General features: G+C 39.9%; 1 protein-coding gene across 2 annotated transcripts; it reads right to left on the reverse strand.

The window, feature by feature from the left end:
• Window positions 1-2014: 2014 nt before the first annotated feature.
• On the reverse strand, window positions 2015-37600 carry Ythdf3 (YTH N6-methyladenosine RNA binding protein 3). 2 transcript variants are annotated; one of them, XM_038347337.2, is made up of 6 exons: window positions 37292-37600; window positions 36853-36877; window positions 33717-33862; window positions 31318-31403; window positions 20367-21965; window positions 2015-5092 (listed from the first exon to the last, which is right to left on the reverse strand). In XM_038347337.2, exons 3-6 carry the CDS (start codon window positions 33772-33774, stop codon window positions 5069-5071), a joined length of 1767 nt encoding a protein of 588 aa, XP_038203265.1. In that variant the 5' UTR covers window positions 33775-33862; window positions 36853-36877; window positions 37292-37600; the 3' UTR covers window positions 2015-5068. The 2 variants fall into 2 exon arrangements, with proteins under 2 accessions (XP_038203265.1, XP_038203266.1); XM_038347338.2 differs by lacking the exon at window positions 33717-33862 and having other exon boundaries at window positions 37292-37599.
• Between the last annotated feature and the right edge of the window lie 34489 nt (window positions 37601-72089).

The raw sequence follows: 72089 nt of genomic DNA on the forward strand, positions 1-72089 counted from the left end.
TCTCACAGAGGCACCCCAGGGGTGTGCTTCACAATCTCACAAGCTACTTCTCAATTCAAACACGCTGGCATTCAGGGTTAGCCATCATACCTTTGTCTCACAAGACAAAGAGAAGCTAATTATGTCAGTACTAGAATGTGCTAGACTCTAGGTTTAACTTCAGGCACTGTACACAAGAAACAAGTACATTGTACGTAAGAAAGCTGACAAACCCATCTCAGCCAGTCAACATCAACAGCACGTTACTGTATTCAGTCTTGATATATGATCAGCCAGTCAACATCAACAGCATGTTACTGTATTCAGTCTTGATATGTGACAGAAAAAAAGCCCTTCACATGTGTAGTTCTCCTCCCTCAAGCTTATAAGCCATATAATCAGCCAGATTCCAGAGGAGAAACATTCTACACACTATCTCATCATCATTAAACAGAAGCCCAAGAAACCATAACAACCAAGGAGATGTGAAAACTAGAAAAGCCATGGTATTCTTGGGGCGATCCTGACAAGAGCAGCATTAGGTAAAAACTAAGAAAAATTTTAAAGTGTCATTTAGGAAGTGAAGGGTCTGTACTCGTGAATTTCCAAGATATCAGAAACTAGGAGAGCTGGGTACAAAGTAGGTAAGAACTCCAAAATCTTTTCATATTTTCTGTAAAACTGCTCTAACTTGATTTATGAAGAATAAAAAGATACTGTCAAATAGCAGAAGAAAAAAGTGGATGTTTTGGGGACATCTGTTCAATATTCTGAATACAGAAAAACCATATGGGTGGCCAAACTTACTTTCAAAGGAGAAACATTTGACATTGTTAGACACTACCATAGCCTACAAATTATCAAAATTCTCCAATTATCTAAATAAATCATGTTACAAAATCTGAGAAATGCATTCCTAGCTGCATTCTATTTGCACAGTAGTAAAAGACTGGCTCAGTGTCGGCCAACAGCTAGATCAAACTCAAGTGATGTATTTCTACATCCCCTAGATACAAATCTATCCTGTGTCTCAAAATGAACAGTATGTAAAAAAAAAAAATCAAACTTTAATATATCCTAGCTTCATTTTACATTTTCATGGGGATAGCTTTTGACTTAAATTTAGCTCCAATGTTACACAGATAACCAAAATAAAATGAATTTTGGGTTTGGAGCAGTACTTATGAATAAACTGTACTTAGCCTACTACACTCCACTACAGTACCACCACTACATATCAGTACTACACAAGAATTCTCTGCATCATTTTAGCAGGAAGAAAACTCTACATTTTGGGATTATATGCTCGTAAGTACTAGATAAGTAGAAAGTAAAGATAGCCACCTCGATCAGTTAACCCCAAGAATATCTTAGTTCCTAGAACAGAATTTTCAAATCCAAACTGAGACGATCAGTGAAAAATAATTAGGTTCTAACTGTAGGTGATGAATGACTGACCTCAGTTCTATGCACAATGATGAAATACACACTTTCTCTCGGGGAGATTACCAAATGCAGGCTCCTGCTGCTACTGAAGTGGGTGCACCAGACACAGTCATTTTTGTATACACACAACCAGTTTTGAGAATAAAAAACTAAAGTTTTACTTTTCTTACCCAAATAAATGTTTTAAAGAGAGCTAAGCTAAGAAAAAAACATACCATTCAGAATTACGATGACCACCCACATAAATTCCTTAATTCTGAAAGATAATGTAAAAATTGTTACAAAAGCATTCCTTGGGGCCAAGGAGGAGATAGGTTTTTAGACAGCTGCCATTATTTTCCTATTTAAAAGGGGAGGGGCCCTTTGTTCCTCTTTTCTATTGTTAAGTATTAGGAACATGTAAGTCAACAGTTTGTTTACCTGAGGTAAAGGGACATTTCCTGTCTTTAACTCACTTAATTTAATTGATCAACAAAAATGAGTAACTTACATGCACTTGCCAATCAGGAAAACCATAATAGGCAAAAAAAAATTTCTAGCAAGCAAGACATATTTATAGAGATAGATTAAAAAGGAAAGAACACAGATATCAGTGAACAATTTTTATTGAAACCCTCAAAGATTAAAGAGGACCAAATGGTGAGTTCGGTACCATAACAAAAAAAAAAAAAAAAAATCTCACCTACTGTACCATCATTCACAGGAATGAACAAACCCAAACACGACAAAATTCAAATTCTCATTGATAACTGCTACAAGTGAATGTAAATGAGCTAATCATTTCATCATACCCTTCCTTTAATCATATGAAAAAGGGAATTTACATGGCATAACAAAAGATATGCAAACTTAATGAAAACACAATTCTCTTAAAATCTCACAAACTTACTTTTAAAGGATGCAGAATGCACTTGAAATGATTGAATGACTTAAGCTGATTGGGTTTTTTTTTTTATTGCAAACTGAACATCAGCTTAACCCTCATGCATGGTACTCAAAAATAACACAGCTTTTCAATTAAAAGATCACATGTTAAAATGAGGAATTAAGCACTAAAAGGCTGACTTTTTTGTTTGTTTTTTAAAGGAATTTTCAAGTACCAATATGTATAGTGAGAGAATACTAATTTTGGTTACACTTTCCCCCTTACTGTTAAATATACAAACTATAATACCTTTAAAAATAAAATACCCACATAAGATAACTTTAATAGAATCATTCAAATGACAAATTGGAAAAATATTAAGCAAGAAATCACGGGACCAATAATGTCTTAATTTAAGATTATTCAAACATTTTATTATAAATCTACCCTTGTAGAGCCCAGGCTCTCTCCCTTTTGGTCCCCGCAGTTAAGAAACATTCCTCTGGTTGTACTCTAGAGACAACCTGTAATGATTTCATTTTATGGAAAAATAATCTTGCAATATACTGACTGACCAAGAAGGAAGAGAAGGTTGGTGCTTTGGGGAATACTTAGGTGAGAAAAACACAAAATTACCAAGTGGAAGCTTTTTTCCCAAAGGAATGCTGCACCCATTTCACTTAAGATTAGAAATTCAGGTTAAAGGCACTGGGATGTTCTTCTCACCACGAACAGACTCAGCTACACTGGCCCTGTCTGCGTCTACTGCAATCAGCCTGCTCGTTGGGTATTTCGATGACATTCCTTACATAAAACCTAATGTAAATTAAACAAGACTGAATTAGTTTATAATGTAACTAGTTTTATAAAAATATCCAGAGTTGCTAATAAAGCACCAAGAAAAAGAGAACCTCAGGGGGAGGACTCAGCTCCTTCCGACAAGGTCACCCTTTTACAGTTTTCTCTAGTAGGAGCTCCAGAATGACAGATGTCATCTTTGAAATGTCCTACCTATACAATCTTAGGGATATAGAACATTGCTGTGCTGGCTATACCCAAATGCCAATTTTCATTATAAATAGTTAAGAGACATGTTACAAGATTTCATGGCTTAGTCTCAAAAAGGTAAAATAGGTGCAATTTTCCTTTATGAAAGTTCTCATTCTTTAATATACCATTAACATTTATGTTCCCTTCAGTAAACACTGACATAACTACACTGGGACTACCAAGTAACTGTGAAGTAGCTATGGTTATCTACAAATACTGTATTCTAATAAAAATACAATATTTGCACATTCTAAAACATTGTACAAAAATTATATAAATCAAAGTTTCAAAGAAATATCCATCACGAGGCTTTCGAGTTGAAGTGAGCAAAGACGAGAGCAAATGAAAATCTCTAAACACGATGTAAACATAAATGGAGTAATGCAAAACATCAAGGTATTCAAATCTACTGTATTGCTATTTTCACCTTTAAGATATCATTCTACATAGCTTTCTCCTTTCAAAACAGTAAGATAAGGGGCAGGACATTATTTTCATAACCTTATGCCATCAAATCACTCAATACAGATGCACAACACATTGAATTATACAAAATCAATTTGTTTCAAGATACAAAATTAACGTTGATATGTAATTAATGAAAAAAATAGGATGTTAAAAAGGTAATTATAAGAATACCCAGTTATATGCTGTATTCCCACTTATATAGATCTGATCAATAAAACATCAACACATTCACTTACATACTGATTTAATTCATGGATCAAGGCCATATTTTCAAAGTATTTTAAGGATGCCAGGACACTGCAAAAGCTGAAGAATAATTGAGGAACAATATATGCTTGCTAAACAAGAACTATGTTTATTTAGCTAGTTGAGTACCTAGAGTAATAAATTTTTAATTCATGATAGCAATCCGCTCGCAAACACCCAGAAACAGGATTGAAGGGTTTTAAATGTAGTTATAAAGGTCATAAAAAGTCTGATTAGACTGAGGTACATTTACTCAAAATGTTGAGATTCATTAAGTGGTAGAAACAAAATAATTAATCCCTCAAACCAATACACATTCTCAGTGTACATATAATTGGGGAGGGGGTGTGCATTATTTGGTGAAATCCACCAAGCTGCATATCAATATTCTGTTACACCAAATAGTTTGAAGACAAGGGAAATATTCTAATATAATTTTAGATTATGTTTCTTTTGGCTAAAATAGAGCATAAGGTTGCTTTGCCATATTAAAAGTTTACTACAATAATTTTTCACATAAACATTCAGACTTCAACTCCAGGACTAAATATGGCATGATTATTTTGCTTTTAATCTGTCAAATAGCTAAAAATTGACAATTTAAAAACTACAACAAAAAAGGTTGAAGCAGTGAGACTCTTACATCATTGAACCACTTCTAATGGTTAACTGTTAGTACTTAACAAATTCAAAGAGTTAATGAATCCTTGCATTCATTCAGTCTTCTGTGCCTTAGCTAGGATGCATAATTACAAAAGACAGCAGGTACTGGTCAAAGCTTCAGGACAGAAAGTGCTTGATGAAGTGACAGTTCTCACGTGTGTTTGGTGAGAGCACAAGGGCAGATGCGTTGATGAAAACCATTACAAGAAGAGCCAATCTCGTGTTAGTGTTCACAGATGTCACCGTAAGCAGAAAGAAAGCTGTGCTAACTTAGTCTTCTCGGACTTCTTAGGCATTTCCAGAGTCTGCATCATTAGTGTTGTCGTTGAGCAGGGCATCTCCACACGGTGGTTATTGCTTGTTTCTAGTTCTCTCCTGAAAAATAAATAAATAGATATTACAGCTAAGACAGTCATTATGCAGTGATTTTTAACTACAAGAACATATACTGCAAATCATCTCTAAACACAGTTCTTTATTACTAATCACAGTGAGATGATTGTTACAAACCTTTTAAATAAAGAACTCCAAAAACAAGTCTTTTTCAAGATAGTTTATATCCTCTTTACTTCCCTAATTTCCTACAAAGATTTAAGATGAAAATATTATGGTTTTTTTTTTAGTCCTTCCAATGATGTTTAAATAGTGTGGTATATCAATTTAAAAGCTTTTTATTGACTGAGGTGGAGACAACATCGCATTAGATTAATGGTACATTAAGAGTTCACTATAATTCTGAAATGAGTCTGATTAAAAAATGTCCACCATTTATTCTCACATTCTGTACCCTGTAACTTTTCACATCAAGAATAAAGAAGGCCAAAGACTATCTCCCAATGGGGCCTGTTTGCTATTCTAGGGGGATAAAAGGGGAGAACAGGAATGAGAGGGCTTAGACAGGAATGTATGATCACAGGCAATCAGTTACAATAAGAAAAATTTATTATTGAAAAAGAAATAGAATGCTTCAGTTTGAAGTGTAATAAACTTTTTGAAAAAGAATATTTATTATGCATACAGTGTTCTACCTGCATAAATGCCTGCAGGCCAGAAAAGGGTACCAGATCCCATTATAGATGGTTGTGAGCCACCATATGGTTGCTGGGAATTGAACTCAGGACCTCTAGAAGAGTAGCCAGTACTCTTAACCCTGGGCCATTTCTCCAGCTCCTGTAATCAACTTTTAAAGAATCACGAAAATACACAGATTGCATATTTAACTCATTTCTCTTTATAAAGCTTTATAAACTTTCAATTCAGAAGACAGGAGACAATAAAGAAAAGTATAAAAGAAAAAATTCCCACTAATCTAAGAGATGAGAAGACTAAAAAATCATAGATTAGAAAAGAGGGTAAACATAAATATACTTACATTTTTATAACATGAGTCACCATAAATGTACATTGATCCATGAAAATAAAAACTAAAGAATTTTTAAATCTCATTATTACATATTTATGAGAAATAAACCCAAAACACACGAACAAGGAAAAGTTTAAAAAAATAGTAGAAACATATTACAACATAGACCAAACAATGTCAGACAAAATATTCAATAATCCGAAATAAAGGTTACTGCTACAGATAGACATTTAAATGGTATAAACAGTACATTCAAGTTTCCAAAGGCTCTAACTACTCTAAACACAACTTTATACTAAATAGAATTACATGAAATAGATAGTAAATTCATAACAGGAGAATATAACATGTTTTTCTTAGTAAAACAGACAAGTACATCAAAAGTAAAACATAAAAACCACAGAAAACTGAATTTAGACTGTATATTCCAACTAGGACACCAAGGTGATGACCCCATGGCAGCCCAGAACCCAGAATAAAAGACTGATAATGCCAGGTGCATTCAGAGCTGTTTTCCTTACTTTTTAAAAACCTTTGCTGTGTCTGCGTGAGAGTGAGTGGGGGCGGGGGTCAGTCAACTTGTGGAATCGCTTTCCTCCTTCCACCTTACAGGTCCAGAGTTCAAATCTGCTCATCCCACCTGAGAAAGCACTTTCACCTACTGAGCTATTTTGCTGGCCCAAAAAATCAGTTCTGACTGGCAAAAGTGGGGCCCGCCTTTAATCCCAGCACTCGGGAGGCAGAGGCAGGCGGATCTCTGTGAGTTCTAGGCCAGTCTGATCTACAAGAGCTAGTTCCAGGACAGGCTCCAAAGCCACAGAGAAACCCTGTCTCGAAAAACAAAAACCAGAAAGAATCAGTTCTATACACACCCTATATTTTTTTAATATTTATTATGTAAACAATATTCTGTCTATGTGTATGCCTGCAGGCCACAAGAGGGCACCAGACCTCATTACAGATGGTTGTGAGCCACCATGTGGTTGATGGGAATTGAACTCAGGTCAGGACCCTTTGGAAGAGAAGGCAATGCTCTTAACCTCTGAGCCATCTCTCCAGCCCCTACACACCCTATTTTTGAACATCAATTTCAGAAGCAAAATGGACAAAGTGAAACACACTCACATCACACCTGAAATTTCTTACATCTCTCAAACTCTTCAAAAAATATTGATGTTAGAACATTTTTCTATGAATAAAATGTTAATTATAGCCCAACAAAGAACTAAAAATTTACATGAGTAGAATTTCAAAAAAACATTGAAAGCTAAGATATAATGTGCTCATAACCCAACACAACAAAACAAAAATAAAAAGTTAATTTTTCCTAACAGTGAATGACTGGTTTGAAATCTGAAATAAAGCCAGTCTTGGTGGCACACCACCTATAAACCCTGCACCTGAGGGCCTGAAGCAGAAGGATCATGAGCTCTAAGTGAGACAGAAATATATAGGAAATCTTGTCTCACAAACAAATAATAAATAAGTAATCATTAAATTGAAATAAGAGCACCAAGAATGTTAGTAAGTTGAGAAGGTTAAGACAAAATGAACAACTTTTAAAAAGGCAGAGTCAGTGAGAAACTCTGAACCAATATTTAAAGTGTAGACACAAGACTTACTGATGGACTAGATTAAAAGTAAGGAAGAGGGGCTGGAGAGATGGCTCAGAGGTTAAGAGCATTGCCTGCTCTTCCAAACGTCCTGAGTTCAATTCCCAGCAACCACATGGTGGCTCACAACCATCTGTAATTGGGTCTGGTGCCCTCTTCTGGCCTGCAGGCATACACACAGACAGAATATTGTATACATAATAAATAAATAAATATTTAAAAAAAAAAGTAAGGAAGAGAAGTATTAAACTGGCAAGACTTCTCAGTGAAGAAAGGAACTTGGATGAGAAGATCTGAATCTTATCCACAGAACCCACATAAGGAGAGAATCAATTTCTAAGTTGTCCCCCTAACTTCCACAGGCATGTTGTGAAATGCATGTTTCCTTCCCCAATTCTTCAAGCACAGGAATACAACAATTATACCTACATGATTTTAAAAAAAAGAGAAACATCATAGTACCCTGCCATCTAAAAGATAGAGAAGCCGGGCGGTGGTGGCGCACGCCTTTAATCCCAGCACTCGGGAGGCAGAGGCAGGCGGATCTCTGTGAGTTCGAGACCAGCCTGGTCTACAAGAGCTAGTTCTAGGACAGGCTCCAAAGCCACAGAGAAACCCTGTCTCGAAAAACCAAAAAAAAAAAAAAAAAAGATAGAGAAAAAGTAAGGGGCAAGCAAAGAAATAGGGAGTATATTAGATATAAGATGTTTTCAAACGAGGACTTCAAATAGATATTGAGATAGATGCTCCTGGATACAATAAGGGCCATTCAGGATGGGAATACAATTGGAAATTACCAGTAAATATCCACCAAAAAAAACTTGTCTCCCCAAATATATAATCCATTTCTTTCAAAACAGTAATAAAGCTGAGAGATGGCTCAAGGGGTAAAGTGTTTGCCTCTCAGACATGAGGACCTGAGTTCTGATCCCTGTATGCACAAAAAGACGGCCAGGAAATACACATCAGTAAACTACATGAGAATTCCTGGAGGCTAGCCTAGCATTTGCACTATTAGTTAACAACCTGAGACTCTGTATCAAGATACAAGGTGAAAACTGATAAACCTACACGTGAAAGAGCAAGTGGGACAAAAAGAGACTGAGAGAAACAGAGAGAACAAAAACTTACATTTACACTACCAAAAGGTACGGCTGTGTCTCAAAGTATATATTTACAAGAAGGTATTTGTAGGCCATCTGCTACAGATCAGAAGATGAGACTCAGAAATGATAGACTGCCAATGATCTCATCGCCTTGTTATAAAATGAGAATTTACCACACAATTGCTATGAGAACTTAGCACACAACTGGCATCATATACATGTGCTAAAGAAAGAAAGTTGAAGGAAATATTATTGACATACAAAGGATCATCACCATTCAGTGCACCTAGGAAAGGATTATTTATGCAGAAAGTCATTAGACACTCTTTTATGTTATAATCCAAAGTGATTCAGAAAATTAAATTTTTACTTTAAGGACCGTCACTCTAAAAAATAATTTAGGGAAAAATCCTTCCCCCATTTTCCATCAATAGCAAAACACAGAGACACTGATAGAGGAAAGCTCCTGAGTCTTTGAGGAAAACAACCATGTAGTCTAAGTGGTCTCTAACCCAAGCTAAGCTAAGAACACCGGAGAGATGAAAGAAGACCACAGGCCAGGACCAGAAGTATCTGAGAACTGAGGAGAGAAACCCTCGGCATATTTACTGTCTTCTATTCTTTTCAAAGAGCTAGGACTCCTTCTTTCCACTATCCTAAGGAGGCCCTGCAGCTTCTTTTGTATCATTTTCCTTCTAATGACCTGAAGGCTTATCACCATTAGTATCATTTCCATAACCAGACCTAAGTCTGCAAATGAGTCACAAAGGCATTTAAGAAACCATAGCACCCAGCAAAAAAATGAACAGAAGCTCTCAGCTGAAGGAGGTAGTGAGTGCCTGGAAAAAAGCAAAGCAAAACACTCAAAGTCAAATACAGCTAACAAACATTTTTTGTTAATTTAAGAGATCTAATTTTCACCCCAGACAGGGTCTCTATGGGTAACCCTGCCTGTCTCAGAACTCACTCTGTAGACCAGGTAGGTCTCAGACTCAGAGATTTGCTTGATTTTGCCTCCCAAGTGCTAGGATTAAAAGCACAGGTCACTACTACCCCACAAAATCTAATTTTTTAATCTGAAAAGCAGCTTGTATATTAAAGGGGTAAGTGGTCACTCACTTCCTAATAATATCTGAGTTAGGAAAAAAACAGTAAAGTACAAAAAAAGTAAAAAAAAAACAAACTACTGATAGATAAAAGAAACCTAAGAGACACTAATACAGACAAGTAATCTAAACTAAAATCACTAATACTAAGTGATCTATGACAAATAAACACATTTATGTTACAGCCATGGCAAAATTCATAACTTCAATCTAATGAATGTCTGAGACAAACTGAAATTAAGGGATATTTAAAAAAAAAAAAAAACCTTAGCAGGTGGCTGGAGAAACGGCTCAGTGGTTAAGAGCACTGCTTGATTTGATTCGCAGCATACACATGGCATCTAGCAATCATACTGTAACTAACATTCCAGGGGATATGACAACTTCTTCTGGACTCTTATCGCCAGTGCACACACATGGTACAGTCATACGTGCAGGCAAACACTCAACAACAACATTACCCCAAAAAAAAACCAAAAAAACAAAAAACCACACATAGTCAGTAATCTTTAAAAATACAAGGAGAAACAAGACAGAGAAACTGTAATAGACTGGAGGTAATTGAGACAACATTAACAAAATGCAACTCTGGTATCTAGACAGAGTTTTGAAAGAGGACAGAAGAAAATACCAAGATGTAGGAAAAGCCTGTACTAATAATAAAATGGACCATAACTGAAGTTAAAATAGCTAATAGAAGCCGGGCGGTGGTGGCGCACGCCTTTAATCCCAGCACTCGGGAGGCAGAGGCAGGCGGATCTCTGTGAGTTCGAGACCATCCTGGTCTACAAGAGCTAGCTCCAGGATAGGCTTCAAAGCTACAGAGAAACCCTGTCTCGAAAAAACAAACAAAAAAAAAAAAAAAAAAAAAAAAATAGCTAATAGCTAATAGACTCAATGCTTCAGGAAATTTGCTAACTTATATGAAAAAACATTTGTAAATGTGAGAAAAATCTATGCTCCAGGGTAGAACAGGGGACAGGGCAGTGGCCCAATGGGTAAAGGCAAGTGTTGCACAAACTAATAATAACTAATAACAAGACTCCCAGAATCCATGAGGAAGAACTGCACAAAACTGCCCTCTGACCGGCATATGTGCATTATAATGTGATGGAGGAGAGTTATCTGTCTGTGTTTCTTTCATTGGTTAATTAATAAAGAATACTGCCTGGCCCATTATCTGTAGCCTCTTATTAGTTAATTCTCAGATTGGCGCTCCAACGTGGTCACTAAATCCACTTAAAAACCTTGCCCGCTTGGTATCGGAAAGAAAGTTCTCTGAGACCATGCCAATGGCTCACTGCTCCCTGCCTGCACCTGGGCAGATGGCGGAATCAGGCTTAGGCGAGCGGGACAGCGTTTGCGGATTCCTGCCGCCGCCATAGAGAGAGAGGTATTTTCAGTCTGCGCAGTGCTCTGCGCATCTGATTTGGCTGTAACTTGGATTAAAAGAGTTTTTGTGCTGCACGCTCAGTCTCAGAGTTAAAGTGCTGAGTGCGGCTCCTACCTGGCGGCCCCAGAGCTAGTAGAAAATGGTACATCCTCCATTTTGAAATTGGAGAGAGGTGGAGCCAACATCCAGAGCAGCCCGCAGCTCTGCAGCTCAGAGCTGCAACCAATTCAGAGTCACAAGCGGCTCAGCTATGTTGGACTGGGCGTGGCAAGCTCACAGTACCTGTTTTTTGACCTAGGAATGTCACAGCTTAGAGTCTTAAGCGCTTAGCAATGTAAAGGCTCAAATCAAACAAGTTTCTCGACAGTAAAAAAATTACAGATTCACAATAGGACAGATTCAGACATAAAAGACTTTTAAATGAGTCACAGTGTTGGATGAATGTATGTAGACTTGAGAGAGAGAGAAGAAAATATAAAAAAATAAAGTTAATGCCTAAAAAAAAAGGCTAAAGTCTTTAAAGAGACAGAATAAAGTAAAGTGATAGAATGAAAATAAGCCGCATAAAAATGGAAAATTCACAGAGAGTCTGGATTATGTATTTTGTTGTGTTTTCTTTCATTTTTTTGACTGTAAAGGAGCTAAGTACAGAGAGACATTTCATTATATGGGCTGCCAGGCTAGACCAGAATGGACATCTTAACGGTATGACTTCAGGATTTGGATCTAAGAACATGATGCTTTGGAAAAGAGTTTCTTCTTTTGTTTTCACAGAGGACGAGACTCTGTGGATTGCTTCTATCCCAATATGGTATGATAGACCACGCCCTCCTGAAAGGTTGCTGTGAACATCTTCAAAAAATTACTTCACTCAACTGCCAACTGAGAGGAACCTAGCACACAGGTTACACCATAAAAGACCTAAATAACAGCGCCCCCATTCAGCAGGAAGCAGTTTGGAGAGAAAAAACTGCGCCCATTTTCCCAAATATTGCTTATAAATGTTCTTTTACATTTAAAGGGGGATATGATATGGAGATGATATAGATATGAATTTACATTGGTATGGATTTTAAGGTCAATTTGTTATATGTATATGTATTTCTGATTTTGATTAAGCTATTGTGATTGTAGTTCATTTTAAAGAATGTAATGTATAATTAGGAAATATAGGTTGTTAATGGATAATCATCGATTAATAGTCAAGCTTGTAGTCATGTTAGTCATTTTCTAGATGTGCATAGATATATTTCAGATAGGCATTCTTCATATCTTTCAAAGACTGCAGAATATGGCATTTAATGTTTTAATAACTTAGGGTTTTTCATGACAATGAGACACATCTGCTCCTGGCAGCACCAATCTACTTCAAGAGGAAGATGGGCATCGAAGAGGCTACTTATGGAGTTTGTTAGCCATTTGGGCAAGAAACTGCTCTTGGCTGGACTGTTGCATAAACTGGACACAAAAAACCCGCAGAGACAGGACTGCTGAACTTGCCTAAAGGTGAGATGGTCTTTCGGGGTTCCTGATTCATGAAAGAGTCTGCGAGACGTTCTGCAGGACACAGCAGAAAGTGACTGAACTGTCTTTGGAATTTCCTGCTTCATGAAAAAGTCTGCTGGACACTATGGGCCTGAAGGCTGAAGATAGATGCCCCAACGGTACAGAGGAACTTTGGGTGACTGTCCAGGCAGCGAGTTGTCTCTGTCATTTCTAGAGTTTTATAAGTTACTTATTTCTTATTTACTTAGGTAGCATTATATCCTTCTGGAGTCTTTGATGGAGTTGAAGAATAAATAGATAGTTATAGCTTTCCTTAGTTATGATAAAAGATAAAATAGATTTAAATATTGTAACTGTAATACTTGCTTGATAACTGTTTTGTTAATTTTGCTATGTTAAAGTTGAAGCCTTTCTTTTTTGTTTAAACAGAAAAAGGGGAAATGATGGAGGAGAGTTATCTGTCTGTGTTTCTTTCATTGGTTAATTAATAAAGAAAACTGCCTTGGCCCTTTAAGAGAGGTGGAGTAGACAGAACAGAATTGTGGGAACAAGGAAGTAGAGTTAGGGAGAGACGCTTCAGGGAGTCGCGTGGTGAGTCTCCATGCTGCTCCTCTCCGAGATGGACGCAGGTTAAGATCTCTCCTGGTAAGCCACAACTCGTGGTGCTACCCAAATTACTAAATATGGGTTAAAGGAAGATGTGAGAATTAACTAATAAGAGGCTACAGATAATGGGCCAGGCAGTATTTAAAAGAATACAGTTTCCGTGTAATTATTTTGGGTAAAGCTAGCCGGCGGCGGATTAGCTGGTTGCTGGGAACTGGGCGGCGGGAACGCAGCCCCGCCGCTTCACACTACAATAATGTGCACAAACTCATGCATGCACACCCGCACACCACACTAAATGTTGTTAAGAGAGTATGTAGGATAAGGGCTGTTACAGTGGATTAAAACCCTATCCACTAAGAAGTCAGAGCAAGTGTGATAGCCTTTCATCCTCTACAAAACTCTTTTATTAGAAAGCAAAGGACAAGAGAATGCAAAGAAAACAGAACAAGTCTGTAGTAAACAACAAATTCTAAATTATAGTGTCAATAGGAAAAGGGCAATGAGTATGTTTTGAATACAGAGGTTGTTTGAACTTCCGTTTCTATTATAATACCACCCTTGCTCTTTTTTATGCAGCCACCATATGGTCCATATGATCTAGAACTACACTAACAGGTCCCAGTGCCTAAATCTTCACTTACAAGCACCTACCAAGAAGGTGCTTCTTCAGCCAGTAAAGTAGCTCATTGTAGAAAACAAGGCCCTTGGTCCAGTAAGCTTTGAACTAAATTCTGCCAAAAATGCCATGATTATAAAGCAAATCTCTCATACCAATTGGATCTTCACTTCAGATGAGACTCTAGGCCCAGCTTAGATTGGACACTTTGTAACAGCCTAAAGCTGAGAATCCATTCAACACTGTGCCAAGTCACTGAGTTTTATGCTATTTGGTAACCAGAGATAACTAATACAGTAAATGTGATCCATCAGCAGCAAAACCCTGTGCATGGAATAGCATATATTCAGAACTGAAAGGGAAAAGAAGTCTTTCTAATTTTATTAGTATTCATTTCATGGGTTAAAATAGACAAGAAATATGCCTAAAGATTGGGGGAAGAGGCACTAATCTAAACTCAAGAAGTTTGGTTTAATGCCAAGTCAATTTTTCCTGAGGAATGAATCACATGTAAATTCCTTCCCATGAAATAAATACTTTGGTGATGCATGTCTTAAATCCCAGCATTTGAGAGGCAGTGGCGGGTGTGAAGGGGAAGCCCAGCCAACCTTGTTTGTAAGGCGTGTCCCCCTTAGGCTAATATTTACTTATAAAATCTTGCGGGCACGGCCGGGTGATGGTGGTGCACGCCTTTAATCCCAGCACTCGGGAGGCAGAGGCAGGCGGATCTCTGTGAGTTCGAGACCAGCCTGGTCTACAGAGCTAGTTCCAGGACAGGCTCTAAAGCCAAAAAAGAAACCCTGTCTCAAAAAACCAAAAAAATAAAAATAAAAAATAAAAAAAATCTTGCGGGCGTGCGGCCCACCTTCTCTGTTTTCCTGCGCTCCTCACTGGAACCTTGGCTTTTGTAAGTTCCCTTTTCTTTCCTTTATTAAAGCTGAATATTATATATTAAATTTAGTCTGGTTAATCATAACTGCCGATCAACCACGCCCCTTCACAGGTGGATCTCTGGTCCATGCCAGTTTGAGCTACAGAGTTCTATATGATAACCAGGGCTACACAAAGAATCCCGGTCTCAAAACAAAAAAGAAAAGTCTTCGATTAAAAAAGTACATCTTACATTTGTTTATTAAATTAATTGGGTTAAGGTACATTCCTATAATGCCACACTTGGAAGGCAGAAGCAGAATTAGAAATCCTAGGCAAGAAGCAACTAGAGTGAACCAGTGACTTAAAACAACAAAGCCTGCAATATGTATGATCCTCAATTAGCTGAGGAAAGCAATACACTTATTAATTGAAATTCTCTTCAGCTTAAACAATATGGATTCACAATTAAAGTATAGAAGAAATATCTCCCCGAAGATCTATGACTAATCTGAACAACTAGAGAGGCCATTAATTCCCTGAAAGCTCCCCTCCCCCTTTTTTTGTTTCTTTTATGTTTTTTTCAAGACAAGATTTTGCTGTAGTTTTAGAGCCTGGCCTGGAACTAGCTCTTGTAGACCAGGCTGGTCTCGAACTCAGAGATCCACTATCTCTGCCTCCCGAGTGCAGGGATTTTTAAGCAACACTGGAATATAACATAGGCACTACAAGCTGGCTGAGGGATGGGGGGGGGATGAATGCCATAAGATGTTAACAAAATATATTGTCATGCCAACAAAAACAAAAATAGGCTAGCTATTAAAACTAAAACTTAGAGCTGGAGAGATGCCTCAGTGAAGAGCATGGGGGAGAGGGTTCCCAAAGGACCTGGGTTCAATTCTAAGCACCCACATGGTAGCTCACAAATCATCTTTAATCCAGTCCCCAAAGATTTTATCCCTCTTCTGGCCTCCACAGGAACTGCACACGTGGTAGACAGACAGACACAGGCAAAACATCTGAATCCACAAAAAACATAAGGGTTAAATTAAAAAAAAAATACAAGCGCACACATAAAACCCCACACCAAATTGTCCATTGACAGTAAGGATTTAAAGAGTAAAATAATATAAGATATAAAAAGCGATTCATTCAACTGAAAAAAACTAAGGATTACCTAGATGCAGGTTCTCTGGCCAAAAGTGAAGTGGCAGAGGCCACCTGCAGGACTTTCCTTGGGGCTTTCCCTGAGTGAAAGACCCAGCCCTCCTAAATGGCCAATGGGGAAATACACCCACTGAGTCTGGAGTCTGTCAAAGCAGGATCTCATTTAATGGTATCAGGCAGGAGCTTATGTAGGGTGAGAGTTATAGAAGCTTGGAATGAGTTAAGGCGGAGCAAAGAACACAAGGGCCAATAATATTCTGCCACATCAATGGTGGCTGGGCAGAGGCAGGCCTGGGTCAAGTAATCAGAGACACATCTCTAAACTTGAGCTAGGCTCAGGAAGTTACACTAGGCCTCACCAAACTCAAGTTAGGCTTAGAAGTTTCACTGGGCCTCATGAGGCCCAACACGTAGACAGTCTACTACTGTGAGGATCCTAACATTTATACTAGACAAATACAGTCAGCTCTTCTTTATTTTCCTCTCATGTTCAAGGATTATATTAGCTTTACCAAAAAGGCAACATATACAAATAATTCTTCTGGAAGCAAATTAAGATAATAAAGATTCTATGCTTGGGCAAGCACTTGCCTAGAATTCAAGAGGCACAGGCACGCTTCCATTTTCAGATAAGCTTATCAAAATCAGTGTTATGTATCAGGACTTTAAATAAGCCTAAGGCACTAGTCCTTAAATTACCATAATATTTGAATAAACTTCAGAAAGATAAAAATGTGTTCTACCTGGAATTGAACTTCTATAACTTACCGTTTGCACAAATGAAGAAATCAAATCAATAGGCAGCATTTACTAAATACAGCAAACAACCAGTAAAAACTAGAGATTAGACCAGTAAGGAAGAAAAATTCTAAGACACTCAAACTCTGAAAAGTCTTTAAAGCACTGGTTTTCAACCTGTGGGTCATGACCCTTTTAAAAGTGAAAGACCCACAGACATGCTCTATGACCATCAGAAAACAGATATTTACATTATAAATCCATAACTGGCAGAAATCAGTTACAAATTAACAAGAAACATAATTTTATGGTTATGCAGTACAGGGTCGCAGCATTGGGAAGGTTGAGAACTACTGCTTCTGAGAATTTACTCACTTGACAGTACCTTCTTAATAGGACTGCCTTTGTGACAGTCCTACTACCTGATACTAAGAAGTGAGCAGAGAGCAAACTTCCTGCTCCTCTCAATCAGCCTCGAAACCTGTCAACAAAGATTATCGACAGGTTTTTACTTCTTCCCATATTCCTTCCCTCTGCCAAGGACAGTGGTTTCCAATCATAAGCCCATTTTGTTTGCTAGGTCTAAAGACTCTTTCTGTTCTTGAGCAACAAATCTGTTTAACTGAAAATATGTTCAGGATCCCTGTGGAGGGGTATTGTTCCAATATAACCAATGGTTAACAGGAATTATCAGCATTTCTTCAATTCTTTTTTTTTTTAATTTTGTTGAAACGTCTCTTTCAACCTTTCTTTAAAAAACTATGGAGGCAGCCAGGCAGTGGCACATGTCTTTAATCCCAGCACTAGGGAGGCGGAGGGAAGTGGATCTCTAAGAGTTGGAGGCCAGCTTGGTATACAGAGCAAGTTCCAGGACAGCCAGAGCTGTTACAGAGAAACCCTGTCTCAAAAACAAAACAAAACAAAAACAAAAACAAAAACAAAAAAAACCTTATGAAGACTCAGGCTCAGCTCTTCTAAACTTCAACTTCATTGCTTTATCTACCTGAGGGATGTAATTCTATACTCCCTCTATTGCACTCTGAAATGAGATTTCACTTTTCATTCCTAGGGTCAGAGAGGAGAGGAGACACTGTTGATTACCCTGCTTATCTTTCCTTTGTAGTATCTTTTGTTTAGGAAGTTTTAAATATTTTTCTCCTTTCATGTCTTTTATCATTTCAAACTAGCCTGCTAATCATCTGGTAAACCCATTATTCTACCTGGAAACATGGGTTTAGGAAAGTTTCCTAAAGTATCTTTTACACTGATTGTTTTCTTCCTGCCGCTTAAAAAAAAAACACAGACCACTTCTCTTTCCACTGTATCTTTTTCCTTTTCTATTTTCATGTCTATTGCTCTGCATTTGGTTAACTTTTCCAATTTGAACTTCTGAAACTTCAACAAGATCTAAAACCGGAATATATTCACATTAATCTGCTTGCTAACCTATTTTTTTTAACTGTGAGAATTATGTTCTAAGTTTTCAATAACACTTTTTACTATTCTGCTCCAATTATGTAGGAATAGGAATCCTTCCTACAAGGCAAATTGTAACTTTTGTTTTGTATGTGTATAATTTATGTGTATATATGTATGCATGTATGTATATAGCTGCTTGTTTCTGAAGTATCTATCTGTATAGCCAGAGCTGTCCTGGGAGTCACAATGTATAATAGACTGGCCCCAAACTCAGAAATCGTCTGCCTCTGCCTCTTGAGTGCTGAAATTAAAGGTGTGTACCACTACACCAGGCTTCTACATTTTAAACTATCTTTTGTTCCACGAATTATCCAATTTTTTTATCTTGGTCCTTTCATGAAACTTCATTTTACTCAAATATAATTAAAACCGGCTGTTCAAATCTAAGAAATGTGTGCACATCAATGAGTTAGTACCTATACAAATACTGATGAAAGGTTTTTTTTGCAGCTTCAAGTTCCCCCGAAACTTCTCATTCTGAAATAAGAAAACCTGACATTTAAACTTATATGGCAGATAGGATATGACAAGTTGGCTCCTCCACAGGAATCTTGGTGCCTAGAAAAGCAAGCTGGAGAACCCCTCATTGCCAAAATAATCATGAGTGGGGAAAACTCAGTAAATAAAATATATATTAGAACATCAAAAACAATAAAACCAAAGCTAAATTTTCAGACTAGGTAGGAAAGGGATGTAAAAAAAAAAATGTACTTGGCAGAAGAAAGAAAAAAGCTTCTACTTACTTCTTTGCCATCTTTTCTCCTGGACAATCTTATTTCACTTCAACAGACTCAGCTACAGAAGAACAAAAAGTTCCAAGTCTGATTCCCATGTCTCTCAACTGTCTAAATCAGGAAGGTCCCTACCTGTATTTCTCAAAGATCCTAAAATAAGAATATCCCAAATGACATCTTTACCCACATCACACCGTCCACATTGAAAATTGTTCTCCTGATCCACTGTCTTAGAATAGCAATTACTATCTGACTATTACTTAACCGACAAGCTAAGACACCCTGGCAACTTCTGATCTTATTTTCTTCACTTCCCACATTTAACTAGGAGAAAACTCTATTTAGCAATTCATTTAAACAGCTCCTACAAAGGTGCAAACAGCAGTCTGAATCACTCCAAAGCCAAGTTTCTAACTGTTCAGCACAGAAAGACTGGCACCAGCATCGCCTAGGGTGCTTGTCAGAAATGTAGCTAAAGCCCTTACCAAATACAAAAAGGGGTGACACTCCAATAAATACTTCTGAGTCTTATGGTTTAGAAACAACTACAGATCCTTATCTCAACAGAATTCACCACTGAGTGCTCAATGTTAGCTGAAGGAGTTTCCTCTGCTCCACATATGTAAGAAGTCATATGATATTTGAGTTCATACAAAGAAATGAATCAGTGCTGTGTTTTCATGAAGACAGAGTGTGTGCCTTAACATTAAATTTCCAACAAATATTTCCACAGTGGCTAATGTTATTTACTCTTGCTTATTTTCAATAGAAAGTGTACTGTGTATGAAAAAAATTCATTTCCTACCCTTCCCATTCCCTTTACATTTAAAATCAGGCCTCTCAATTGATGTTTAGTTCTGAAGAGAAAGCAACTCAAGCCTGTCTTACCTTGGGACCACATTCCAGACTTATACAAACATATGTAAACTCAGGAAGTCTCCCCAAGTCTCACAGAAAGTGTGCTAACAAGAGAAAATCAAATACTACAGATCGAATTCTAAAGGCCATACCCTTCTAATCTCTCACCCTAATGTCAAATTCTTGCTCTATTTTGTTAGAAATATGTTTCAGTTCTATAAATTATATACCATAGTTACATAACACACACACACACCACCTTTCTCATAAAACAAAGCATTAACACTTGAAAATATAGCAATATTTAAGAGCAGTAACTAGAAGGGCTGTGGATAAGAGGTAGATTAGATTTCTGTTTTTAAGCTTTTGATTTCTCTCAGAATAAAGTTCATAAACTATATAATACTCAGAGGTATAAAAGAATGCCATCCCATGCACTCCACCCATGAGAATAAATCCTCACACAAAAAAATTACTGGATTCGTACTTACCCTTCGCATGGCTTCCTCCTCCTCTTGACGCTTTTCATAATGTGCAAAGTCATCAAAGATTGAGGTGGTATGCTTGAAAGTAGCAATTATTTTAAGCACTTGCTTTGCTTTCTCTAGGGGTACTTCTTGAGTGTCCCTTGAATTGGTTACTGGTTTGTTGTCATTATTTTCTAAGCGAATATGTCGTAATTGGTTATTGGGAACATCTTTGACAAAGATCCATTTAACTTCAAATTTGCCCTTCCACTTATCCTGAGACCAGACACCAGCATATGCATTATAGTCCACAACAGACTTCATTTCAGCCACTCCACAAAAATGTCCACTGCCATTCACACTGAAGAGTAAATAGAGTGGGCCTTTCCCATTCAGGGAACGATAAGCTGCATCCAAACGCTTATTACCATGCTCAGTACTACACCAGATAGAGTACTTAATGGAACGATGTATATCATCCTCAGAATAGCTCTTAATTATAAACACACGTCCATTCTTCAGGTTCCAATCAAAGTCTTTGGGATTATAGTTGTTTATGGCCTTTAGTTTTTCCAGCACTGGATGCACCTCTACACTAGAAGGTGAAGCACTAACAGGTACAACACCTAATCCAAAGTTTTCATTGCCTGCTCCATTATTCTGGTTGAAGCCAGATCCCCTATTCCGAGGAGCTACCCAGCGATTCTGCAGTTGTGGCTGCTGAGACTGCACTTGGTGAGGCTGGGCCTGTGGCTGAGGTCCTTGTTGCTGCTGTGGTTGTGGTGGCTGAGGCTGCTGTTGAGGCAGTTGGCTTTGCACCAATGGTGGTGGTTGAATTAATGGCTGAGGCTGCTGGATTATAGTTTGAGGAGGCAGAACTGGTTGGGTTGGTGGAGCCTTTACCACTGACCCCTTTTCATCCCAAGTTCCAATATTCATGTTGTGTTTTATAGGAGGTGGTGGCACAGCAGAACCCCCAATGCCCACATTGCCCTTGGGTTTAAGTTTAGGTTGAGGTTTGGCAGGCTTTCTGGCAATAGCCGCCCAAGAAGTTGGTTTAGGTGCTGCACTGCTAACAGGGGGCACATTATTGGCTGCAATGCTAGTCATACCACTGCTGCTCAAGGCTGTACCTACAGTTTTTGTCACTGCAGCCGTCAGGTCACCACCAATTTTTAGTCCAGTCATGCCTTGCTCAATACTACTAATGCCAGGCACCTTACTCAAAGTATCATTGCCAAATCCGGCCTGTCCATCAGTAATAGCTCTCCCAAGAGAACTAGGTGGATAGCCATAACTGCTACTATAAGCAGAATTTTGTGTTGATTGTCCCTGAGATCCACTTGTCCCCCATGTAGAGAAATCAGCATTACCAGGAAAAAAGTTAAATCCATGTTGACCAAGAAATGGAGGGGTATTTCCTAATGCCCCTGGTTGACTAAAAACACCATCTGGTATATAATGATGCTCTCCATTACTCATTTGTCCATAGGTTGTCAGATATGGCATAGGCTGGTCTCCAGCCGTGGACCATGCTGCTTCCCCAAGAGAATATGGAAATCCAATGGATGGAGCATAGTAACTAGGCATATATGGATCTGACATTGGTGGATAGCTGTTATTCTGCAAAACAGAAAACCACAATCAGTAGTGAAATGTACACTTGAGAAGAGAAAAAGGTTATCTGAAATACTGAAAGCAGTTTCAAGTGAATGAAAGAGATGTGTCTAGTCAATTAAAATTTCAAATCAATATTATCAGCAGAAATATTTACAGATGAGTACCATCACCCTTAAGACAGTCTTGCTGCCCAGCTGGACACAAATTCACCCTACAGAAGACTGGCCTCAATCTCACAATCCTTCTGCTTCTCCTAAGTGCTAGGATTAAGCATGTAAAACTATGTCAGTGGTAATTTTAAAATATTACAATATTATGGCATTTTTAGGCAGAAAATGTAGGAGTAAAATAAAGATTGTGTTTCTCCCCCAATTTAAAAATACTGAAATTTTTACAAAATGCTAATAAGCTTTACAGGTACAAAATTATAATGTACATACAAGATTTAAACAAATTTGGAATATTATGTCAAACAGCGGAATTAAATTGCAGTCTTTATGATGGAATCAAGTACTGCCACTTAAATTTTGTACTTAATTAAGAAAAAATGTAGAAATGCTGTATCTGAGAAGAAAATAAAAATCAATATTATGCCTACACCATGAAACACAATTAACTGTTTTACTCTCCTCTATTTAAAAACAAAATACAATAAAATATACTCTTCATTTTATTGCTGCTCTCAGAGGACACAGATTTTTAAAAGAAAATCCCATTGCCAATAAGGGAGACTCCAGAGGCTCTCAAAATAACAGTCTGTTGCTATAGCACTTTGGATGCCCACCAGAACTAGATGATAAGACCCCACTACTGAAGACAACATACACATTTAGTTGCAGTAATCAAGAAGTCAAGAGGGAAATAAATTGGAAGCGTCCTCTCTTCGTCTACTTGATAGCAAGATGACATTGGATCTTATGGGAGAAAGGCATCAAGTGTGGACCCAGCTGTAGACCTTTCGAGTTGCAATACCACCTGCCAGACAATATGCCTTCAATGTACAACACTGGCATGACTGTTATGAGGGGTAGCCAACAGCCTGCTGCTTGGGTAGATTTTAAGCCTGTCTGCGCCGCAGCAAGAATTTACATGTAGTATTATAAACCTGGTCAAAACACCATGGTGGGGGAGGTCATAGGCCCTAAAGAAAAACCTACTACTGTTCCTTTTCTAAATATATGGTGTCAAAATGTTTACACTCATAAATTAATAATGCTTTCAGCATTAGTCAGAGAAGCTTGTTTGCAACAGGTTAATACAGAGAATTCAACACGGGTCCAAGTGCTAAGAAGTGATAAGTGTTTAGCACTAAATGGGGTATCTGTATCACCTCTCCAAGGTTCTGGGAATACCATGAATGGAGAACGCAAAGAGTCTAATAGTCAGAGGATCTATCTTCTGGACATGGCACAGCTGTTATACCTAGAACTCTCAGGAACAGTGGCTATCTAAATAAGATCTGCACAAGACTTGGGCCCAGAGCGTTATATCATGGATGGGGAAGGGAACACTCATAAGGCCCATAACTCTCAAGTGAGTTATAGGAAGATAATGGCTGCTAGGGTACAGGAATCCTCTACCCAAGCTTATGCAAGCAACTTTAAATGTCTTATACAGAAAGGACATGAAAGAAGGAGGGGGTCTTGTTAAGAAGAGACTAGATAGGAGAGGAAGGAAATAAGAAAGTAACAAGGAGAACCAAAGAAGTGTGTGTGTGAGCACGCACGCGAGAGAGAGAGAGAGAGAGAGAGAGAGAGAGAGAGAGAGAGAGAGAGAGAACGCAATTGAGTGTGAAAGAGTAAATAATTTATGTTTTTAATCCTGGCTTAAGGATACGATACTAAGGAATCCATTTCTTTTTATGATGTTCACTACTTACCAAATTGTGACTACTCACTTTAAAGATTTGTTCTTTTGGTGAGACAAAGTCTTGCTATATATATGGAGTCAAAACTAACTTCCTTCTAACACTTCATATTCTCAAACTGACCTCAATACTATGATTTTCTTCCCACCTCACAAATGCTGAGACAATAGCTATGAACCACTATGCTTTTAACTTACTAGATCAGAAATTTTCCCTATAGAAATGTAATTTTTAAATTATTACAATTAAAAAAATCAAACTTCAGCTTTCATATTAAATAACTGCACATTTAAATTTTTCCCAAAATTAAAAACAGCAAGTTCTACTAAAAAAAAGTTGCAAATCAATATAAAAAATACTAAAGCAGGCAATGGTAGTGCACGTCTTTAATCCCAGCACTTGGGAGAGAGGCAGGTGTATCTCTTTGAGTTCGAGGCCAGCCTGGTCTACAAGAGCTAGTTCCAGAACAGGCTCCAAAGCTGCAGAGAAACCCTGTCTCGAAAAACAAAACAAAACAGAAAAAAAAAAAAAAAAAAAAAACCTCTAAAGTATCCCTGAAAATAAGGTATTTTCTGGATAATGTCTTTAAGGTCTCTGCCTCTTAATATGTTCCCTCCAGACTCAATCCCCCCCCCGGCCTCCAGTTTCACATCCAATTCTGCAACAAAACTTCAAAATCAGCCTTTCCTGCCTGGGCTCCCAGCATCCCTCTTTGGTAAATCCCAAGTCTTCCCCTCTGAACCCCACCCCCTACTTTACCCCAGCTGGCACCGCCTGCTGACCCAAAGGCCACTCCTGCCAGAAAGGCTGACTTCATTTTCACCTCTCCTGCTGCTCCTCCAGCTAAATCCCCCAGTCTATCTCCAGCTCTGAACAGGACACCTGCAGCGGTTTCCCTTTCCTCTCTGCCTCCATTGCCAAGGGATCACACAGACATACGACTACAGCCTTCCTCACCCCAACTCATCCAATTATCCCAGCCTCTAACAACAAGAAGCATTTCCTAGGAATATACCAACTGAGCAGGCCAAGGAAATAGGTCCACAGAAAAATTTCCTACCAAGCAATACACTGCTATCATACTCTCCTAAAATTCAAAGAGGAAACAGGAACCAAGGGAACAAACACCCATTCAACAAAGACAATACCAGATTATTAGCACACAGATCTGCAATCATCCCAATACCAAAAGTTGCTAGAAGAAAATCCAACCTAAGGTTAACTACAACCATGAAAACCATAGGAAATAATATCAGACCAGCAAAATCAAAATGGAAACACTCTCTCCCTTATCTCTCTCCACCACAACCACAACAAAAACAAGAAAATAATGGGAAAAACAACAATCATTTGTCATTAATCTCTCTCAATATCAATGGACTGAATTCCATCAATAAAAACAATAGACTAACAGAATGGATGAAAAGCAAGACACAATCTTCTGCTGCATCCAAGAAACACACCTGAACATCAATGATAGACATTACCTCAGGATAAAGGGTTGGAAAAAGATATACCCAGAAAATGAACCTAAGAGTCAAGCTGGTAGCCATTTTAAGATCTAATCAAATAGACTTCAAACCAAAACTAACCAAAAGAAACAGAGAACTACATAATCCACCAAGATGATAACTGAATTTTTACATCTATGCCCTAAATACAAGGTCACCCTAATCTGTAAAAGAAACACAATTAGAGCTAAAATACTCTCCAGGTTACCAAGAGAAACATAAAAACCAACCCAGCCGAAATTTTTACAATCCTCCTACCTAAAATATTTGCTAGGGCAATGTTGGCACAAAGCTTATGGGAGTAACCAAGCAATATGTGATTTGACTTAAGGCCTATTTCATGAGCTGGAACCCATACTTGACACTGCTTAGGTAACCAACAACCAGAGACTAGACAGACAGCTCAAAGACCTAAGATAAAACCAAATACTACTAGTCTAAGCATCAACAACAAAAAGTAACAATAAAATGACTCCTGTAATATTTGCTATACTCATACTCAGCCATCATCAGGGAGGCGTACTCCTGCAGACATGGGAACAAATACCCACAGTCAGACATAATCCAGAGAGATCTTAGAACACCTGGCTCTAATTGGTATATTGCCATCAATTCTCTCCCCTCAAAGCTCAGGGGAAGAGTAGGCAGGGTAGGTAGTAACTGAGGACAACAAGAGAACAAGGCCTTCTAAGTCAACTGAGCAAGGATCCTATCAACTCCAAAGACTGAAGAACCAAGCACAGGGCCTACATGGATCATGGACATATGAATTATAGCTTTCACTATATTTTTACGGAACTCTTGAATGTGTGAATGAGTGGGTCCTTGATTCTTATGGCATCTCTTAATGTATAAAGAAGCCAAAGTGTGATAAATATAATTAATAACTAGTTCATTGCAAAATTGATAGCGGTGGAAGTTTCAAGTGTTCACAACATAAAAATATTATTAAAACTATTTAGGGTATAGTTTAAATCCCTTGATATAACCATTCCATCTTGTATATCCATGAATCATAACCATATAAATATGTGTAACTCTAAACACTTGATTCATAAAAGAAAAAAATCTTCGAAATGTCCCTGGAGGTCAAGAACTAAAAATTTTTAATGAAAGACGGTCTATATTTGGACACTGGTTTCAGTTCCATAGGTATCCTTGGATTTTGCACATTTTATATAAATTTTACTTCTAAAAGAAAGATATTTAATACTACTTATAAATGAGAATGCTGATCCAGTGAAGAACTAATCTACTTGAGAATTATAACATTTTAAAATGAATAAAAAAAATTTAAACAAGACATAAAATTAAATTTTAAAACAAGAGAAAGGTTGAACCTAAGAAGAGTTGAGAGAGGCAGCTGTAACTGACTTTAAAAAATCCTAAGTGTCAGAGAATTAATAAAAATATTTATTAAAAAGAAAAACATTAAGAAATAGATATTTTGCCTGGGCAGTGGTAGTGCACACCTTTAATCCTAACACTCAGAGGCAGGAGTATCTCTGAGACCAGCCTAGTTTAGCAGAGTGAGTTCTGGGACAGCCAGGGAAAAGTGGTGAAACCCTGTCTCAGAAAACACACACACACACACACACACACACACACACAAAAAAAAAAAAAAAAAAAAAAAAAAAAAACCTGAAGTACTTCAGACTCCCAACTTCCAAGCCCAGAAAGGTAGCACGCAAATATGATACTAATACACGTGGAAACTGATGGGTTCAGACCCAAAGCCAATGTAGGCTACATACATCAAAGCCAATCTCAAACAAACACACAAACAAAAAAGCTCTCTTGATTTCAGAACCAATAGGTCAATGATTTTTACTGTATCTATAATGATTTTATTTACTTTCTTCTATTGGTCATTGCAAAAACTGAGATTTACTGCAAAAGCACTGTCAAGGCAATAATCCCAGTACCTGGGAGGCTAAGGCAAAAAAGAGTCTTAAATTTGAAGCCAGCCAGGGCTACACAATAACACTATCAAAATACAGTCATACAGATGTCATGAAAAGTGTTAAATATAATAAAATCTGTGTTTCACCAACTGCAATTCTTCACTCTGCAATTCTAACAAATAGCCCTAACACATGTACTCATTTAATATCTATGTCATGAATCCCTCGTCCCTGCCAGATACCATCACACCAGTGACTAGGAACAGAATGATGAAGAACTCATTCTTTGTACTAGAATGCTCCACAATACAGCAATAAAAACTGACCCTCCAACTTAACTAGTATTGTACTCATATATAAAAAATAAAACAAAACACATCAGCAAAGAGCTAACTCATAAATATAAAACTTCATGGTGTAATGAGTTTGAAGGTTTACATAAAAAAAAAATAAGGTGCTTATTTTTGGTTTTTTGTTTTTAAGAAATAAAAAAAAATATTTTCAGAAAACAGTTGTCTTATTTCCGAAGGATGGGCATTGCTGACTAAAGATGAGATAAAGCATGCAAGTCATTTTAAATGCACTCATGACAAATACAGCTACTTCTGTGAAACTCTAGTAGTGGTTTTATGTGTGCTTTATTTTTTGTTTTGATTTTTGTGAGACAATCTTGCTATGCAGTGCAGGCTAAACTCAACTTCACTTAGGAAGTTCTAGGAGTACACCATCATATCTGGCAGGTAATTATTTTTTATTAGTATTGACAATCACAGAATCGGACTTAGATTTTGGACTGTGGAGTGTAGTTACTGAAACACCAGTGGAAAAATCACATCAATACCCAGTCATTGTTCAAGTACAGGGCACACAATGCCAAAACAGAATAAAACTTAAACGTAATTATTTTCTCAAGCCTCCACTGGGAAAGCATAAGGACTGGTTTAGTGTCTTGGGATTCCACTTGGTTTGTGGTATGTACATACCCCTCTGCTAATATGTACTTAATATGCACACACTCCTCTCCAATCAATGCAACCAGCAACCTCAGAGCCACACCCACAGAGGATATGTTTCTATTCTTCTAACAACAATCAAACTTGGAAAGTTTCTATTCAAAAGTATTCTCAATGAATTCTAGTCTGACGATTTGAGGAGAGATCCAGCCAGGGGTGATCTGGGGTACATGAAGAGTAAAGCAAAACTGTATCCTTTTAGGAATTATACTCTTAAATCTACTTATTCCTATGTATATGACAAAATTAGATGCATATGGCAAGGAATATGCACAATGGAAAAATTATTGTATGACCTAATCTATCAATCAAAATAGAGAACCAACCAAATTACACCCTTAGCAATCAGCCCATCCTTCCTTCAGACCTTATAAAGAGAGATCCCAGACAGCAGCTTGAGGCCTCGAATATTTTCACTCATGTGCCTGGCTGCTCCCTTGCAGCATATGCTAAATTTTTCTACTGCTTTGCTTTAAATAAAATTTACTTGCTACTTTTGCAAATCAGCATAATTCTGTGAATAAATGGCCAAGAATCTGGAAACATATAACACCAACAGTGACCAACACTGACCACAGATAGACAACATCAGTATTCCAACTTCTTTAAATACATGTACTTTCAATTTACATGGTGTCTTCAACAAAAGAGCAACTGAAACATGAAACCTGGACTCAATCACCACATCATTCTGAAGATTTACAGGGAACCAATGATCTGTTTCCTTCCTCCTTTAAAAAATAAAACACTATAAAATGGAAGTAGTATGGCGTCAGAGGAGTAAGACCAACACTGTTAACACAATCCTAGAGTTAGCCTATATTAATTAGATTTAAGTGCAGAAAACAACTTAAATCACCAGACGAAATTAAAACACCTTTCCCACCAGATGATTCATCTTTGTTACTTATACTTTTGAAAATTACATGAAGGAATTAATTTTAAAAGCACAATGTGTGGAGCTGGAAAGTTGGCTCAGCAGTTCCTGCTTTTCTGGAGAAGCCATAACTTAGGATGGACAACTCACAACTTATAACTCCCAGATCCCAAGGATTTAACACCCTTTTATGGCCTCTCTAGGACCACACACACACACGCAACATGTATTTGCACACACACACATAAAAATAAATCTTAAAAAGAATCTCACAATCTATCCTTAACTTTAGCTAAATCAGGACTGCAAAGAACTAATTCATTAAATACCTGAACAACTTTATAAAGTTTGTCAATCATGCTTGAGTTATTCCAGCAATAAACTTAGTTTCCATTAAACTAGCAATACTCAAGTTACTTTTATAGTTCAGCTAAGAAATTCTGATTTAAAATCATATAACTTACCTTTAAGATTTTAGACAATTTTCCATTTCTTTTTTATACAACAAACCTAGTTTTCTAGTTCTGTATTGCCAATGCTTTTAAATGCATGCCTTGTTAGAGGTAATCATTTTTGGTACTATGGAAAGACAAATGTTGACATCTTTTCTACCCCTTCCTGCCAAGCATTCACAAATTCTACCACTTGTTCCATTCCTCCTAATTTATTTACTCCTCTCCAATACATACTAGGAATCTGAGACAGCACACAAAGGAAAGTAAAGAAAAATGCCCAAAGGTAGATGAGGGTGACCAAAGCCATCACTTTTATAAGCTACAAGTCAAGTCTACATTCCACAAAGCAGAAATCTTTTGTTCAAATTGTTTAACAAATCAGTTCTATGGGAACACTTAGTGTCTTTTCCTCTTACACTTTTAAAAGAATCTAGGTTAAAGTTACAGAGCACACTTTTCATATATCTTTTTACAAGCAGAAGAAACGATACTAGAAATTTCATTCCAGAATATTCTCATGAACTGGTAAAGGTTGGAGATTTTGTTTTCAAAATTGGATTCTACCAGTGACACAAATTTGACAATAAACACGACAGCAAAAATATTATCAAAATATAAAATATCTTTATTTTATTGCTTCTTAGCATTTAAATTATCCTTATGAACAAATTCTCAGAAGCCACTAGGGGTTAGGCATGTAGCTTAATTGGGGTACATGACTTAGCATGTACAATGTCACAGATCCAAATCCCAGAATTTTGAGTGGGGGGGAGTACTAATGATCTATATTTAATCTCCATGTTCACAATAAAAAGTATTTATAAAGTCCTTAATTCTATTCTCTAATACTGCCAAATTAAAAACTGCAATAACTTAATGAAATTCAAATTTGAATATCTTTCTTTTTTCTTTTTTTTTGGTTTTTCAAGACAGGGTTTCTCTGCAGCTTTTTTAGAGCCTGTCCTGGACCTAGCTCTTGTAGACCAGGCTGGCCTCGAACTCACAGAGATCCGCCTGCCTCTGCCTCCCGAGTGCTGGGATTAAAGGCATGCACCACCACCGCCCGGCTCAAATTTGAATATCTTAAAGAAAATATACTTAACTAAAGTTGTAAGACACAAACTAATCTTTATCCAGTGAAAGTTTCCAGCTAATAAGTCTAATTTGCTTTAGTTAAAAATATGTGGCTGTAGCAGGCAATAGCAGAGCACTTCTTTAATCCCAGAACTTGGAAAGCAGAGGCAGGTGGATTTCTGAGTTCAAGGCCACTGGTAGACCAAGTGATGGACAGACAAGACTACACAAAGAAATCCTGTCTTGAGAAGGGGGAGGGAGAGTAGGGGAAGGGAAGAAAAGGAACAGGAGGGGAGAGGAGCAGAGAGAGGAGGGGAGGAAGGAAAGAGAAGGGAAGAAGAGGAAAGGAAAGGGGAAAAAAAGGAAAAACATGGTTGCAATAGTAAAAGATTAAACCATGTTAATATTCAAAAATTCTAAGCATAATATATAAAAATAATACTCATCTTTAAATATTTTAGAACCCCACTCAGTTACTTATAATCCTAAAAGTAGTCTCCTATACCATAAACCTTCAAGTGTTTTTCACCACATGTAGGCAAATTTCAGATTACATTAATCTTTGTATTCAATTAGATGTCTAGTTGGAAAAAAAAGATCAGTAAAAACTAATAGAAGTTTAACTTCTTAAATCTGAATCTGCAGAAAACTTACCTGATTTGTCTGGCTACTTAAGTATGGCTCAAAATCATCATCATTTACAGCATCTTTTTGATGAATCGAACCATTTTGTACTGAAACTAAAAAACATATTTGTATTAGAAATGTTGTAATCTTTATAAAATTTATAGCACAATATTAACATTTCAAATACTTTTCAAGCCAACTCTGAAAAAAAAGTACAGAATTTCTTGTTTTAAGAACTCTCTTAAGGATAACCTTTAGAAATAATGTGTGCCAAAGAAAACCTAGAAATCCTATGATCTAAAACCCAACATTATAGAAACCATGTCTATATACTCTCCTTGATCAAAATCTTAAATATCCCAATTTCAAAATGTAGTAAGCAAAGCAACACAGAAGGGTTGTTGGGAAGGCTCCCTAAAATTGTGTATGACTTTAAAATAACTTTAAGTAATGATGTAGATAATATATTTGAGTATGTGACCTAACTTTGTAAAAGTCTATTAATCTGATAAAGGTAAGAATGTTTTTCTTACCAAAACTGGGTCTTCTTCCTATGTTACCCAGACTAACCCTGAATTCTCAATCATCCTACTTCATTCAGCTTGTGAAGCAGCGGGATACCAGGCTGAGCCTTCAAATAACATTTATGACCTGAAGTTCCAGTAAATTATTTAAATGTCTCCAAAGTGGTTAAAATTCATGATTAGGAAAAATCTAGAAAGGGCTAGGTCTGATGCCACATACTGGTTACCACAGCACTTGAAAAGTAGAAGCAAAATGAGAGCAAGATAAAAAAACCAGTATGGACTACACAGACTGGGCTATAGCACGACCCTCTCAGTAGAAAGGAAAGGCCTTATGTTGTTTTGGTTTGGTTTTTGGCAGTACTGGGGGTGCCAACCCAGGCCTCGTGTACGTTATGTAAGCACGTTAGTTAAAAATCTGTAAGACTTTGATTCTCTAATAAATGTGCGTGCACATACCTTGATTCTCAAAGACTAACAACTCACTGGTGAAATTAGCATGCACTGAGGTTTTGTATTCAAATCTAAACACCAATAAATAAGACTTTCACATGAAAGTAAAACTACAATTAAGACACCAACGATGATGATTACTCATGAAACACATGAGAAAACAAACCAGAATGTCCACACTAGTTCAAAACTACTTCATACACTGTTAAAAGAAAAAAAAAGACATATTTTGTAGTCAAGAAAAAAATACATTTGGACACTGTCCCAGTAGTGCCTGAGTATAGCATATAAAACCACCTCCTGGATTTCAATTTCACGTCTACTACCGAGGAGGCAAGTGGTCTCCAGTCGTGATTTGAGCTCAGTAACCTAATAACTCAGGTTATTCAATGCCTATTTCATTTCATCTTCGTATGAGATGACCATATTCAATAATCTTGATTTTAATACTAAATGAAAATAAAACTAAAAATTATTCTGAACCAGAAAAACAGACAAAGGTTACTGGGAAAGTATCTGATACAGCATCAGTATGTTATTGAAACATGAAATAAAAAAGAAAAGGCAATTTGTGAGGGATGTCAATCTCTTCTTAGAACTACTGCTCAAAACTACAATGTCACAAAGTATGGCCAACTAATGTGGAGTTGTTTACCAGAACATCAACTCTATTTTTGTCCTAAGTGTACATTACCTAAAATGTAACATTAGTGAACAGTGGCTTATGAGCAAAGATCTATTAAATCCCTTCATTCTTCATCCATTAATGTTCAGGGATAGCTCAAAAGTAAAACTACTCTGAGCGTGAAGGCTTCAGAGCTGACCTCTATGGCCCAAAGATCAAATGGATCCTGACTCCACTTAATAGATTTAACAGTGTTCCATAATGACTTCACAGGAGTCAGGTTTGGCTAAATGGGCTCCAGAATTAAAATATGTAACTGTTACTACTAACAAAATAAAACGGAGGGTATCATCTAAGGGCTGAGGTAACCACTGAAGTCCCATAGACCGATACACTTGTTCTTCCCATTGGTTTGACTATTCCTTTGTCAACAATCGTGATGCACACAGTCTTTTATTTCTTGAAGGCCCCCCCAAAAAGTTTCTGATGACTAGAATAGACTATTAAACTAGTATAAATATCAGCCTATATTTAAAACAATTATTTCTATCTCTTGTATCCATTAGTTCTTGGTTATCTAGTCCGTACTGCTAACATAATCAAAAAAGTATCCATTTAAAGGCTCCTAATAAGATACTAACTAGCCCTTTAATTTCAGAAGCATACTTTCTTAAAGCAACTGTTTCCTAAGATTTTAGTTGTTGATCATTACTTAAGGACAATCTAATGCCTTGGAGACTGAAAGTCACTGAACATTAATGAAATCTAAGCCACTTCTATATTGTGTAAAAGTTCTTCAGGGGAAAAAAGAACAGATGACTTACATGATTCTTCGCCTGTTTCCTCTGCCCTATGAAGCAAAGTCAAATCAAGATAGAACATGGGCCTTAGAAGCCAGGTGATTCTCTGCTCTGGTCCTGACTACATCAAGTTAGGAAAGTCAACAGATGTGTGCATCATGTTTTCCCACCTACAAAAACAGCGACAATACCATATACCCTCTATCTCCTTACAGGAATGTTGTGAGGATTAGTAATAGTATGAAGCCAAAATAATGATAGTATGGTGTTTTGAAGTCATTTCTTGGGGGGGACAGAGAGAAGATACAACATTTCTAAAATACACTAATTTTCTGAAACATTCAAACAACCAATTTCAACCTAATTCTTTTAAACTGCAGTTGTATAAAATGATGTACGTGTCCCTCCTACAGAAGGAATAAGGAGGAAAAAGAACCAATTTCCACGTGTTGCTTACTTATATAAACTCAAGGAACAAATGCAAGGAAGGAGGAAGGCCTAAGAGGACATCTGGACATACAAATGAAGACACAGCAAGCAAAAGTTCTTGTTCATAAAGAAAATTATGGATCAACAAATAATTATCCTTACATTTTAACTATCTTTTCGTATTATCTTGCCAAGTACAACTAGCAGTTCTGACATTTTACACAGGAGAAAAATTTTTCAGTTAAAAAAAAAGAAATATGTAAAAATAAGTAAACCAAAAATTAGTAATTACATTTCAGAAGCATTTTTGTCTTTCCAAATAGACTGACAGAACTCCTTTTCATTCTTTTAGTCCAATAAGCCTTAAGGGTATGCTTAAAAACACTTTACAGAAAAAGACACTAAAGCCAGGTGTTAGGCTAACAATGTCAGCTAAAGGTAATTCATAAAAGTAGCAGCATAGTCATAGTAAGTCATAGTAAGTCAACCAGTTTAAAATCTTAACTGATACCAACTTCTTAGGAACATAATGTTCTTAAACTCTGAAATTCAAAATTATTAACCACATCTTTACAGTTGTAAAGCAAGAAAAATAGTTACAGTTTCTGCTTAATAATAGTATACAGACTTACTATAAGATAATTTCACTAACTTAAAAATAAGTCAGCTAAGACAGAAGTTTTTCTCAAACACACAAAGGCTCCTAACTGCCATTTGTTATTATATTTAGCTTGTAATGTATTTGTAAACTTGTAATGGTTCCTACATTTTATAATGGTTCCAACTTACATGACTTTAAGCATACCAATACTTTTGGACCAGTAGCTTTTCTTCTCTTCCTCAAAAGAGGGTAAAAAAATAATCCAACAGATAGCATCTATAGCAGTAAGCTGTTGTAATTACAATATCTTAACAACAGGATTTACAGTCACTCTTTTTGTTTATAGAATTTTTTTAAAAAAAAAGTGAAACAAACTTGGTAAATCAGTAGCTATATGTGGTATTGAAACCCAAGACTGTAAGAAATACCAGCCTTCATCCTAGAATAAAGCTATAAACTGAACAAAAAGAGTAAAAGAAAAACAGGGAGAATAAAGAACAAGAACTATCCAAAAACCATAATGTGTATGTGTAGCTACATATCAAATCAGAAGTGACACTATCAATTAAAAATTCTCATATAAAAATGCAGTCACCAGGTGATGCAGCCTGTGGTTGGCTTCCGTATTTGAGACAATTTATAAGTAACTGGTGTGTAACAACAGAGGTCGCTAGGCCACACCAAAGTGAAGTGATTCCTAAGAAAACCAAACTCATGGTAATCCAGGACAAGCTTACAATAGCCAATCTATATGGTGGTCTACATTTCTTATCCAAAAAGAATTTCACAGAAGTCACTTACCTTAAAATGCGTAACACAAAACACTTAGCACTTCAAATAGCCTTGCATAGTTCTAGGATAAAACAGTTTACACTAGGCAATAATGACCACAGATTTCACAGATGGTCAGATTAGCCAAAAAAGAAAAAGAAATTCCTTTTAAATTTACAAAGGTTTTGGAACCATTTTTAAGTTAACCTCTAATTCTGAAGTTTATAATTATAACTAAAATTCTATTAAGTTAATTCCTAAATGTTTATGTGCTGAAAGAAAACATTTATTAAAATAAAGCAGTAAGTTTGTTACCTACACACTTCAATGTGTCTGGTACATACAAATTTTTATATAAAATGCAGCATAACATGAAGGAAATTATTCTGTGAAGAGCATAATTATTTTCTAATTAACCAGCATTGCCACATAAAAACCCAGGAAAAAAATTAAAAGCATCAACAGAAACATGAAAGTTACACCTAAAGGGCTATTGCAGATCTTATTTTCTAAGCAGTTCTTGACTACTAGGGGAAAAGAAAACAGGAAGTATAATTGTATTTAGTGCCATTTCCGGCACTGCAAAACGTTATAACTATATAGTTCATTGGAATGTTCTTTAATTGGCACCACCCCAAGAAAGGAGTTATTGTCCTAAACTAGTATCACATGATTTATGTCATAATGTTTTAATCAGCTGACTACTGAGTTCCACAGGCATAAATCCAAACTACATTTATGTTTTAAATGCCTTACTCTTAATGGTAGTTTTTAAACAGTAAGTCATATAATGCTAGCAATAACTGCACAAATAATTTCCTTCTCAGGTTTTTGTAAGATACCAGGTTGAGGCAAACCTTTAAATCAGGGCTATACAATGAGATACTTGCTGTTAGGAGTTCTGTACCGTTGTTGCCCCTTTGCAAGCAACTTTTATGGATCAGTGATTAACCGTACGATTTTCAATGATGTGACATAGAACGCCATGTGAACTGCAAGTATAAATGTTATCCAGACATTTCAAACAGAACGTCCACTTCAAGAACGTACTTAACTAGACACAAATGTAGAAAACTGTGACCTAAGTTATGTAACAAAGATAAAACAGAAAACTAAGGAAATATCTTACGTTTATTGAAATACAAGCAAGACAGCTGTTTATTCTTGCAGAACTTCGGTTTCTACAAACGTAGCTTCAAACCCAGGAACTACCTAAATGTTAGCTGTCTTAGCTGCGATGGATGTTTTTCTAACCTTTACATTTAAGAAGAAAAGCAAAAACAAGAAAGAAGCCGCTGTCGGTTTAAAAATAACATCAGGGTAACATCTGAGAGAGAAAAATAAAATAACGAAACTCACCTTTATTTCCTTGCCCTTTAGGTCTCTGGAGCAAGACGAAAGATGTGGTAAGGGGCGGGGGGGGGGGGGGAGAGGAAAGAAAAGTGTGTTAATCAGAGACATCGGAGACAAGTTATTCAGAACAATCCGCGTAGGAGTGAAGCCAGCCAGCTCCTCCGCAGCCACTCCGCCCGTCCGCCTCCCGCCGCCCCTCCGCAGCGCCGCCAGCGCCCGCCAGCCGCCGGCTCGGGGCCCCGGCGCGGTCGCCGGGACATCCGGCCCTCGGAGCGCTCCTGGGCGCCGGCCGCGGGCTCCGCCGCCAGCACGCACACCGGCCTGGGCGGCAGCCCCGCCGGGCAACCCCCGCTGCGCCGTTACAGGGGCCGCCGGCGGCTAGAGGCGCGCGAGGGTGGAGCTCTGCGGCTCGGGCCTCGGCCGAGCCCGGGCCCTGCTCCCTCACCTGATCCACGCTAGTGGCTGACATTCTTCACCGCAAGCCGAGAGGAGGAGCCGCCGCCGCCGCCGCCGCCGCCGCCTGGGCCTCTCCGCGAGCACTCACAGCGTCGGCTGCCGCCCTCGCGAAGCTCTGCTCCAGCCGCCGCCACCGCCGCTCGCGGGGACTCCGGGAAGCGGGCTCGCGCTCGGGAATCGCCGAAGGGGCCCGAGCTCGCCACCGGCACGCCGCTCGTCCCCGCTCGCCCTCCGCTCCTCGGGCCCACAATGGCGGACCAGCTCCCGAGCCCCACTTCCGCTCCGGGCCGCCCTGACCTTCCGCTATCCAGTCTGACGTCCACGCACACCTCGCAGTTCCTCCCCCACTCCCGCCACGGACCCTGGCTCCGCCCTCGCCGCTCACGTCATCGGACGGGGGGGGGGGAGCTGCCGTACTCGGGACGCATGCGTGGGACGGAGCGCGTCGGGCGGGCGGGTGGGCGGCGCCGGCCTTCGGTTTCCCGCAGGCAGAGCGCAGCGCGGGGTGACTCAGGCACCACCCGGTGCTGATCCCGCAAAGCCAGCGCGGGATCGGGGACCGCGCTCTTAGCCGCCGCTTTGTTTCTCTCAGCTCGCAGCGGTTTGGTCTTTATGAATAAAGTAGCCCTCCGAGAGAGAAACAGTTGCCAGACTTCCGTCCCCCGGAGCGGAAGAAAAAACAATGTTAAAATTACACTAGGAACTAGTACTGTTACTTTCTTACCAGTTGGCAAAAACAAAGGAGGTCGGTCATTTGAACTTTTGATATTTTTATTAAATTCCCTGGACTCCTAGTAAAGAAACGACATACATAACTAGTCCCATCCTTTCAAAATCACCCAGGTTAAGTGCTAACTTATAAAACAGAAAATTAGTCTGCTCTCGTAGTTTGACAATATTTTAGAAACACTGGGTTAGGTCTGCTTTTCGTGTAAATCCTCAGATGGCATTTTTTGTTTGTTTTTCGAGACAGGGTTTCTCTGTGTAACAGACCTGGCTGTCCTGGAACTAGCCCTTGTAGGCCAGGCTGGCCTCAAACTCACAAAAATCGGCCTGCCTCTGCCTCCTGGGCACTAGGATTGAAGGCTTGAGCCACCACCACCGCCTGACTCTCAAATGCCATTTTTAAGGTGTGGTCAGTCCAAATCTCTTCCTCTTCTGTTCTCTTCCGTTCTAATCCCAAACTGTGAATCCTTCAGTGTCCCAAGGTTTCTCTTACTCTCCAATGTTGTGCCTCATCTTCCTCTTCCCAGTTTGAGTTTTCAGCGTTTATTGGTAAAGGCACTAAGGTGGGAAATTGAGACTACATAAGAGAAAGAGTAGGAAAGCTCATAGTCTTGCCTTGGGCTCCTTAGAATCCTGTCTTTGGAATCCCATGAATCTCGGTTGAATTCTTTCCTGGCAATGATTTGTTTATTGCGCCTATCTGAAAAGCCGAGGCTTTGGAATCCCATGAATCTCAGCTTGAATTCTTACCTGGTAATGATTACTTTATAACCTTGGAAAAGTTACAGAACCTAAACTTGGCTTCAACAAGTATAATCAGTGGCCCAGGTAAGCTCCCCACAACCGTGGCCTTGTAAAGCTAGTTCTTACATCCTTTGCTGAGCAAGTCCCAGCATCAAGATTGTAACTTAGTGAGTATTCATTAATGTCAGGCATAGGAATCGATTAAATATTCACTGTATCTTGTGTGCTAACGCCTGTTGTAAAAATTGAAGGTCCAGTGAGGTACTTAGGAGGCAAAGGCAGTCAGATTGCAGTGAGTTTGAAGATAGCCTGGTCTACAGAGTGAGTTCCAGGACAGTCAGCCAGGGCTATGTAAAGAGACCCTGTCTCAACAGAAAAAAAAAAAAACACAGTAAGGTTACAAAATAAATCCAAGGCCAGAAAAGGGCAAGTAAGAGCAGTTGTAACAAAAACTATATGAGTTCTGTACCTGGAATCGATGAGATAGATCCATAGAACTAACCACTCCTAAAAATTTTCCTCTGACCTCCACACGTAAATCCACACACAGACAAATGAAAAATAAATAAACAAACAAATAACTAAATACATGCATATATACACACAAGTAATGGGCTGAAAAGATGGTTGGTTCATCGGTTAAGTGCAAGTACTGCTTTCACAGAGGCCTGGAGTTCAGTTCCCAGCACCTACCCCTTGTAATTCAGAAACCCCAACTCATCTCCAGGGGTTGGGTGTTATCCTCTGGCCTTCACTGGAAGCTACACTGGTGTTTACATACGCACACAGAGACACATGCAGCATCTAAGGATATAATTAGTAATAGAAGACTTGCCTAGACTGTGAAGGTCGTGGGTTCAAGACTCAGTCCCTAGTACTGCACAAAGGAAAGGGTAGGGTTCAGAAAGGGTGAGGAATCTCTGCTTAGTTTATGTGAGACACAATTTGAACACAGGTCTTGAGTTTCTATATAGCCTTCACGTAATGCTGCCTAATAGCGGTATTCTATGAGTTTCTGTTGTCCTTCATTCCTGCCCTTTCCCATCAACTCTGTGTTTCCTGACCATGGCCTTTCCTCCTAACAATGAGGTCTGAACTTGATGAGTAGAATGCTCATTTCCTGCTCACAAAATCCACTTAAATTAATGCAAAGTTTTGGCTTTTACTGGGTATAAAACTCAGCCCTTTGCTTCCAGGAAGTTACTCTGTCACTGAACTTTGCTCCCAACCATTTTCAGCACTTTGAAGTATGTTTAGAAACTAGCTAAAACCACTTCCAGTGCTGCCAAGAATCTGCAGATGAACCTGGAGAAAGGCTTCCGCAGAATCCAGATGATAGACAAACTACTCTCTTAGAGAACCATGAGTCCATCAGCCCCATGGTCTTTATAACGTAGTACCCACAGCCCAGAAAAGAAGACGGTTGGCTTGGCTTCATCATTTACTATGTCTGACTTGCTGCTCTTATGCAGCAAAGTTCCTTTCTGCCCAACTGTAACTTTCAGATGGTTTTTGTGTGTGTGTGTGTGTACATTCAAGTTAGGTTTAACTACACGTGCCATCAAGTTTAAAATACCAGGAATTTAAATGGCCGTCCGTGTTTCTTTTCTGTAACTATGATCTGAATTTGGCCGGGACTGAAGCTGCTACGGTGTCAGGTTTTTTTTCTCAACTGTGTAGTATGCTAATCAATGAAATGGCAGGTTTGGTAAAGGACCAGAAAGTCAGGGGTGTAGAAAGTAACAAGCCAGTCTCAAATTCACCTCTCCAAGTACAGCATTTAGGGATATTTCTAGAAGAAGCCAGGCCATTTAAGGCACAGGGAAAGGTGGTCCTAGATAAGGAAATGTGGCAGGTAAATCATGCATGCATGATTTAACTCGGTGGCTCTTTATGGAGTGTAGGCTCAAAACATGTTAGGATGCTCTAGTGGTCACCCACCAGATGCTGAATTAAGAAAAATGGGTTAATGCTTAGCATTGATTTGAGCTGCTTTCATATGCTTGAAAAACTATGTAAACTGTTATTACGTGCATAGGAAGGTTAATGGGAATTATTACTTAGTGGTGTGTATTTTTATATCCCTGTGTTGTAATACCTAGGAAAACAAAAGAGAAAGGATTTATTGTGGCCCGTGTTTTCATAGGTGTCATCCACAGCTACTTGACTCTATTGCTCCTCTTCCTGGGGAGCACTGAACAAACCAAAATGACTCACTTCCTGCTGGGCAAGAAGCACCAAGAAAGAAAAGGTCAGGGACAGAGGGATAAACTCAGCAAAGACACACTCCCCTAGTGACCTGTTTCCCCCAGCTAAGCCCCACCTCCTCAGAGTCCATTCTGCCCTGAGTTAATCCCTTGTAAGGTTACAGGGCTCATAAGACAGTCAAAAGCCCATCAGCTCCCATCTGCTTTTTGACAAGTGAGCCTTCAGAGGACAGTTTTCAGTTCAAATCCAGAGTGGGACACAGTATCTAAATTTTGAAACAAACGTGACGAAAAGTAACTTTTCCCCTATGTTTCCCCTCTAGGGCACTACCACTTCCACCGTGGCTGTGGCTGCTCTGCTTCCGGCTATCATTATCACATTCCCATCTTGCAAAAGAGAAAAACAAACAAACAAACAAACAAAACAGAAAGAAAGAAAAAGTGGGGGAAGGGTAGAGCCCTGTCTAAGGCTATTTCACAGCAATCTTATTTCCCACTTCTTTCTACCTCCTAGTAACCGCAGCATTTATTTTCTGACAATTCTTCGTTGTAGGGAAACTGGAACACGTATTGCGAAATGGAAGAAACTTAACCACCCAGGAGGAGTACCAGATGACAAGAGAGATACATAATAAGCAATGAGCTGTGTGCACACTTCTTCCACGGTTTCATTCTGTTCACTGCTAGTATTTAAACTTTAATTTTGCCCAACATCCACAGGAAAAAGTTTAAGCACCTGCATTATGTTCAGGTAACACAGTAAGTGAACAAGCACGGCGAATTCGTAGGATTGACCGCTGCATTTCAAAGGTAAGAGATCTAAATATTGTACATACAAAGGGAAAACTAATAGTCAAGAACATTGAATAAGGCGAAAATAACATACTGCTGTTTTGAAGCCTGCATATTTCTCAAACATGCTTGTTATTGAGGGGATATTTACAATGGCAAGAAAAAGACAGAAGAAAACATGGAGCCTTCGGTTGCATGTTTCTCAAACGTGACTCTTATCTCTTGGACTAACTACAGCTTTTCCCAGGAATTTGTTATAAAAGCAGTCTCTAGACCTAGGCTAAATTTACTGTCAAGTTTGGAACAAAGTGTATATTTTTAGAAAGAAAAACAGGTGTCTATTTTGAAGTAATTTTAGATTTCCAGAAGTGTTGCAAAGATGGTACCCACAGTTCCTACACATCTCTTACTCAGCTTCCCCTACTGTTCTTGTCTTATGCAACCACACTACAATTTAAAAAAACAAGGAAATTGCCTGCTGCTTAATAGACTCAAGCTATGCATGTCACAGAGCTCCGGACCTTAGTAGGCCCTCAGATCTTAGCACAACTGACTCCATGATGGAAGTCTCATTCAGTCTGTAAGAGTCCAGACACCTAGACAGCACCGCTAACTAAACTGGAAACAAAGACCTAATCCATCAAAGCCCCCAATGTACTAACCTTGCTTTTTGGCTTCTGTAGTTCCACTTCTGGCTGTTTGCGTTAACTAAAGTATTTTAACCCAAGACATGGTTTTTGTGCTTAAAATCTCACACCGAGAAAGGTCCAGGGCTACACTGGAATCCTGATCACCCAGTACAGTTGTTAGCTTACTAATAAACACTTTCTATTGGCTTAAAGCCATGCCTAAGCAGTATTCTCTGGTGAATACCCCACAACCACACTGCTGAGCTTTCCTAGTTTCCACATTCATAGTCCTTTCCTGTTCCGGAATACCACATTACATTTTAGTATCATGTTTCCTTCACTTCATCAGATCCATGACAGCTTCTTCATCTTTCCTTGTCTTGGGACAATGAATACAATTTATAGAAGGACATTGATTTAAGTAAAGCTCCTTCATGGGACCCCAGGGTCTACGATAAGACTAAAAGTACAAAGGGAGCCGCACATACTTATGTTCCTCATCACCAAACTACTTTTCTTCCTTTCAGAAGTCAGGATTAAAGAACACAAAATTCCTTAGTCTAATTTAATTGACACAATAATGGAACTTTTTTGAGCTTTATTATTTTTTTTACAGGAATAAAACCAAGCAATATGATTTAACTGAATTTTCTTTCTCCTGTTTATTTCTTTTGAGATGCGGTCTCGCCCAGGCTGAACTCCTCCAAGTAATGGTCTTCCTGCCATAGTCTCCTAAATGCTGGGATTACAAGTGTGTTCCACCACCCGGACTTCTCTACCAGTACTGTTCACCCGCCCCCCACCTCCCACCTCATTGGTTGGGCTTAGTTCTTGCTTCTATCCAGTTTTGTATAACTAAACCGTGACAAGGGCCGATGATAACGATGGTTTCCAAGCAAATCAGGCATATATTCCTCCCTGCCCTGAAGTGAAAAACTTAAACCTCCCAAAGTAGGCATCTGTTTTCCTTTCCCATTCCTAGGCTTGTGACAGGAGAACATTCCCAGAAGAGTGCGCATGAAGAGCAAACAAACCGTAACAAGCCAGACAGATGTTTTAGTTCTTCCTGAAGCAAACCAAAGCTTACAGGCAACACCCATCTCCCAACATCCTCCACTGAGGCTCGCTCACCTCCCCAGAGAGTCCAACTGCCACTGTTCATTTCACAATCCCCCTTGCTCTCAGTGCAGCCACTGGCCTGATGCCTTGCTGCTGTGATGGCCATACAACAAACACAGCCTTTGGCTAGTCCTCAATCTGCTGCCATCTGTCTGACTATACAGAAGCGGCCCATCCCTGCTTCCCACTATGGGGTGTGGCAAAGGCCAGCATGAGCAGTCAGATGAATCCAGAATGGAGTACACTCTAGATCTACATGGTGACAGGGTCAGTCATGGTCTGTGCTGGCTATTTTTATGTCAATTTGAGACAAGCTGGAGTCATCTGAGAGGAGAGGACCTCAATGAAGAAAATGTCTGTACGAGCAACCTGTAGGCAAACCTGTGAGGCATTTTCTTAATTACTGATTGAAGTGGGAAGACCCAACTCCTTATAGGTGGGGTCACCCAGAGCACTGGTGGCCATAGGTTCTGTAACAACATAGGCTGAGCAAGCCACATAAGCGACACTCCTCCATGACCGCTGCAACAGCTCTTCCTCCAGGGTTTATGCTGTTTGAGTTCTTGTCTCCACTTCCTTTGACAATGAACGGTGATGTGGAAATATAAGCCAAATAAACCCTTTCCTCCCCAAGTCGCTATGGTGATGGTGTTTCAAAACAATAGCCAGTCTTACTAACACGTGGCCAGTGATAGAATCTTGAACCTCAGCAACTTGCCTCTTAGGAACTCTTCTTGGCAACTTCTGCTCCAGACAGTGGTAGGGGCAAATGCCACCCACCTCTTAGGCTTCGACTTAGCCCAGAAGCTTCTCCAATCTTCTGTCCCATGTGTGTTCTCAGCAGCTCCATTTTCTAAAAGATAGGGATCCTGTACCTAATGAACCATCCTGGGTGGGAGCCCATAGCCCTGACCGTAGGAAATGTGGCACGGAGAACTTAAGAACTGTGCCAAAGCCCAGGCCGTATGACGTCGCTCAGTCTAGGCCCCCAGTCTCCACCCACTAAGTAGGATCCATGCTGCCACGGCGGTGACTAAAGTTATTTTTATATTATTTTGTCTCCTTGGTCCCTCCTGCCAAGGAAAGTCAAATCCCCTGGAGAGAAGGGATTGGGGGAATTAGAGAGGAAACAAGATTGGTCATGAGTTAGTTGTTCTTGAGCCTGGGCAAATGCTTTCTAAGGATGAGTTATATTACTCTGTCTACTTACCTATTACAAGCTCTCAACAATAAAAATATTCTTAAAATATTTGAATTATCAAAGCAAGTGTTGCTATTCACAAGTTAGATTCTCTATAAAGTCAACTCAAACGCTGAGTTAACTGTCATAGGACCGTTGCTCCCAGGTGTAACGCAGGGTTATATTCCCTCAGGCCTTGAGCCACATTTTCATCAACAGATCATTTACGTAGCTTTGTTTTGCCAAGGCTTGTGCTTAAAGACATCTTGTTTAATATAAACTGTTGATTCATTAGCCTAAACTCAAAGACAAGAGCACAGTGACACCTGTCTGAATAAAGATAATCTAACACACTTACTTTTTCTGTCTATCTATCACAGTCTCTTGCAGGAGGTATACTAAATTTCAGCACTAAATATGGCAACCATTCTAAACAATGAAGTCAGTAAGGCAAAGGTTTGAATGTGTGACATACTCTCCCAAAAGGAAGCTCGTTTACAAGGTAAGATGTGAAACAAGAGGCCAGAGCATGGCCTGATTCACATCTTCTGGGACCAAATCCTTCTTCCAGCAATTCAAATTCTTTTGCCACCCTGCATATCCACATGGATGTGACCAAGAATGTACTATAGGATACCTTAGAATTAGCAAGCATGTTACAATGTCAGCAAACAAAGTCTCAGATAATATTTAAAACTGACACATTCTGATAATTGAGTGTTCCTTCTCGTTGGTGCAGACAATACTAAATTATTTGGGGTTGATTAAAGGGTTACTTATTACGCACTGACAATTTCATACATATGCAATGTATTTTGGTCATTTTCATCCTCTGTTATCTTCTCTCATTCTCTCTCGCTCCCGCTGAACCCTTTCTTTATCCGAACAATTCCCTCTCCTGTTTTCCTGTCTTTTGACTGTTGGTTTGTTTTTGTGACTCGCTGAATTTAATTACAGTTGCTAAGAGCATAGGTGGCGGCTATTTACTGGAGCTCCGGGAACTTAATCGTGTCTACACGTGAGAACATCACCATGCCTATATCATTGAGAAATATGACTCCCCGAAAACATTAACAGCCAGTGCCTCCTCAGAGAAGGGTGGAGTCCCCTGAACCCCTCCTCTATGCCTGATGGAATTTTGACTAGGCCCATCTTGTGCAGGTGCAGGTAAGCATAGCTGCTGCCGTCCCGAGTAAAGCCACATCATGCCCGGAGGACAGCAGCTGCTGCTGTCCCGAGTAAAGCCACATCATGCCCGGAGGACAGCAGCACTTTACAGCTCTTTCCCTGCCTTCGCATCTCCCATTCCTTCTGACTCCTCTTCTGTGATGCTTTCTGAATTTTAGAGGACACGATCGAGATGTCCCATTCAGGGCTGATGATTCAATAGTCACTTATTCTTGGCACTTTGAGCAGCTACAAGGTTTGGCATTGGCAGTCACCTACTGTAAAGAGAAACTTTCCTGGCTGAGGTTGAGAATAGATGTAATCTGTAAGTGTAAACAGAGCTATTTAGTAAATGATTTGGCACCATTGTCTGTTTTACAAAACTACAGTAAACAGTCCCTGCGGGCTATGTATCCCCAGTCATGAGCATTTGACCAAGTTTACTATATCAAACAGAAATTCCCTCCCATGGAGCAGGCCTCAGATCCAGTCATAACTCTCTGAGCTACCCCTGTAACTGCCATACTAGTGGGTGCTCTTGCCTATATGGTTGGTAGTATCACTCACAAGGTCCCTGACTAGGTAAATCCACTGGAGACTCTTCCTCCTCATTCAGCCCGCATAACTAGACAGTTTTTCAGGGTCTCCCTGACCAACAGCTCATAAAGAGGCATGGGTATTTTCATTTAAAAACCTAAGGATTTCGGGAGCAGTTTATATACCCACACAGGGTACCTCCACTGAAACTTTTTTTTAAAAAAAATCATACTTAATTAACTTACAGACAAGTAGTTTACTGTATAACTTCTCATATATCCTACTATAATTTCTGTCTCTTTTTTTCTCTTGTGATAAAATAACACAACCAATACAACTTAAAGAAGCATTTATTTCGGACCCATAGCTCCAGAGGCATGGAGTCTATCACCATCAGAGCAAGGAGTGTGATAGCAGAGAGGCATAGCACTGGAGCGGTAGCTATCTATAAACAAGAAGCAGAGAGAGACACTAGCAACAGCTAAAGTCTCTTGGAACCTCAAAGCCTGTCCACGGTGACCCATACACTTTAACAAGACCACAGCTCCTAATCCTCCCCCAATACTTCCACTAACTAGGGACCAAGTATTCAAACAGGAGTCTATGGGGGCCTTTCTCACTTGAACCACTACACATCCTTAGCTTGGTTAACCCCCTTTCCCATTCCTTCTTCTCCCATATGGCCCCACCTCCATCCTCCTTCAAAGATTTCTACTCCTGGGGCTGGGGAGATGGCTCAGCAGTTAAGAACATTGGCAGCTCTTCTTGAGGTCGTGAGTTCATATTCCCAACAACAACATGGTGGCTCACAGCCATCTATAATGGGATCTTAGCCCCTCTTCTGGCATGAGAAGTGTACGTGCAGATAAAATACCATATGCATAAAATAAATACATCTTTAAAATATTATAAAAATATTTCTATTCCCAGTATTTTTCTCCCTACCTTCATATCACATGTATTCTACCATCTTTCTTGCCTGAGGGCTTCTCTCCCTTTTCTCCCAGTGACCTCTTTCTAGCTTTCTGGTCCCTATATTGTCAGGAAATCCATGAGAGACCACTGCACTGATGCTCTTGAAGCCAACTAGAAAGTCTGTATTGCTAGCCAGAGGCTGTGTTGGGAATTTGCCCAAATCATGCAGCCCAAGCCTTACAGCTTTTTTTTTAAGGCACAAAATCCATATCCTGGTTGGTCCATGTCAATTAGCAAGAATCAAAACTACAAAAGCCAAAGAACAAGGTTAGTACATTTGGAGTGTTTTTTTTTTTTTTCTCAGAGTCCTGAAACTATGGACTAAGTCTTTGTTCCAATTTGGTAGGTCTTGGGGCCTATGTGCTGGCTTTTAAGGTGAGAATGGTGCCTCTAACACAGCACTGGTTGTGCTAAGGTCTAGGGACCTGTTACATTCTCCACCAATTCTGTGGGCATGCGTCAAATCACAGGCTCACCTTGAGGGAGGGAATTATAGCCTCTCAGAACTAACAGTTTAGTAGAATACACTCCAAGTATGCATTTGAGCAAACAGGGTCCTTTAGTGAGGGCTAGAAGGAAAAGGATTAATGGCCTAGCAATTGCCACAGGTAGAATAATTAACCAAGAGAACAAGGATAGCTACCGGCTGTCAGGTTCTTGGTATCTCTTTTCTCTTTCATTAAGGTTATTTCTGACCATAGTTAAACTTTCTCCAATTACTCTGACTAGTTGGCATAGGAGCAACAAGTTTCTCCCAGTGCCATACAGAGGCCTCCTTATTTCAAGAAAAGGAGATCTGAACCTCTGTGAACCTAAACAACAACCTCAACTCAGGAGTCTACCTGAGCTTCCAGATGGGAAATAGAATTTCCTGGATGGCCTAGATCGTTCTCTTCTTGAACACCGAGTTCCTTAAGGTTTTTATCCCCCACAATTAATGCTGAAATTCCTACTACATTGGAGCCTACAGCCTGCTTCTATGAACAAGAGAACAAGAACAGAGGTGGCACACAGTGCACAAGGAAGCTTAGAATTTAGATTTAGGTAGGCTCTGTCCTCTTCTCCATCATAGATGAACACTGGAATAGCATACACCAAAGAATAAGGTATCCTCCAGTATAAACAATTCAGAAAAAGCTCACTTGATTAAGCCGATAGTGCCAACCAGTCAGGTAGTGTCTGGGACCTTGAAATATACTAGAATGCCATTCTGGAGTTAACCTGCTGTGTATGGCTAAAGGTATCTACATAGGAGGAAATATCTGGGGAGTATCTTTGGGACAGTAAGTAAGTCTTTCAGGTCCCCCAGAATAAGCTTAGGATAGTCCCATTTATAATTGACAGGATTGGAAGCAGAGCATGTTACCTAATTAATTCTATTCCCAACATAATATGGGGGCTTTGGCCAATGGGCCAGATGACCCTAGGTGGAGGGTTTTTAGATAGTAAATTTGGTGGGTCTCTCTCATTTACATGTAACCTGACTCCCCCAGGTTCTACCAGTTTCTCAATAATGACCTTCTGTTTCCTGCCTGGTTTTAACCCTTATAGATAAGGGATTGCATTGCCCAAGACCACAAGAAGATTATGATGGTTTCCTTTCTAGGGCTATGAAGGAGTCAGAGTGCCTTCCGGAGGAATCAGTTTTGCAACCCCACTGAGCACAGTGGTATCTGCCTGGCTCTTGGCAGATGGGAAGGTGTAGCATCTGGGCAGGCATAGATAGATCAAAGCCCCCCTTTGCTTCAATAGTGGACCCACAGCTCCAGGAACAGATGCCTTTGTATTCTCTTTTTTTTCCAATTGCTTCTGGATGTAAAATGTTACTGAAATCGATCTGAAAGGTGGACTGAGTCTTAAGGGATCGATGGATTGGCTGTGACCTCCCAGTTTTGGTCTTTCTTAATTCCCACACTGATGGTCTCAGCTTCTGGGGCTTCTGGGCCTTTCCCACAGGGAGACAGAGCAGAAAATTAGTGTCATAGGTTCCATGTCGGTTCTATCTTTAGTGGGCCAGGGGAAGGACCTAGCTAAGACCCAGCTATCGTTATCCTCTGTAGCCCCCTTCGTCTGGGTGTGGTGAACCCACAGGATGACACTAGCAACCCTCACTGCTGTAGGGATGGTGGGAACCACAGGGTATAGGACTTTCCACTTGGGCTCCAGGTTCTAGGTCTGGATCCTCTTTGCCCATATAAGGTCAGCACCCTGGAACTTGTGAGCAGGCTCAGACATTGGCAAGGGCACTGCCTTTCAAACCATCTGATGAACAGTTCTCTGGTCTTGTTTCAGGGCCTGTTAAGGACTTAGTGAGGAAATGGTTAGTAACTTCTATCTTATGAGCATCTCTTAGCTTAATTAAGATGGAGAGGGGAAGCCTTACAAACATAATCTCATATGGGATAAAATCTTCTTGATGTGCGGTGCACTTAGCCTTTCGGAAGGCAGTAGGATAGTAGGAAGTTGGACCAATATTTTCCGGTTTCAATGATATATTTAGTGATTGTTTCCTTCCAGGATCCTTTCTATCTGTCCTGAGCTTTGTGGCCCTTAGGCACAATGCTGTTTCCAATCAACAACAGGATCTTTGTAAGATTTAGGTAACTTTGGCCACAAAATTGAGGCCATTGTCAGACCCCAGGGAGGCAGGCAACACAAATCCAGGAACTAACTCTTGGAGGAGTTTCTTGGTGACTATTGAGGCTGTCTCTGGGTGAGTTAGGTTTCCACCTATCTAGAGAAGGTGTTTATGAAACTAACAAGTACTTACACCCAAGAGCCGTAGCTAGTTTGACCTCTGTAAAGTGTCCCTTCCCAGTGTTCTCCAAGGGTGTTTTCTCAGGCCCAGATGCCTTCTGGGATCTTTTCTTCCTCCATTGGGGTTCACTTGAGCACAAGTGGTACATCTGGATACAGTGGCTTTGACAAGATTATCTAGTTGAAGAATGTAATATTTGTGCCAACAGCAGTTTTAGGTGTCCCCAGATGGGTGCCTGGTGGTGTTTGGTGACCATCTGTATTCTGACAGCAGCAGGGAGCACAGGTTTCACGTCTGGCAAGACACACTGCTCATTTTCCTCCATTTTGGCATCTTCCCCCTTTGTCCACTTGGTTCCTTCCTGTGTGTAGCTTGAGGACCAGAGTAATTCAAGTTTGGTTAGGGTAACCAGGATCTTGAGAGGTCTCACTGATTCCCGGGCTGCCTTCTATGCAGCCAAGTCACAGTACCCTGTCCCAACACCCTTGTCATCTAGGGAAAGAGAGCAGTCTGTCTAGTTGTCCCCTGGACAGCCGTCCATCAAGATGTCACTTGCTCCATCAGGACTGAATGGGCTGCTCCCATGTCCACCAGGAAATTTAACAGATTTGCCGCCTACCTTTAATGTTACCCTGTGCTCCTGGTGGCCCAGTGAAATGGAGTCCCGGCCTCACCAGTCCTTGCTCACATGAAGGATGGCACATTTTTCTTCTCTCTTTCGATTAGGATGGTCGTTCTTCCTGTGACCTTTTTGCCTATAATAAGCACATTGGTCCTTGTCTAGCCTCTTTCTTTCCCAATATCTCTGACTTCCACACTAGAGACCTCTTTTATCAGTCTCCCTGAGAACTGCCATGACTGCTCAGGTCAATCTTCTGTTCTGTTTTTCTTCTACAGAATCACGATTATTGTAAACCTTTTGAGCACTCTCCAATAACTGGGACCTATTCATGCCTCCACACTTCCCCTTCTATTTTGTTTTTCAAGACAGGGTTTCTCTATATAGCCCTGGCTATCCTGGAAGTTGCTCTGTAGACCAGACTGGCTACAAACTTGGATATCCGCCTGCCTCTACCTCCCAAGTGATGGGATTAAAGATGTGAACCACCACCATCCACTCTATTAATAAACACTTCTGACTTCTGGCATTTCTGTGCAATATCTGGGACCTTCTGCATAAGAAAAGCAATACTGATTATTGGTTTCCTTGAATGTTTGGGTCTATAAGCCTCACAGAAGTGTTTCCAGGAACCCAGTGGATGATTCTGAGGGCTACTGTACAATCTCACTCACCATCAATAGCTTGGTGGGTTTTCCAGCATCTGCCTTCAATCTTAACATCTCCTGGCAAAAATTGTCCAGAGCATCCTTGCCTTAGTTGGTGTTCAGGTTCCAGTCTGTTTGGACAGAGGGAAAACTTGCTCTATTCAGGCTGCATTGTCCTCAAGTGATTTTCCACCTGGCTGAGGGCACCTTTTCTATATCCAAGCTACATCCTACCCACACCTCAACCATAAGGAAGATGGCCAAGAACTACTGGCATTCATCCCAAGTCAGCCCATGGGGTTAAAAGACAGTCTTGAGGAGACTAACGAGAGTCTGGTCCATCCCCCACTCCCGGCAAAGAATAGTGGTTTCTGAGTTTTCCAGCTATACAGGTTATTGGTTGAAAAGAAGTCATATACCATGAAAGGAGTAGAGGGGAAAACTTAGGCCCACCAGAGCTGCCTCCTTTAGGAGGAGGGCAAGCTGCTTTCAGCCTTATGGAAATTCCTTCTAGAGCTCCCTTCATAGCCAGAGGCACTACATGTCTGTGGAGGGAAGAAGAAATCTGGGGTAGAAGAGACTACACCTACTCCCCATGAGCAGGGCAAGGGAAACTGTTTCTCCATCCCCCAGAAATGGACACTATAGCCATCCTCATTGGCAAAGCCCTCATTGGAGTGTTTTAACATGCCCTTCTTGGGTCTGTTCACTCTCTTTCCCATTTTAGATCCTTTCCCCCAACCAACAAAACTGGCAGAAGCACACAGAGCATATATAAAGACAGGCTGACAGTAAAGACAATCAGAGGAGGCTACCATACAGACCTAAACCAGGGGCCTAGTGATTTCTCTCTCTGACACTGGGCCTTGGAAATTTAGGGCCACATCCAGTCTTTTTAAGTGTTCTATTTAGAAGACACCATAAGCAGACTTATCTTCAAAGGTGACATATTCAGGAGACATTCGTTAATTACCCATTTTTTTTTTTTTTTGGCAGAGGCATTGGGAGCCTCTGACGCACTAGAACTAGAGGCAAGAGAAGATCATGGGGCCCTAGGTCTTCTCAAAGACCTGTCTGTTTTCAGCGCTAGCCAGGACTTCTGAAGAAATCCTAATTCTTGAGTTACCTTAAACACACTATATGAGAAAAGTCTGTTTGCTTACTTGGCCCCTCCTTCCCATGAAGAAACCAGATACTTAGCTAAAGAACTCTTTATCTCAGCTGTGGAGTGTGACCAATCAGAAGGGAGTTGCCACCTGTTGCACCCCAGCAGTAAGATAAGGTTGTAAGGTGCCTGTTCTCCCTGCAGCTCCAAACCACAGGGTGGGCCCATGGCTTCAGACATGGTGGACCTTGGAGAGAAAAAAAGATCAAATGCGTGTGACTGAGAAAACCAGGAGCCAGAGGGACCATGGCATGGAGTGAAGCTGTTTCTGCTGCTACTAGAGTGGCAATGTACGGGTACAGAGGAAGGCCGTCAGTGGATAACTGGCAGTGGTCCACAAGTGGGGACAGAGGATTGAAAACCATTGGTGGCTATAAAAGGGCATTTAGAAACTCCTTAGCAATGCCGGTGGAATGGACTGGGGATGACAGCTGCCACTACTCTGTAAAGAGTGATCTTCACTGGTCCTGATTCTTCCTCCCAGCAGTGGCAGCATGCATGAACCTGTTGGCTTGGGCAGACCTTGCTACGTCAGTGCCCCCTTTTGACCTATTCACATTTTCTCTATTTTTCTAGACCATCTTTATTTATTTATTTATTTATTTATTTATTTATTTATTTATTTATTATGTATACAATATTCTGTCTGTGTGTATGTCTGCAGGCCAGAAGAGGATGCCAGACCTCATTACAGATGGTTATGAGCCACCATGTGGTTGACGGGGAATTGAACTCCGGACCTTTGGAAGAGCAGGCAATGCTCTTAACCGCTGAGCCATCTCTCCAGCCCCTCTAGACCATCTTTTTTCCCTTGAAATGCCTCCTATGGTTTTATCCATCAGAATTAATTATCTTGTCCTTCCACCCCCTGAGTCCTTTTCAAACAATAAACTATCATATTGTTCTGACTCATAAATATGATTAATGAGTGCTTGTCATATGGCCGGTGTGGGTTGAGCTATTTACATATGTTAATTTAGACATACTGCAAGTGTGTCTTCATTTTACACATGAGACAACTGATATTTGGAAATATTTAGTAACCGGTGTAATGCCACTTAAGTAGTCGTATTAATTTGTTGTGCATAGATAAGCACTCTTACTTTGGTTAGTGTCTTAGGGTTTCTATTGCTCTGAAAAGGCACCATGACCACAGCAACTTTTATGAAGGAAAACAGTGTATTGGGTGTGGCTTACAATTTTAGAGGGTTGTTCTATTATTATTATGTTGAGAAGCATGGTGGCAAGCAGGCAGACATGGTTCTGTAGAAAGAGCTGAGCGTTCTACATCTTGATCTGCAGGCAGCAGGAGACTGTATGTCGCACTGGGCAGAGCTTGATTAGGAGTTGTGGCCTTTTTGGAGGAAGTGTGTCTCGGGGGGAGGGGTGGAATTTGAGGTACCAAAAGCCCATGCCAGACCCAAACACATTTTCTCTCTGCCTTCAATTTGCAGGTCAGATGTGAGCTCTCAGTTACTGCTCCAGCTAGGACCATGCCTGCCTCCCAGGCTTCCTGACGCTCTGCTTCCCATCATGTTCATGGATCTACCCGCTGAAGTTGTAAACAAGTCCCCAATTAAATACTTCCTTTTATAAATTGCCTTGGTCATGGTATTTCATCACAGTCACTAAGACAGTGGTTGTCATGTTCCTTGTTCTGTAATATTAAAATGTGCCAAAATGTCAAGAGTGCCAGAGTTTCACCAAGGAAGTGTGAGTTCGTCTGTTCTGATGGCTTGAGGGTAGTTTCCTCCCTCAGCAACTTAGTGCTGGACTCTGATCACCATGGCAGCAGCGTTGGCAGGGAGCCCAATAGGTGTTTGGGTTTGGGGCAATGCGCCAGTGAAGGTATTAAAGTTATCGTCTCCAGAAGCTGAGTTAGTGACCACGGAAGTTGAACCGTCTGTCTCTCTTCCACATACAGAGAGTGGCCTTCTTATCATCGCCAGAGTTGAAGCAACCAGGACCTTCATTAGATGCAGCTTCCCAATCTTAGACTTTTATGTGCTGCATAAGCTTTTTCTCATTTATAAATTACCCACTATCTCATTTTATAATTTTAAATTTTATTGAATATTTAAATAGATACTCAAAATTATCTCATTTTATAAATGATAAGTTTATTAAAAAACCCCAACCGTTTTGTTATATAAAAGTGAACTAAGATTTGTGCTAAGTTTTCCTTTGAATTACCTGGATTCAGAACAATAGTTAAACACCCGCATTCCAATATGTTAAATTTTATAATGGAGTAAATGCATAGTTGCAGTTTGGAGGCATAAGTGAGGAATTACATCCAAAAGTACTTTGGGGGGCTGGAGAAATGGCTGGGAATGAAGAGCACTTGCTACTCTTGCCAAGGACTGGGGTTCGGTTCCCAGCACCCAGGCTGGAACTCCAGCTCCATGGCTCCCACAGCCTCTTCTGGCTTCTGCTGTGACCCACAACCATGCATACAAGCACACAGGCATCCCACGAACATGAAAATAAATATAAAAGTTTAGAAACAGTACACTGTGAGGACTGGAATTATAGCTCAGTAGTAGGGTGCTTCTCAGCATATGTGAGGCTCTGGTTCAATCCCTACCAACACAACCAGGCACACCAAATTATGAAAATATTATTTTATTAATTCGTTATATCAGCAATACTTATTAAGAGTCAATCTTTAAATGTTTTGAGCATTATAATAAACTATACAGCAGTAGGCATTTCTAAATCTGAAAGTGTCTAGCTAACAATGAGAAACTGACATACTTAATAATGATTTTTATTAGTAAATAAATTTATAGGAACTTTCATAGGAACTCACTTCCTCAATTTATAGGAACTTAACCACTAAATGTTAGTTCATTGTATATAAAAATAACTTGGTTTTTTTGGTGATGAGAATTTAGTCTTAAGGTATCTAGAACCTTATGGGTTTAGTTGTTTCCTGCCTAATGTTGAAATTTAAAGCTGGGGCTGTAGCTCAGAAGGAATGTGCAATGCCCTGGCTTGACTCCTCAGCAACTGGGCTCTGTGTGGGAACCTCTATGGAGGTGTAGTGCTTAAGAGCTTAGAGTATAAGCTTACTAGGAAGTAGGGTTCTTACCGGTATAATTACTTAAGATGCATTTATACTGGTGTATACTGGGATCTTAAGCCAATATGACTGCTATCCACGTAAGAGGAGGAAAATGACAGACACACACACAGGGAGACTGCCTGTGAAACAGGAGGTGATGTAGTATGTGAATCACACCAGCAAACCTTCTGAAACTTGGAAGGGGAACAGAAGGAGCACTTCAGGTTTCAGCAGCAGCACGACCCTGCTTAGTGGAACTGGGAGACAATATGCTTTTTTTTTTTGTCTTGAGACAGGGTTTCTCTGTAGCTTTGGAGCCTGTCCTAGAACTTGCTCTATAGACCAGGCTGGCCTCGAACTCAACAGAGAGCCGCCTGCCTCTGCCTCCCCTGAGTGCTGGGATTAAAGGCGTGCACCACCACTGCGCAGCAACAATATATTTCTTAGAGATGGTTGTTATTTTCTTCATGGTGACCCACGATAGTTAATGAAACAGCTAGTGCATCTCCTTCCTGAACATCAGGCTCAGTCCAGAGCTCTTCGAGAGACAGAGAAAGTAGTGGAAAGGTGAGTGTTTAACCTAATGTTTCTTCAGGTCCTTGACGAGCTGCCAATATTCAACAGCTCATTGCAATTTCATGTTTTCATCCTATGATAACTTCACTCTGTGTGTGTGTGTGAGTGTGTGTGTGTACATGGCTGCCACACTATGATGTGTCTGTGAAGGTTGGAGGACAGCTTTTAAGAGTCGGCCTTCTGTGTGTGCCTTGCATCTCACCTTAGGGAAGCTAGGAGTACAAACGAGTTCAGCTACATCAGGGTTTTTTAGGATTGCATTACAGATGGCTTTTGCTTGTTACAGGGCGCTTCTATGTAGTCCTTATGTAGACCAGGCTGGCCTAGAACTCACAGAGATCCTCCTGCCTCTGCCTCCAGAGTGCTGGGATTAAGAGTATAGCACCATGCCCGGGCCATAGCAACTGTTTTCATCACCTAAGCCATCTTGCTGATCCCAGTTTTCTCTTTTTAAAAATGCAATCACCATGCCAACTTTACGGGGTTGCTTTGACTCCTATTTCCAATATCTGGGAACTAGAAGGAAGTCATCGAATTCCTGAGACAATACCAATAGACCGTCATCTCGGTGGCATTGTTTCACGTTCTCCTATGAATAATATTCAAATAACCCTACATTCCACTGTATTTCCTTCAGTACCTTTGTTAGTTTATTGTTACTGTGATAAAAGACCCAACACAAACAGCTTAAACAGAAAGTAGGATCATTTTGCTTCACGGTTAAAGGTCGTGCTGGTTTAGCTCTGCTGCTCTGGTTCTGAAGTGAGGCCGAGATAGTGGAGAGGTCATAACAGAGTAGATAAACTACCCCATGGCCTTGCAGGTCAGAGGGAAGCAGGAAGGGGACAGCATGGTCCCAGTGACTCTGCTTCCTCCAGCTAGTCCCTCCCTCCCACACACACTTCTCACAGTTTCTATGGTTTTCCAGAGCAAACCTCAGCCCAGACTTCCGTGAACCTGAGAGAGAAAGAGTCCGTTTTTAGACCACAAGAGTCAAATTTAAGTTATATTTTGGTTTTTGTGACAGGGTTTCTCTATGTAGCCCTGGCTCTTCTGGAACTCTGTAGACCAGGCTGGCCTCAAACTCAAAGATCCGCCTGCCTGAGTCCTGGGATTAAAGGTGTGTGCCACCACTGCCCAGCGCAATGTTTATTTTTGTCTAAATTCATTCTTTAATTTTCATTTTGGTTATTGAGATTTTTACAATTTTAACATGAAACCGTGTTCTTCTGTTTTCCCTCTGGAAAGGAATGTGGCTACAGAAAACAAAGGAGAGGTTTCAGTCAGCTGGGGCAACGCTCCCCCTTACCTTTTCAGTTCTAGAAAAAAGCAGAGGCCAGAAGAGCAAACACAGACACTGAGAAATAGGAAAGCGAGGAGATATAAGTAACTATAAAGTTTCTGCTTCCTCTGTCTTTTCTCTCTTCCTCTTGTGCATCTGTTTACATTCTGCACAAAGAAGAGTCCCTCAAGGCCAGGAATTCAGACTCTGGCAGGAGAAGCACAGGGAGGGAACCTGTGCAGAAGCTGAAGCCGGTGAGGTGAGGGGCCTTACCTCCAAGGAGAATTCCATGGTGCGGTGAGCTCCAGAGAAGTGCTGCCTTTCTGTGTCAGGCAGGTCTGGACAACGTCATGGAAAGTTCTAAAGTAGCCCTGAAGAGGAGCAATACCGACGATCAACTACCTTCTCTCCGATAATGTGGCTCCATGACACGGGAGGAAGAGGACAAGAATCTGACTGCCCTGACCAAGGCAAAGTTTCTGCCGGCCTCCACAAAGACACCACAAAGTAGAAGTTATGTTAAAATACAGATAATGCTATACTTCTCATACATCTGAATTTGCGAGCAGAAATTTCTGCCTCTTAGAGCTATTTATATTTTTGGCCCATAAAGCTCAACGTACGCCAGGAGGTGTCCTTGACCTCATGGTGCTTACCATCCATTCAGGCCGCAGGTTCTAAAAATATATCGCAAATCAAAGAAATATTGCCAAAATGCAATCACATCAGAGCATATCGATAAATTCTTAGCATTTCGTGCTGTGATGTTCCTTGACTTGAGGAAATTAGGCTAAAGCTGAAGCCTGACGTAAGAATCCCTGAGGTGAAATGTCAGACGTGGAGGAATAGCAAAGGGGAGGAAGTAGAGCGGGTGTCAGAGCTGCGAAAACAGGACAGCCAGGGATGGAGATCAAGGGTGACTTTCTGTGGCTACAGCTAGAAGGAAGTTCAACTTTTGAGCATTATTATATTTGATGTTATGATATTAGTTTAGATATTGGTTTTGCTTATTTGGGTTATTCTGTTTGTTTGTTTTTACTTTTTCTTCATTTTTTTGATACAGGGTTTCTCTGTGTAACCTTGGCCATCACGGAACTTACTCTCTAGGCCAGTGGACCTCTGACTCAGAGACCTCCCTGCCTCGGTCTCTTAAGTGCCGGGATTAAAGACAATCTCATTGTCAGAAGATTACTGTTTCATTTGTTTTTTTTTAAGCATGCTGACTTGAAAATAAGATAATGTAGCACATTTAGGTCAAAAGCAGAGAGGAAAAGCAGCCATTATTTTAAATAGCATTCTGTCACAAAGCTCCAAATAGCTTGCGTGACTGAGTTTGGGAGTAAAATTATGTTCCCTGTGCCTATTTCTAGGCATTGTCTGCAGCTTCACATGGTTTTCTGACAAGGTTCCTCTCAATGGCTTAGGGCTCAGTAATTATGCCACTGTCTCTCACAGAGTTTATGGTATTTACAAGAATAAGTGAGTGTAGCACTTTAAACCAGTTCTCACTGGAATCCGTTAGTTTTCAAATGGATTAGAGTTTCCACAACACATCCATGGTATTATGGTAACAACGTAGCTTGATAATTTAGATTTGCCAGTGCATTCTCCCTTCGAACTAGTACACACGGGAGACATAAGTCTGTACCGTTACTAAGCTATTTATTCGGTCCTCTGCTCTTGGCTGTCAGCACCTCCTGGGGGATCCATCTCGTTTCTTTGTTTCTGCTTTCTCTTCCATGTTTCATGTGCTGCTTTTCCAAACCCTATCTGTTTAACTTCTGCAGCGCACTCTCTTACTTTCTCACTATTCTCGCGGCTACTGCCTTTTTTCCACCCACATTTCCCGCATTGACAGAGTTCCTTGAATTGTTCTCTGCCATCAGCCACCTGATACTGAAGTTGGGAATTTTACTTTACTTCTCCCTTAAAATCTGTCATGGGTGCCATTGTCTTCAAATTTCACTAAACCTGTAATTCAGAAATAACTTTCAGCATTCATTATCTTTAGGATAGAGAGAGATGTCTAACCTGTTGTCCACCCCGAAGACTGGGTGGAAAAGCAGATGTAGTTATAACCTGGTGACCTTTTCATTATCTGCGTGGCCGACTCCAGGTCATCCACAGGCCCTTATCATGACCTTGTTTTTTTTTTTGTTTTTTTGTTTTCCAGCTAATCTACAGAACCCCCCCCCCCCCCCTCTCTGGGGTTCTATGTAGCTTTGGAGCCTGTCCTGAAACTCACTTTTTTAAACAGGCTGACTTTGAACTCACAGAGATTTGCCTGCCTCTGCCTCTGCCTCCCAAGTGCTGGGATTAAAGGCGTGTACCACCAATAGGCAACAAAGAATTTTAATGTAGTCATATCTTAAACTTTCTTGTGCACATGGGATTGAGTTGCTTATCACCAGGAAACATTTCAAAAAACTGTGCTATGCTCAAGTATACCTAGAATAAACTGTCGGTGTAAAAGTTCTGAATTTTAAACCAGCTCCAGCTGCCGAGTTGGCTGAACTAAACTATATTTTGCCTCCAGTGGATTCTTCCTCTGCTGGCCACGGTGATTGCAGAGACATCTGCTCAACGTGAGCGTTTTAGTCAATGTTTTGTTGCTGTAAAGAGACATTGTGACCACAGAAACTCATAAAAGAAAGGATTTAACCAGAAGGCTCATATTAAGAAGTTTAGTCCATTAATTTCGTGCAGGAAGCATGGTGGTGTGAAGGCAGACATGGTGCTGAAGAGGTAGGAGTTTGGGATCTGGATCAGAAGAGACACTGGACCTGGCTTGAGAATTCGAGGCCCCAGAACCCACCCCTAGTGTCACACATATCTCAACAAGGCCACACCTCCTAATTCCTGCCACTTCATAATGACAAATATTCAAATATTCACATCTATGAGCCTATGGTTGGGTGGGGCATTTTTTTAATTATTAAAATTACCACAATGGGATTGGCCCTCCCAGAAGATAAGAAAAGTTTTCTTTAAACAAAAGTGGAGAATCGGAGTTTGTCCTCTCCCCCAAGGGATCATGACCAAAAGTGAGAGAGTGACATTGAATGGGTTCTTCTCAATTCTCTCAAGCAAAGCATTTTATACAACTACTGAGATGTCTGTTAAGATCCAGAAGAGCAAAACTTTCCCAGTAACAGCGCTGTTACTTTGTACACATGTCTGTGAATTTAATCTTTCCTTTCTTGAACAAGGAAACACTGATGTTGAAAATGGGAAACACATAAGAACTAAGGTAAAAAGAGCTCATGCAAAAAAGGAAAAAAAATCCCTTTCAAACTGTTCTACAGTAATGTATTGCTTGGACCCTCTCAGGAGGATCATTTCAATAATTTCTCTGCTAGCCACATCTTGGCAGATCCTGGCAGGGCAAGCTGGGTAGATTGAGTCAATTTCCATTTAGTGGTGGTCAGGGCTCTGCTGCAGCGTGAGCCCCAGGGCTTGGCTGCCTACTGTTTGGTTTTCATTTTCCCTGGAGTATAGATAGATCAATTGCACCTTCAAGGAGAAATATTGCAGCAGGCTTAACTTCTAGTACAGGAGCAATTGCAACAAGGACATAGAGAACCTTCAGTTAGTCTGTGGAATTGCCCTATTTCCATAATTCATAAAAATGCTAAAGATGCATTTTGACTGTTACATGGTCTCAGGGACATCAGTTTTACTATGAAGACAATGTGGACCCTGCATCCAGAGCTCCCCTCTCCTACTGTGGTTTCTTAAAGACATTGCATTATACTTGACTTAGAAGGCTGCTTTTCCTCTATACTTTTATATCCTGATATTGGCAAGCTGAAGACTGGGGTCAGCCAAAGTCATCAAGGCACCTGACCCCCCAGGAAAGTGGAAAAATCTGAGGGGCAAAAATAGGTCTTCAAAAATGAGATGCTGCTGTCTATTTAAATTTATGTGTCAGTTTATTGAATGGACTGAAGAGGAATCAGACGGAGTCTTTCAGTCATAATGGGTAGCTTTGGAGCCCCAGTTGGCACATCTTCACGTAAAATGACTACCTTAAAGGAAGACTGAGCTTCAACATGAACTGACCTCACATATATAAATTAGCACATAAAGGATAGAGATGCATTGAGAATGGTAACTGGCCTAATGAGAGAAAAGAAACATTACAGAAGGGTTGTCCTTAGAGAGGGAGTAGTGAAAGGATGGAGACATCTGAGATGAGGTCTTTGAAAAGGGAAGGAAGAGTGAGAATCAGTGAGACACGAGCAGTTTGGAGATAGAAATAGAAGGCTTAGTATACCCCATCATCAGTTGGGTTTCCTTGCCTGAAAAATAGTGATCAAAAAAATGAATCCAGGCCTGCCTAGCAAACCTGGCAGGCTGCTTGCCGACATTCTCCTGTCTCTGTTCTCTCAGACCCAGTCCCTGAGTCTCAATCCTAGAGTGGCTGTAGACCATCAGCTGGGGTCTTGCTCACACCTGCCCACATCTCCTGTGGATCCCACAAACCGTTTACTCCACCTTCTTCCTCCCATTTGTTGCTTTGTCCCAGACACCAACGCCAACAGCACCCCCTTTCCACTAACCCAAGGTCTCTCCTCCCAGGGCAACAGGCAGGCTGAAGGCAGAACCATACCTCTCCTGTGGCTGCCAGAGCCAACCCCCCAGGCTTATCTCCAGCTCGGTAGCAGAACACCTGCTGTGCCCTCCCATTCCTCTCTGACACCATCCCCAAGGGATCACAAAGTCCATCTTCTCCAATATCCCTCCCCCCACTCACCAGTTACCCAGCCTCCAACACCAACATGCTCTCCCTGAGAACACACCAGCTGAACAGGCCAGGAAAACAGGCAACACTCAGCCTTCAAAATCACTGAAAATTCAGAGAGGAAACAGAAACCAAGCAAAAACCATCCACCCAACAAAGATTAGCTTAGAAATCAGCACCAAGACCTTTAATCATCTCAATCCCAAATGCTGAAATGCCAGCAAAAAAAAAAAAAAAAACCAAAACCACAATCAGCAACAGCCAGGACAATGTGTCCACTAGAGCCCAGCTAGCCTATCACAGCAGGCCCTGAATATTCCAGCATAGCTGAAGCACAAGAAAATGATCCTAAAACAGTTTTTATGAATATGATAGAGGTTGATAGAGGTTCTTTTTTTTTTTTTTTTTTTTGGTTTTTCGAGACAGGGTTTCCCTGTAGTTTCTAGAGCCTGTCCTGGAACTAGCTCTTGTAGACCAGGCTGGCCTCGAACTCAGAGATCCGCCTGCCTCTGCCTCCCGAGTGCTGGGATTAAAGGCGTGCGCCACCACTGCCTGGCTATGATAGATGAATAAATCCCTTAAAGGAATTCGGAAAACACAAACAAATGGTGTAAGAAAATAAATAAAGTTGTTCAAGACATGAAATTAGGAATAGAATTAAAAAAAACCCCAAACTGAGGGAATTCTGGAAATGAAAATTTTAGGAATTCGACAGAAGCTACAGAGGCAAACTTCACCAACAAAATACAAGATATGGAAGAGAGAATCTCAAGCACTGCAGAAATGATGAAAAAAAATGGTTATATTGGTCAAAGAAAATGTTAAATCTAAAAAGGTCATGTTAAATATAAAAAAAAAAACAAAAAATTCAGGATATTTGGAACATTATGAAAAGACCAAATCTAAAAAAAACAGGAAGAGGAAGGATAAGAAACCCAGTTAAAAGGCCCAGAAAATATTTTCAGCGTCTAGAAGAAAATCTAGAAGAAAACTTCTCAATAGCCACAAATAACATAAAATATCTTGAAGTAATGCTCATCAAACAAGTGGAAGACCGGTATTACAAGAACTTGAAGACTTTGAAGAAAGAAATTGAAGAAGACACCAGAAAATGGAAAGATCTTCCATGCTCTTAGGTAGATAGAATTAACGTAGTAAAAATGGCAATCTTACCAAAAGCAATTTACAGATTCAACAAAATGCCCATCAAAATCCCAGCAAAAGTCTTCACAGACCTTGAAAGAACAATACTTAACATCATATGGAAAGCAAAAAAACTCAGGAGAGCCAAAACAATCCCGTGCAATAAAGAAACTTCTAGAGGCATCACAATCCCTGACTTCAAACTCTATTACAGAGCTACAGTACTGAAAATAGCCTGATATTGGAATAAAAACAGACAGGAGGACCAATGGTAGTGAATCAAAGATCCGGAAATCAATCCACACACCTACAAACACCTGAATTTTGACAAAAAAAGCAAAAAATACAAAATGGAAAAAGAAAGCATATTCAACAAATGGTGCTGGCATAACTGGATAGCAACACGCAGAAGAATAAAAATAGATCCATATCTATCGCCATGCATAAAACTCAAGTCCATATGGGTCAAAGTCCTCAATATAAAACCAACCACACTGAGCCGGGTCATGGTGTGTCACACTGTGGCACACCATGCCCTTTTGCGCTCTATGTGCCACCATACAGTTTGTGAACTGGGCAAGGGGCTGGAGATTGAAACACACAAAGACTCATAGACAGAAAGAGACACAGGATCTCAAGTGGTTGAGAAACACTTAAAAAAATGTCCAACATCCTTAGACATAAGGAAAATTCAACTTAAAAATACTTTGAGATTCCATCTTACACCTGTCAATACATCTAAGATCAATATTACAAGCGACAGTTCATGTTGGCAAGGATGTGGAGCAAAGGGAATGCTTCTCCATTGCTGGCAGAAGTGCAAACTATAGAAATCAATATGACAATTCCTCAGAGAGTTGGGAATCAATCTACTGCAAGATCCAGTCATACCACTCTTGGGCATTTACCCAAAGGACATATTTCATCCTTCCACAAGGACACTTGCTCAACAAGTTCTGTTCATAGCAGCTTTTTTTTACTCATAATAGACAAAACTGGAAACAAGCTAGATGTCCCCAACAGAAAATGGATAAATAAAATGTGATGCATTTACACAATGGAGTATTACTCAGCTGTTAAAAAGGACATCATGAAATTTGAAGGCAAATGAATGGAACTAGAAAACTCATCCTGAGTGAGGTATCTCAGACCTTGAAAGATATATTCACTTATAAGTGGATATTAGCTACTGAGGAAATGATAACCAAGCTACAAACTGTAAACCCAGAGAGGTTAAGTAAAGATTAGGCATTAGGGAAAGATGCAGGGAGGTACAGGAGCTTGGGTTCAGGTTGGGGGGAGATAAGTTGGAGGTAGTAACTAGTGGGAGAGATGGCTGGAATTTGGGGGATGGTGGAAACCTAGTACAATGGAAACTTCCTGGAATCTATCAAGGTGATCCTAATGAGGATTCCTAGTAATGGGGGATATGGAATATCAATTGGCCATCTCTTGTAGCCAGGGAAGGCATCCAGTGGTGTAGCATGAATTCTAATTGGTCTTAATAATAAAAACCCAGACTCAGATATTAGGGTGTGAAAGCTGAAAGATCCGAGAAGCAGAGTAGCCAGGAACTAGAGTTTTAATCTCTATTAATTCTCTAACTGAAAAGAGCAAGATCCTGTCTCCACAAATCCTCAGACTGAATGCTCTGTGCTACTGTTTCCTCCTGTTTTATATTCCTCTCTCTGCCCATACATATCCCTTCCTGTCTCCACCTCCTTAGAGATAAGATTAAAGGCATATGGATCTCAAGTACTGGATTAAAGCTGAGAGCCACCACTGCCTGGCTCTGTTTCTCTCTTCGAGGCAGAATCAATCTAGTGTAGCCCAGAGTGACTTTGAACTCACAGAGATCCATCTGCCTTTGTCTCTCAAGGGCTGGGATTAAAAGTGTGTACCACCACTGCCTGGCCTCTATGGCTAACTGTAGTGTGGAGCTGCGGACAGGCCTGCTTTTCATCCTGCCCAGCTCCAACATGGCCAGCTTTACACCCGAAATAACAACACACAAATTGTATTCTTTTAAATACTGCCTGGCCCATTACTTCCAGCCTCTTACTCACATCTTGACTAACCCATATCTAATAATCTGTATAGCACCACAAAGTGGTGCCTTACCAGGTAGATTCTAGTGTACGTCCATCTTGGGCTGGAGCTTCATCGCGTCTGGCTTCTCTCTGAGGAGAGGCACGGCGGTCTGTCTAACTTAGGAGAGGCGTAGCATCTGACTGAGCCATCTACCTCACTTCCTTCTTCCTGTTCTGTCTACTCCGCCCACCTAAGGGCTGGCCAATCAAATGGGCCAGGCAGTTTCTTTATTAGCCAATGGGAATCCTCCATCATTTCCCCCTTTTCTGTTTAAACAAAAAAGATAGGCTTTAACTTTAACATAGTAAAATTACATATAACAAAACAGTTATCATGCAAAAATTACAGTTACAATACTTATATCTACTTTATATTTTATCATAACAAAGGAAAACAACTATAACTATTCTTCTTCATCTCCATCAAAGTCTCCAGAAGGACACAATATTACCTAAGTAAATAAGAAATATGCAATTTCCAAACTGTAGAAACGATAGAGACATCTCGCTGCCTGCACAGTTACCCAAAGTTCTTTTGTACTGTTGGGGCATCCATCTTCAACCTTCAGGCCCATAGTATCCAGAGACATTTCCATGATGCAGGAAATTTCAAAGACAGTTCAATCAGTATCTGCTGTGTCCTGCAGAATGTCTCACAGACTCTTTCATGAGTCAGGAACCCCAAAGAATCATCTCACATTTAGGCAAGTTCAGCAGTCCTCTCTGTGGGTTCTCTGTGTCCAGTTTATGCAACAGTCCAAGCAAGAGCAGTTTCTTGCCAAAATGGCTATCAGACTCCATAAGTAGCCTCTTCGATGCCCATCATCCTCTTGAAGTAGCTGGTGCTGCCAGAGGCAGACGTGTCTCATTGTCATGAAAAACCTTAAGTTATTAAAACATCTAAAATGCGATATTCTGTGGTCTTTGAAAGATATGAAGAATGCCTATCTGAAATATATCTATGTATATCTAGAAAATCTAACTAACATGACTACAAGTTTGACTATTATTGATGACTATCCATTAACAACCTATATACATTACATTTTAAAAGGAACTACATAATCACAATACTTTAATCAGTATCAGAAATACATATACATATAACAAAATTGACCTTAAATTTAAATCACTAAAGCAAAATCCATATCAATGCAAATTATTCATATCTATATCATATCCCCCTTTAAATGTAAAAGAACAATTATAAACAATATTTGGGAACATGGACGTAGTTATTTCTCTCCAAACTGCTTCCTGCTGAATGGGGACGCTGTTAATTAGGTCTTTCATGGTGTAACCTGTGTGCCAGGTTCATCTCAGTCATCAGTTGGGTGAAGTAATTTTCTGAAGGTGTTCACAGCAACCTTTCAGGAGGGCGTGGTCTATCATACCATATCGGGATAGAAGCAATCCATAGGGTCTCATTTTCTGTAAAAATAAAAGAAGAATCTCTTTTCCAAAGTATCATATCCTTAGATCCAAATTCTGAAGTCAAGGTATTTTCAAAATATCTATCTTGGATTAGTTCAGCATCATTTATAAACAAATATCTTTTAGCAGCTGTTGCTCCTTCCTCAGCATTCAAACAATTCAAAGAGAGCATAATAGTATACAGCATCAAGATTCTTTGTGTATTTTCCATCTTTGTACGGCTTTATTTTAACCTCTATTTCGTTTATTTTTACTTTTATTTTTTATTTTTTGACAAGTTCTCTGTATATCTTTGACCTGGAATAACTCTGCAGACCAGGCTGTCCTTGAACTCTCAGAGATCTACTTGCCTCTGCTTCCCCAATGCTGGGATTAAAGGTGTATGCAACCACACCTTGAACTCACAGAGATTTGTCTGTCACTGCCTCCCAGGCATTGGGATTAAAGGTGTGTGCTATCACACCCAACTGCTTCCTTTTTTTCTTAAGAACTTTAACTTTTAGTCTGCATATATTTCCAACACATTGTAAACCATTTTGACTTTTCTTCGACTTTGAATCTTTCTTTTATTGTATATCTCTCTTTTTCTGATTATATGAGTCTTTAATTTACCAAACAATATCGGTAGGACTAGAGCCGTGTCTTTGACAGCTAGATCCAGCCCATTCCTTAGCTTTCCAGCCTCATGGCAGCGGTACCAGCTGTACCCATGTTTATCACCACAACTCTGTGGCGGTTCAAGGTCCCTGCCAGCAAGCAAGCTGCAATAGTGTTAAACAACAATCAAAATCTCCATAGTCAGGACTGCCTGCTTGAAAGAGTCAGAGTTTGCCCTGGCAGGACGGCCCAAAAAGCTGGCATTTTAAAACAGCACAACTTTTTTCCTGCTACAGCTGAAAACTGAAAAGCATTTCATTAACACCGTTTAAGTGTTTTGTGGCAGGACCTCTTAATGAGCTGCAGGGTTTTGCAGCTGAAGCTGAGTCAGGAAGCCTCTCTTAGATGAGAGCGCTTGCTCAGACCTGAGAAATTGCTGTTATCAAGAAAACATGCTTTTCTCTAGTCTTTCCCAAGCTTTCTCAGGCTTTCTGTGGATTCAGTTATCCACGTTGGGCGCCATTCTGTAGTGTGGAGCTGCGGACAGGCCTGCTTTTCATCCTGCCCAGCTCCAACATGGCCAGCTTTACACCCGAAATAACAACACACAAATTGTATTCTTTTAAATACTGCCTGGCCCATTACTTCCAGCCTCTTACTCACATCTTGACTAACCCATATCTAATAATCTGTATAGCACCACAAAGTGGTGCCTTACCAGGTAGATTCTAGTGTACGTCCATCTTGGGCTGGAGCTTCATCGCGTCTGGCTTCTCTCTGAGGAGAGGCACGGCGGTCTGTCTAACTTAGGAGAGGCGTAGCATCTGACTGAGCCATCTACCTCACTTCCTTCTTCCTGTTCTGTCTACTCCGCCCACCTAAGGGCTGGCCAATCAAATGGGCCAGGCAGTTTCTTTATTAGCCAATGGGAATCCTCCATCAGCTAACTAGTGGCTTAGTTCTGCACTCTGATCTTCAGGCAAGTTTTATTTGTTAAATCACAAGCAAAATATCATTTCCCCCTTTTATATAAAATAAAACAGAAAATTATAACTAATATAAGAAAACTATATACAATAAGCATAGTAACTATATAAAATATTTATAGGCAATAAATATATCAACAATGTCTAGTCCATAAACATTGACAAATTCAGAGAAAATACTCAATTAAATATCAGAGACCCACTCATTCTTATTATAAGGCTATAGAACATTTTAAGCTTGTAAAATGTTTTATTGTAATATATTTATTAATATGCAATCTTGATAAATAGGTTACTTTAAAAACAACAAGCACCCAGCTCCTTTCTCCCAAGACTTCAGCTGCTTTGTCAACCCTCTTAATATATAAAATCAGGCCACAGGCCTTACTCTGTTGTAAATAGAAGTTTCTATTTCCCACAGCCATTCAATCCCAATAAAACACACAGAGGCTTATATTCATTATAAACTGTTTGGCCTATTAGCTCAGGATTAATTATTAACTAGCTCTTATAACTTAAATTAACCCATAATTCTTGTTGTGTTAGTCACATAGCTTTCTTTTATCAGTGAGGCATTCTCATTTTGTCTCTTCTGTTTCTGGGTGGTAACTGTAGACTGAGCCTTTCCTCTTCCCAGAAGTCTCCTAGTCTGGCTACCCTGCCTATACTTCTTGCCAGCTACTGGCCAATCAACGTTTCATTAAACCAATACAAGTGACAAATCTTTACAGGATACAAGAACATTATCCCACAACACTTCCCTTTTTTTTTTTCTTTTCAAAACAAGAACTCTGAGTCTAATCTCCTTTGTTTAACTTTTTTTCTTACCGTTATCCATAATGACTTGTAACCAACGTTCTAAACAAAGACAAACATCTGTAATCCATTTTTTGGGAATGTGGGCATAATTTTCTAGGCTACTTTCTGCTGATTGGGGGTGCTGATTATCTTATGAAAACCTAAAGAAAATCTAGGATTATAGTAAAGTCCTGACTGGGGTATTGTGTGAGGCTAGATTTTCTCAGCCAGCAGTCTTGAAGCTGTTCTGGATGTAGAACTAAGAAGAAACTGCAGCAGAGGTGCTCTGAAATGTTGGATCATCTGGGCCATCTGCTCTTACTGGAGATTTTTCAGGGGGTCTTCCTTGATCAAACCTGATTTTTCTTAACCAAGAATGAATCCATAGCTCCTCATTTCCTGTAGAAACAAAGCAAAACCTATTCTCCAAAGCAATATATCTTTTGACTCCAGAAATTGATCATCAAAAGAACAAATAATTCAATAAAAAAATAGGGTACAGACCTAAACAGAGAACTCTCAACACATTAATCTAAAATGGTTAAAAGACACTTAACAAAATGTTCAACATCCTTAGCCATCAGCGAAATGCAAATCAAAACAGCTTTGAGATTCTGTCTTACACTTGTAAAAATGGTCAAGATCAAAAACACCGATGACAACTTACGCTGGAGAGAATGTGGGACAAATGAAACACTCTGTCATTGCTGGTGGCAGTGAAAACTTGTACAGATCCTTTTGGTATCAGTATGGAGATTTCTCAAAAATTAAAAAAACAGCCTACCTTAAAACCCAGCAATACCATTTTTGGCTATGTATCCAAAGGATGCTCAATCATACCATAAGGTCTGTGCTTAACTATGTTCATAGCAGCATTATTTGTCACAACCAGAACCTGGAAACAACCTAGATGCTTCTGGATCAAAAAATGGATAAAGAAGATGTTTCACTTGCACAATGGAGTACTACACAGTAGAAAAAAATGACATCTTGAAATTTGCGGGTAAATGGATGGATCTAGAAAACATCATATTGAGTGAGGTAACCCAGACCCAGAAAGATAAATATAATATGTACTCACTCATAAGTGGCTTGTAGACATAAAACAAAGAAAAACTAGCCTACAGTTCACAATCCCAGAGAACCTAGACAACAAGGAGGACCCTAAGAGAGACATACATGGATCTAATCTACATGGTAAGTAGAAAAAGACAAGATCTCCTGAGTAAATTGGAAGCATGGGGATCATGGGAGAGGGCGGAAGGGGAGGGGAAGGAAGGAAGGAGAGTGGAGAAAAGTATGTAGCACAATAAAAAAACAAAACAAAACAAAACAAAAATACCCGAACAAACAAAAAAGAAACTGGGCAGCGCATGCCTTTAATCCCAGGGGTGCGTGCCTGTAATTCCAAAACTAGAGAGAATTATAAAACAAGAGGAGGCAGCTCTTAGTCACAGTCTCATTCTGAGGTTTCCTAGATGCAAGATTGCCATTTTCAGACTGAGGTCAAGGGAAGAGCCAGTGACTAGCCGCTTTGCTTTTCTGGTCTTCAGGTTGAACCCCAATTTCTCTCTCTGAGTTTTTATTAATTGTGCTTCACTCCATAGAGCTAGACAGAGTTTATTTTATTACCAGACTCCAAAAAAGGGTGATAAATTCAAAAATCAAATTTTAATAAAACTTTTTTATATGATTTTTCTAGACAGAATGTCTCTGTGAAGCTTTGGAACCTATCCTGGAACTCACTCTGTAGACCAGGCTGGCTGTGAACTCACAGAGATCTGCCTGCCTCTGCCTCTTGAGTGCTGGGATTAAAGGCATGCCCACTGCTGCCTGTTTTCCTTTATTTAAAGGAACTCACTTTACAGTGACTATGAAAGATTGAATAAAAATTAAAAGGTGTAAAGTTTATTTAAGGCCCGAGAATAGGAAAGCTTAAGTGGTGAGAAATGTTTTAGGGCTTAAGGAGGTGTTTTAAAATGTGCAAATTCAAGTTATACTGGTATGAAGATACAAAGGCTTGGCGTATGAGGGTCTGAGAAGGTGTTTCGAGGTAAATGGTTTGAACTTGAAGGTATAAAACAATGGCTTAAATCTATGAGAAAGGTGTCAGATTTCTTTCCTTTGCTGTGTTATTACTATCCTAAGACTTCAGCGTTTTAGCATTGATCAGTGGAGTTTGGAGAAGTTGTTAACCTTGCTGTGGTAAAGCACAGTTACCATTCAGGCACAAGCTTAAGATTTTAAATTTCTTTTGGTTATCTTCCAGTTATAGACATTTGGGCTAAAGCCATGTCTTTCCAATCTATATCTGGCCCTCTGAACAGAGAAAAAGATGTTCATTTTAACCCAAAGTTAAAGCTTCTGCTAGGCCTGTAAGGCCTAAGTCTGCTGCAGCTGTTTTACAGACAGCGGTTAACTGCCTTTTCTGCGGTATAAATTTCAGTGACAGGGATAACATTTCTGGAACTTCTGCCTGTCTTTGTAAACTTAGGCAAGCTCCCTGTAAGCTTCACGGAATTGGCTTGTATCTACTCACAGGTCAAAGGGAGTCCAGATAAATATTACCAGTCAACAGCCTGTTTCCCTACCTGCCTGTTCCTGGGGGTGGGAACTCTTCTCCTTTCCTGTTCTTGTGACTCCCCTCACCCAGCTACCGGGATGGTGGACCTGGAAATTTCAAATGCATACCTAAGAAAAAATAATTCTGCTAAAATGTCTTAGCTTTGTGCTCTACCCCTACTATATATGTGCTCCACAGTTATCCAAACAAAGACTGTAAACTGCTCCAACTGGGGCCTGCAC

The sequence above is a fragment of the Arvicola amphibius genome, chromosome 11 (assembly GCF_903992535.2).
Source record: "Arvicola amphibius chromosome 11, mArvAmp1.2, whole genome shotgun sequence".
In the NCBI taxonomy this organism is placed as follows: Eukaryota; Metazoa; Chordata; class Mammalia; order Rodentia; family Cricetidae; genus Arvicola; species Arvicola amphibius.

Coding starts and splice junctions, on each gene's coding strand:
- Ythdf3 (XM_038347337.2), bottom strand. CDS start 33,774: ATGTTCTATCTTGATTTGACTTTGCTTCATAGGGCAGAGGAAACAGGC. Junction 31,404..33,716: donor GGAAACAGGCGAAGAATCAT/GTAAGTCATCTG, acceptor TATGTTTTTTAG/TTTCAGTACAAAATGGTTCG. Junction 21,966..31,317: donor TAAGTAGCCAGACAAATCAG/GTAAGTTTTCTG, acceptor TCTGTTTTGCAG/AATAACAGCTATCCACCAAT.